This window comes from Vulpes vulpes, chromosome 5 (genome assembly GCF_048418805.1).
Source record: "Vulpes vulpes isolate BD-2025 chromosome 5, VulVul3, whole genome shotgun sequence".
Taxonomy (NCBI): domain Eukaryota; kingdom Metazoa; phylum Chordata; class Mammalia; order Carnivora; family Canidae; genus Vulpes; species Vulpes vulpes.
The window spans coordinates 114202604-114263551 of record NC_132784.1 but is presented as its reverse complement, the minus strand read 5'-3'; the positions used below and the strand labels follow the sequence as shown (position 1 = coordinate 114263551).

The 60948-nt window shown below is 44.8% G+C and overlaps 1 protein-coding gene across 4 annotated transcripts; it reads left to right on the top strand.

Annotated features, from left to right (window-relative positions):
- Positions 1–798: 798 nt before the first annotated feature.
- LOC112910072 (interferon-activable protein 203-like) lies at positions 799–39015 on the top strand. 4 transcript variants are annotated; one of them, XM_072759767.1, is made up of 11 exons: positions 1086–1688; positions 14599–14699; positions 18643–18761; positions 23533–23815; positions 24731–24861; positions 25835–26002; positions 28847–29014; positions 29941–30108; positions 35727–36146; positions 37528–37713; positions 38674–39015. In XM_072759767.1, exons 4-11 carry the CDS (start codon positions 23551–23553, stop codon positions 38740–38742), a joined length of 1575 nt encoding a protein of 524 aa, XP_072615868.1. In that variant the 5' UTR covers positions 1086–1688; positions 14599–14699; positions 18643–18761; positions 23533–23550; the 3' UTR covers positions 38743–39015. The 4 variants fall into 4 exon arrangements, with proteins under 4 accessions (XP_072615869.1, XP_072615867.1, XP_072615868.1 ...); XM_072759766.1 differs by lacking the exon at positions 14599–14699 and having other exon boundaries at positions 1046–1688; XM_072759768.1 differs by lacking the exons at positions 14599–14699; positions 29941–30108 and having other exon boundaries at positions 799–1688.
- The last annotated feature ends 21933 nt before the right edge of the window (positions 39016–60948 follow it).

Genomic DNA, 60948 nt, shown 5'->3' with positions numbered 1-60948 from the left:
TCTGTCATAAAGAATCCTGAAAACCCATAGAAGTCTGTTGCAGTCTGCAGATCCTCCTCAGTTTTCACTGACTTACTCTTGTTTTGGTGGAATCATCCAGATGGTTTCCAAATCCAGACTTCACTTCTCCTCCACCCTCGTGCAGATGAATGCAGTAAGTTTTTTCCCTTTAGATGACTTCACCTCAGATACCAAATTTAGCTGGTCTTTGAGACCCTCCCTCCTAGTCACAACCTCATCCTTCGTGAAGATCACATACTAGGTAAAAACAGTACCATCTGCCAATTCATTCCATTTATTTGACATCTCCAGATTCTCCAGGGCATAGTCTGTGCCCTTAATAGGATTTAAAAAAGAAAAAATACAAGGAAAAGTATGTAGCAGGCTTTCAACCTTCTAAAGGCTTTGTGTTTTTTTTTAAATTCTGAAAGGCTTTGTGATCACAATTATATGAGTCATTTACAGACTTTACAAGCTCGTGTTCTCTGTATAAGTGGGAATGGCAAGAGTAATACTGGACTTCACTCCTTGAAGCAAAGGATCCTGGGCATAGACAGGCGGATTAGTAGTGCACAACCCATGTGCAAATACCCTCGGAAGGATTCACATACTTGTAACGAGTTTGTCCCTTTATTAGGCCTCTGGTATGTGTGTCACGTGGCATTGAAACCAAAAGCATCTTTACGGCAGACCTTCCTCCATCCAGGAGGCCACTCAAGTACCAGTAAAGGCTGATGTCTACCTTCCCCTCCTGCCACAGGGGTCTCAGAAAGGGAAAGAGACCTGAGAGAAGTGGCTGAGTGACTCACCTCCCGCTTTGAAATCTGAGCCCCAGTGCAGGGCGGGTTGGTATCTGCTGATCCACATTTAAATCTGCTGGATTAGGAAATTTCAGTGTTGTAACTCCTTTCAGCTACAGACCATTTTTTTTTTAACGACAAAAATTTAAGAAAAAAAACTTGGCTGTAATTTTTCATTGTGACTAAGATGTTTACAGGAAGGAAACCGTTCAGTTTCTCTGGCTGAGAAATTGAAAGTTACAGACATTGAGGGGAGGAGTCTCGGATTACGTGGCCTGAAGGACCCAAGCTGGAGACAGCAGGCTCTAGTCAGGGGACTCAGGCCACTGCCCCTGGCTTGACATCTTTTTTTTTTTTTTTTTTAAGATTTATTTATTTTTTTTTTTCCATGGGAGACACAGAGAGAGGCAGAGACACAGGCAGAGGGAGAAGCAGGCTCCCTGTGGGGAGCCCGATGTGGAACTCAATCCCGGGACCCCAGGGTCATGGCCTGAGCCAAAGGCAGATGCTCAACTGCTGAGCCACCCAGGCGTCCCCCATCTTTTTTTTTTTAACGATTTTATTTATTTATTGAGAGAGAGTGTGTGAGCGAGAGAGAGGAGGCACAAGCAAGGAAGAAGCAGAGACTCCCGGCTGAACAGGGAGCTGGGCCCGGAGCTCCATCCCAGGACCCTGACACCATGACCTGAGCCGAAGACAAATGCTTGGCCAATTGAGCCACCCAGGTGCCCCTGCCGTGTCATCTTTCAAACACCTCATTTTCCTCTGCCCTTCAGGAGATTGTAACATCCTGCAGGTGCAAGTCTGAGATCTTTACTGATTTCTCTTCTGGTTACAACAATCAGTGATTCTTCTATTTCTGATGAAGTCTCAGGATCTAGACACCAGGTAGGATGTTCGCGTTGGACGGGTCCTATGACGCTCTCCACGCAGACGGACCCCTGTGCTCAGCTTGTCACCCCAGGTTCACAAGGAGGGAGAATTCAGTCTGGTTCTTGGGGTGGGGAGGGGAACCTGCATGAGCTAGCTTGTGTTCAGAAAAGTGAAAACCCCAGTGGCTTCATCCTAACCCTTCATTTACCTGGGAGCAGAAGAGACATTTGACTCTTGCATATCTTAAAATTCATTCTGCCTGCAGGAACTTCCACTAGCTGTCTCCTACCTCTCTATCAATAGGTGGCATTACACAAATCAGATGGCTGCTTGCCAGATGGTAACCCAGTGGCAAATTAACCTCGACATACGACTATTACACAAAAGGGTTTTCATCAGTGATACTGAAGGTAGTAGACACGTCTGGTTTTGCACACACACGGTGTGAGAGAATCCGTACGCCCAGGGGGAATCTGGAATTGTCTAAATATGGCTGATGTGGCCGCCGGGTCTTGCCTCTGGAATTGAGGCCTTAGGAGAATTCCTCCCACGAGGTGATGCTAAAAACACCAAAGAATGGAGAGCTATTATTCCCTGAAGCCCAAAGATCAGTCTGAGAACTAATTTGAGTGTTTGGTTAATGTGAAAGATATAGTTAATAAATGCCCAGAAGTGTGGAATATTCTATTCTTAGACTTGTTTCCTTGTAACCCGGGAAGGTTAGCAACTAAAGAATAACCTTGAGAATTCTGGGTGACCCAGTGGCTCAGGCCGACCCAGTGGCTCAGGCTCGGCTGAGACAGAACAAGACCCATCTCAGAATGATGAGATTTCAATCACGTGGTCCTTCAACATCTTAGAGTGAGAGTTCAGTACTGGTCGGAGTGGGAGAGGAGAACGTGGTGAAGATATCCAAAAATATGCTATAATTGCTGAAAAAACAGCAGAGTTTTAAAGATTCTATTTTATAGTGAAAGGGAATAAAGGGGAAAGGAGAAAAAAAAAATGAGTGGGAAATATCAGGAAGGGAGACAGAACATGAGAGACTCCCAACTCTGGGAAAAGATCTAGAGGTGGTGGAAGGGGAGGTGGGTAGGGGGTGACGGGCACTGAGGGGGGCACTTAACGGGATGAGCACTGGGCGTTATTCTATATGTTGGCAAATTGAACACCAATAAAAAATAAATTTATTTTAAAAAGATTCTATTTTAAAAAGCAAGAATGGAATGAAAATGTACTGAATTTCATCTCATTTTAAAAACAATAAGCCAGAAAAAAAGCTCAAAAACTCTTTTTCTCCAGATATTCTCCTTATTCGTATACGGAAAACTCACTACAATGCCCTCCTAAAAACCTGGATGCCATTAACAATATGCATGTGGAGATAAAATCTAAGTACGGAGAAAAAATATACATATGAGAGAAATTCAGCGATAGATATACCATCTATCAATTCTAAGGAATAGAGTGGTCATGGGTAGTTTTTATTTTCTCTTTTATACTTTCCTGTGCCATCCTAATACCATATTTTGCATGTATCGTTTTCATAATTTGGAAAAAAATAATAAACATTTTTTCCTAAAAGAGTGCTATAACGGGAGTCTAATTCATTGGTGTGTTGCTTAAAAGCGAATCATTTGTGGGCTGCAGATCAGGGTCGGGTACACAGGCTCCAAAGCAATATTTGCACTTAGACTTTGGGGGTGATCCTGACAAGGTGAGCCTGGCGTCAAGAATAGGCATGTTGAACAGACTCTGCCCCGCTCCGAGAAACCCAGCTGAGGGCACAGGTCAACACGGAAATCCTCTGTGCTTCTGTTGCCAAGGCCTGTGTGCAAGAGAAGGATTGCTTTTGCTCAAAACAATGGGTATGTATTCAGAATTGGTGTCCCTGAGGGGGCGTCACGGCCAGCGGGCTGCCGAATCAGGCGCCTTTTGGGGATTTGCAGGAAGACGCTTCTGTGTTGCACGTGATTGCAGCTCTTGTGCCGTGGAGTCACTGGCTCCATTCCTTTACTCAAGCAGTGATAGCTCAGTAGCTGTGCAACCCGATTTGCTGGTTCTCGTGCTGCGTATAAGTGGATTCCATCAGGAAGCTGCCCTAGACAAAGCCCTGCATCAGGCAAGCACTGAAGAATAATTAGTCTACTCTAGAGTGCAGTGGTAGAAAGTGGGTAACCAAAACCTGACATTTACATGTTTCTTGATCACGTATTTACTACCGGGTGTTTTGCAATTAATTATTTTGTGTTATTTCATATTCAGCCTAACTATAGATGGTTGATAGTTTTCTCCTCTTTACTCTCCCGAGAAAAACAAGGGAGAGAAATGCGAAATCATTTTCCTAAAGATACTCGGATGGTCAATGGTAGTCCTGGATTGAGAAACGGGCTGTGGTCCTGGTTTGGGGTAGGTGTGTTAGGGGGAGGGAACAGGGTGAGGTGGAAGGTGTGAAGGATGGGATGGGATGTCTCCCTCTGTGAAGGTCCAAGGCTGTTGATGTGCAACTAATCTAAGGAAAGAGGCTTTACAGATCTGCCCTTATGGTTTGGGGCCAAGGACCAGGGAAGAATAATGAGTTGTTCTCCCTTGAGCTGCTTCCTTCTGCTGGTATATCTTTCCTTCTAGTAGGCTGAGGTGCCAAGAGTAAAATATTGACTTATTTTTATCTCCTTGCCTGACATCATTCTAATAACGTTCATATTATTTTGGTCATTTTAAGAAACCAGAGTTTGCAGGAAATCAGAAGTTGCGGAATCCAATTTTTTCATCTGTGACGTGAAAATTGAAGTTTAGAGAGATTGAGTGAAATGATCAAGATCATAACATCACTCAGCTGGTTAGGAATTGGATTTCATCCTGAAATCCAATCCATGTCACCAACTGCTAAAACTTCCTCCAATTCAGACTTGATTTTTGGACTCTGAGGATTAGGATGGCGTCCATATAGAAATGATGTCTGTATTCTGAGCTGTTCTAATACTTCAAAGTCATATCACTTTATATAAACTTTCTGTAATTGGCTGCTCTGGAGTCTGAATATGATGTGATAGAAGTAAGAGAGCAAGGCTTTCTAGTGACCTGCCCCATCAATATTTTGCTTTCCTGAAGGTCATATGTATTCCCCTTTAACCTTGTAACTTCCAAACATATTGTGTCTCTAAACAAGAGATGCAAAAAATGACACTCCCTCCAAAAGAATTTGTCTCCTTGCTTCTGCTTTCACTTAAATAACTTCACTCTTTAATGCTGTGGCCCTATTGTATCTTATATTTTTGCACTTTGCCATATACTGCAACTCATCCTTGAGACCAACATAAAACAAAGGAGAAGCTCAAACTTTCCTTCCAGATTTGAAGGATCATCTTTCAATCAGAGTGTATACCTCAATTTATTAATTCATTAATTTGCTGTCAAGAAAAATGCGTATCTCCCTCATTAGAGCGTACACTCTCCAAAACTTGGATTTGTTTTCCACTCCCTGTTTTATCACCAGAACCTTCCTGTTGCCTCGTAGAAGCTCAATGCGTATTTACTGAAAGGACGCATAGATGGAAGGACGGATGACATGCTGGCTCCTCACCCAGACCACATAACGCAGCTGTATAATCTGGCTATGGTGCCCCAGGTCGATGGCCAAGTTAGATCTCATCACGAAAAGCCAAATTCCAGTCGTGATTTTTAAAATACCAAGATGGTCATGGTCAGTTATTTTGAAATACTCTTGGGCAGCAGAAGGCGAAGAGTTATTGGATGTTGTTTCTGGTAGAAATGAGTAGCTCTGGGCTGGGCAGCCCGGGTGGCTCAGTGGTTCAGTGCTGCGTTCGGCCCAGGGCGTGATCCTGGGGCCCCGGGATCGAGTCCCACGTCGGGCTCCCTGCATGGAGCCTGCTTCTCCCTCTGCCTGTGTCTCTGCCTCTCTCTCTCTCTCTCATGAATAAATAAATAAAATCTTTGGAAAAAAAAAAAAAAGAAACAAGTAGCTCTGGACTAAAAGGAACAAGACATCTGTGAATTTACTGAAAGGGATGATTTAATTAGTAGGGCTGAGAGTAGAGTGAGCTGTCTTATGGGGCACAGGGTTCTCTGTCACTCCGTCTCAGAGAGTAGAAAGTGGTAGGTTCTGTGCTGGGGGAGCATGAGAGATCCCTGCCCTGGACAGGAGGGGGACTAGCGCCACAGGTAAGTTAGTCCCATGAAGCAGGTGTGTCAGGAGGCGTGCGGATCACATGTCCCTTCCACGCTGGTGGCACGGGAGAGACACGGGCTCCAGAGACAGGGGGAGTCACCGCACCGTGACACCCAGCAAGGCTGCCACCGTACCCCACACCCAGGGGTACCAAGGAGGCATCGGCGGTCCCGAGGATCTCACTTTCCTTAACAAGCAGGTGCACATTTCTACGTATCATCCCAGTTTCATTTTCAACCTTCTGCTTTAATCGTGCGGAGCTCTCTCAGGCCCTGATCACGTCTCCTCTCAGGAGGCTTTCAGGGTCCTCCTCTTCTTCGTCTCTCTTCCTGTGCAAGTCGGGCCCGAGCACGGATCATCAGCTCTGTGCCCATTCACGGTCTGCCCAGGTCTCCTCTACCTTCCCTGGGGTGAGGTCGTGGGGAGTGTGGACGGGCAGCGGTCGGGCAGAGAGAACATTACACAAAGGATGGAGGGCGATGGGCAACAGAACAAAGCCCGGTTTCCTGCCAGAGTAGTTCAGGGCAGAACAGGTAAACATTCCCCTCCAGAGGAGGCCTAAGGGTGACCTAGGAAGCCGTGGTCAAGTCATAAAGAAATGTATTTAGCTTCCAGGAGGGGCTGATGGTAATTTTGTGCCGTTATGTGTAATTACTGCCACCCTGAGACCATCTCTAAGAGCTACAACTACTCACTCAATACAACGCAAGATGCAATTGGTCCCTCCTCTAAAGTGCCTTAGCTATTGGCGTGGCAGTCCATGCACGCACGGCACTATGAGCTTATCTCATCACTCATATGGTTATTTAGCCTTCATGGAAATCACCAGAGAGAATCTATGTTATTCATGTCATACACAGACATACACACGTGCTCGTGCACACACACACACACACACACACCGCACTAAATAAATGTTTACTGTAATTTAGAATTGAACTCAGAATCTTAAATTTGTTACATTTGTCACTGACTGAAGAAAAAGACCATACTAGGAAATATTTCTTCCACAAACTTTCTACCATCTTGCATGTCAATATTTTTGCTTGTTTGTTTCTTTTCCTTTTGACACTCATGAGGTGATATTAAACATTTTAAGAATACAGAAACATTTATTTGGGTGCATAAGAGCTTCTTCTCCTGGGCCAAAGACCCTTAAGCTCTAACCTGAAACTAAAAGGAAACACAGTTCTGAAGTCAAACCTCTCTATCATTTATCAATGATAAATCTAATCAATGATTTATCTCTATCATTTATCAGTGATAAATTTATCAAATTATTTTCCTCTTCTCAAAGTTCCAATTCATTTTGTCTTTATTGCTGGTTTAGTAAATTATTTTTTTTTTAGTAAGTGGTGGAAAGAATCCTGCCCCCCCCCATTAGATATTTATGGTGGGTTGGAAGTTCAGTATTACCAACAGTAAAAAATCTCATCTCCAATTTTAGAATAAAACAATATCAGGGAAGGTCTTGAGAGCAAAAAAGAAGTACAAAAATAAAGCAAAGGGTTTCTCATTCCAGCAAGGATCATCAGAGAAGCCTTTGTAGACGTTGGTCTACATTAGAGGAAATGATCAAACAAAGAATGGGAAGAGCAGAGATAAAGGCAGAAAGGTGGGAAAATATGCCTTGTCCATTCAATCCGGGGTCAGAGGACAGGAGCTCAGGTAAGCCAGACGCTGTGGGCCTTCGTCTTTCCCTGCGTCAGGCTATGAAGATGAGGTTAAAGGGGCCAGTTTCAGGCATACGCAGGACACAACTGAGCACTCTCTTCTCCTGCCCCAACATCGAGTCTCACTTTTATTCCACTCAGAGTAGAGAGAGGGCTACAGATGCCCTTTCTGCCACCAGAATTGTTTACATTTTAAGGTACTGTTTGGAGGCAAAAGAAAGAATACAAGAAGTCAAAACCAAGACGCAAGCGCCAGGGGAGAAGGGCTAAGTGGGAGAAGCGTTCAAGTTGGAGAGGGAAGAAGGTCACCTTACAACTTAAATGAATTCCCACTTGCCGCAACTTCTCATCCTAATGTGTCCTAATGTTTCCTCATCCTAATGTGTGATTTAATCTTCCTGTAGCCATATTATGTAATACAGCCACATTTTGTAGAAGAGTAAGAACACTGTAAAACAGAGAATAGTACAGAAAAGATAGATGGCGTAGGGCAACGCAAATGGCACACTATCAAGTGCGAAGTAGTAGATAATCACCCCCTCCTCTGCTTTTCACTGAGAATAACAGGCCAGAGGTCAAAGCTTATATACGAAATTCATAGTTTCATACAAGTGGGAGCTGTGTAGGCAAACATTAGTTTTCAAAAAAAGGTGAAAGAAAATGGGACAGGCTTTGGAAAAACTACATTCCTGTGGTTGTACACATAAATTTCAGCTGACACCAAAAGTATGAGGATCTCATACTTGCACTAATATTTTCGGTGAAGAATTTTATTAAGAGATATTAAGGACATGTAGGCTTACCTTCATACAGCCTTTATTTTTTTTTCTTTCAAGATTTTATTTAAATTCTAGTTAGTCAACATATAGCGTGGTATTAGTTTCAGCCGTAGAATTTAGTGATTCATCACTTACGTACAGCACCCTGTCTCATCACGAGTTCCCTCCTTAATGCCCGTCACCCGTTTACTTCAATCTCCACATCCCCTCCAGCAACTCTCAGTTCAGTTCCTAGACTTAATAGTCTCTTAGAGTTTTCCTCCTGCTCTGTTTTTATCTTTTTAAAAATTTTTCCTTCCCTTCCCCTTATGTTCATCTGTTTTGTTTATTTAATTCTACGTATGAGTGAAATCATATGGCATTTGTCTTTCTCTGACTGACTTATTTCGCTCAGCATAATACCCTCTAGTACCATCTATGTTGTTGCAAATGATAAGATTTCATTCTTTCTGATGGCTGAGTAATATTCCATTGTATATACACCACATCTTCTTTATCCACTCATCTGTCGGTGGACATCTGGGCTCTCTCCAGAGTTTGGCTATTGTGGACACTGGTGCTATAAACACTGGGGTGCAGGTGGCCCTTCAAATCACTACATTTGTATCCTTTGGATAAATACCTAGTAGTGCAATTGCTGGGTCATAGAGCAGCTCTATTTGAAACTTTTTGAGGAACCTCCACACTGTTTTCAGAGTGGCCACACCAGCTTGCATTCCCAACCCACAGTATAAAAGGGCTGGTTCCCCTTTTTCCACATCCTCACCAACTTCTGTTATTTCCAGAGTTGCTAATCCTAGCCATTCTGACAGGTGTGAGGTGGTATCTCATTGTGGTTTTGATTTGTATTTCCCTGACGATGAGTGATGTTGAACATCTTTTAATGTGTTTGTTGGCCATTGGCATGTCATCTTTGGAGAAATGTCTGTTTATGCCTTCTGCCCTTTTCTTCACTGGATTTTGTATTTTTTGAGTGTTTAGTTTAAGAAGTTCTTAATAGGTTTTAGATACTAGCCCTTTATCCAATATATCACTTGCAAATATCTTTCTCATTTTGCTGGTTAACTTTAGATTTGTTTCCTTTGCTGTGCAGAAGCTTTTAATCTTGATGAAGTCCCAGTAGTTCATTTTTTGCTTCCATGTCCCTTGCCTCTGTTGACATTCTAGTAAGAAGTAGCTGTAGCCGAGGTCAAAGAGGTTGCTGTGTTTTCCTTTAGGATTTTGATGGATTTCATGTACGTAACTTGTGCTAAGTGATAGAAGATGTGTAGACATGAGCAGTGTAAGGAAGTACCCTACTTGGTGGTCAAAAGCAAGGGCTCTGGAGCAAGATGGACCTGGCTTGAATCTGGCTCCATCAATCATTAGTTGTGCTCTGTTGGGAAAAGAGCTTAAACACACTTCTCTCACATGGAGAAAGTCTCTCCCTCACCAGGTTGATTTGAAAGATAAGTGAGATAATATATACACATTACTTATCACAGTCTTGGTGTCTCGTGAAAGATCAATGCACCGTAGTATTGTTCTTGGCAAAGTGAAGAAATAGAAGCTATTGATAGAGGAAACATCATGTGCAAATGCTTGAAGCATTAGGTGGCATGAATAGTTCTGTACAATAGAAATTTGACATATGTGAGAGGATATGGGGAAATTAGGCTGCAGAGGGAAAAATGTGTTTGATAGTAATCTACTTTATGTCAGAAAGAAAGAAATTGGGTCTTCATTGTAAGAAGTGTATAAATAATTGAGAGGTGTTATATAAAAGAAATTATTTTAGGGGCGCCTGGATGGCAGAGTCAGTTAAACGTTGAATTCTTGATTTTGGCTCAGGTAGTGATCTCAGGGTACTGGAATCGAGCTCTGCATTGAACTCCACACTCAGCACAGACTCTGCATGAGATTATCTCTGTCTCTGCTCCTCCCCTTCATGTTCTCTCTCTCTTCCTCTCCCTCTCTCTCTCAAGTAAATAAATAAATCTTTAAAAAAGAAAGAAAGAAAGAAAGAAAGAAAGAAAGAAAGAAAGAAAGAAAGAAAGAAAGAAAGAAAGAAATTATTCTGACATATTAGTAAAAAAGTATTCTAGCAAAGAGACGCCACGTTTGAAGGCAGGAACCATGACTTGGAAGTGACGGCAACATGGTGGGCTGTCCTCATTCCACAGGTATAAAGAGCTAACTGTTAAGTATTTAGAGACTTTACACACAGGTGGACAAATATTGGGCATCATGAAATCAACCTGTAGTATTTACACTGTGGAAACTGGCAAATGCTCTTAAAATTAAAGAGCTGGTTTATCAGCACAGCTCAGTAGGCAATTTCAGAAATCCAGATAAGAAAAAGAGGAGACTTGGATTGATATATTCTAAAAAAGAAAGAAAGAAAGAAGAAAGAAAAAGACTCAGATGCCTAGGTGGCTCAGGGGTTGAGCATCTGCCTTCGGCTCAGGACGTAATCCCGGGGTCCCGGAATCGAGTCCCACATCGGGCTTCCCGTGAGGAGCCTGCTTCTCCCTCTGCCTGTGTCTCTGCCTCTGTGTGTGTGTGTCTCTCATGAATGAATAAATAAAATCTTTTAAAAGAAAAAAGTCTCTTTAAAGGTAGTCCTCAAGTATTTGCGACTACTTAAGTGATAGTGTTGAGAAAGATAAGATATTCAGAGGTTGTTATCCACTCTTATACTTGGAGATTTTAATGCTCTCCACCAGCACCTGACAGATCCAGCAAGCACAAAATAAGTAAGGATATGGTTGAAACAAACAGCACCCTTGATCCCTAGATCGAATAGACATCTAAGAATATTTCATCCAACAACAGAGAATATACATTCTCTCAAGCTCACATGGAACATTCTCCAAGACAGATCTCATCCTGGACCAAAAAACACTCTTAAACAAATTTAAAAGAAGAGAAATCATACAATGCCTGCCTTGCAGAGCACAGTAGAATTAAACTAGAAATCCATAATGCAAAAAGAGGTTGAAAGTATCAATAGCATATGTAGAAGGTAAACATAAGACTTCTAAATAACATATGGGTCAAAGAAGAAGTTTCAAGAGAAAACTGAAAATATTTAGAACTAAATGAAAATATGACATGTTAAAATATGTTGAAGCAACAAAAGCAGTATTGGGAAGGGGAATCTGTGAATTATTAAAGAAAAATGATCTGGGGCACCTTTGGGGCTCAGTGATTGAATGTCTGCCTTTGGCTCAAGTCATGACCCCAGGGCCTTGGGACTGAGCCCCACATCAGGCTCTCTGCTTAGTGGGGAGCCTGCTTCTCCCTCTCCTCCCTGCTTATGCACTCTCTCTCTCTCTCTTTCTGAGATAAGCCAAGTCTTAAAAAGAAGAAAGAAAAATGATCTAAAATTAATACTCTCAGCTTCTACCTTAAGAAACTAGAAGAGCAAATTAAATGCAAACGGAACAAAAGAAAAGACATAAAAACTAGAGTAGAAATCAATGAAATTGAAAACAAGAAATCAAAGAATTAAAAAGCTGGTTCTTTGAAAAAAGGTTAATAAAACTAATAAATCCCTAGGCAGTTAAGCCAAGAAAAAAAGAGAGAAGACACAAATTACTGACACCGGAAATGACCGAGGGGCCAAACTACTGATCCTATGGGAATTAAAAGAATAATAAAGGGGATCCCTGGGTGGCACAGCGGTTTAGCGCCTGCCTTTGGCCCAGGGCGCGATCCTGGAGACCCGGGATCGAATCCCACATCAGGCTCCCGGTGCATGGAGCCTGCTTCTCCCTCTGCCTGTGTCTCTGCCTCTCTCTCTCTCTCTCTCTCTGTGTGACTATCATAAATAAAAATAAAAATTAAAAAAAAGAATAAAGGAATTTTTATGAACAGCTGTGTGTCCACAAATTTGATAACCCAGATGAATAGAACAATTGCTTCAAAGACACAACCTATCAGCACTCACACAAGATGAAGTAGGTAATCTGAATAGGTTCATATTACTTAAAGAAACTGAATTAGTAATAATCTTCCAAAACAAAAGCACCAAGTCCAAGTGGTTTCAATGGTGAATTCTCCTTTCCTAAGGAGGCAATTTTTACCAATTCTCCATGATCTCTTGAAGAAAACTGTAGCAGAAGGCGCACTTTCTAACTCAGTGTCTTTCTAACTCTCTGTCTTTTGTCTTCTGCCATTTGAAAATTATAGCACCTGTTGCCCGTAGGGAGGTAGGGAGGGAGGATGGAATGAAGGGAGTATGGGAGATTTTTAAGGGAGAGGAAATATTCTGTGTAATATTGTAGTGGTGGATACATGTCTGCAGAGAGATGTATACACATATATATCAGTTTTTGCTGCATGCGTTTTAATGTTCTCTCAGTTGCACGCATATTTAGAACTGTTTTGTCTTGGGGCACCTCGGTGGCTCAGTCTGTTAAGTCTCTGCCTTCAGCTCAGGTCAAGATCTTGGGGTCCTGGGATCAAGCGCCACGTCAGGCTCCCTCATTGGGGAGTCTGCTTCTCTGTCTCCCCCACTCTCTGGTTGCACTCTCCCTCTTTCATGCTATCTCCCAAATAAATAAAAATATTGTTAAAAAAAAGAACAGTTTTGTCTTTATGAATAATTTACCCCTCTATCATTAAGTAACGACCATCTGTAACCTGGAAAATTCTCATTGTTCTGAAATCACTTCATCAGAATTCAACGTGGCTGCTCCATTTTGGTTTTATCAGTATTAGGTGTATCAGTGTCTATTCTTTTGCTTTTAACCTGAATCTTTACCTTTAAAGTGAATTTCCTATACAAAATGTAGAGTTGGGTTCTCATTTAATTAATGTATTTAGACCATCAGCATTTAAGGTGATTATTGACAGGCTTAGATTGATAACTACCATTGTTTGCCATTGTTTTCTATTCCTTGCATTTGTTCTTTGTTTCTTTGCCCCTATTTTTTTTTCTACCTCCCTTGATTTTAACTAATCCTTTTATATGACTTAGTTTTCCTTCCTTCCTTTCTTAGCATTTCAACTATACTTATAACATTTTCAGTCATTTTTTGGGAGTTTCCAGAATGGTTTTAAGCCATCTAGATCTGCCTTCGGACAACACTCAATTGCTTCCCATATAATGCTGTTAACTCACAGCAGAGCATCCACTAGCTCTCCATCCCACCTTTATAGCACCTGTGCTGGTGACTCGCTATCTGTGCACTACAGGGCCAACTACGTTGTTGCCATGATCACTTGAAACAGGCAGTTATCTTTTAGATCAATTAAGAATCAGAAAAGCAAAATATTTCACTTTTATTTATTCCTCTCCGAAGCTCTTTCCTTCTTCATGGAGGTCTGAATTTCTGACCCCTACCATTTTTCTTCCCCTTGAAGAACTTAACATTTCATTTCTTATAGGGCAGGTCTGTGGACAACAAATTCCCTCAGGTTTCGTTTGGCAAGAAAGCCTTTATTTCTCCTTCACTTTTGAAGGATAATATTTGAGGATACAGAATTCTAGATTGATATGCTTTTTATCTTCAACATGTTAAATATTTCACTTCACTCTCTTTATGCAACATTTCTGACAAGAAGGCCATGACATTCTTATCTTTGTCCCTCTGTAGAGAGGGTGCTGTATTTTCCTTTGACTACTTTCATGATTTTCTCTGTCTTTTGTCTTCTGCCATTTGAAAATAACATGCCTAGTAGTGAATTTTTGGTATTTGTCATTTCTGACCTTGTCTGAACGTCCTGTATCTGTGGTTCTGTGTCTGCCATTAAGCTTAGAGACTAAAAAAAAAAAAAAAAAAAAAAAAGCTTAGAGACTGCTTTGCCATTCTTCTTTCAAATATTTTTCCTGCTCCAGTGCCTTTTTCTTTACCTTTTAGATTTCCTATTATGAATATGCTGCATCTTATAATATTATGCCACAGATATTGGACATCCCAGTTTTTTTCTTTGCATTTTAGTGTAAGAAGTTTCAGCTGGCCTATTTAAGCTCAGTGGTCCTTTCCTTGGTTGTGTCCACTTTACTGAATACTTATCTTCTCTGTCACAACATTTTTTATATCTTGAATTTCCTTTTGATTCTTTCTTAGAGTTTCCATCTTTCTGTTTATAGTACCCACCTGTGCTTGCATGCGCTTTGCTTTTTCCATGGGCGATGGGCTAACTTGTGTCCCCCACCCCTCACATTCATATGTTGAAGCCCTAACAGGCAGTACCTTAGAATGTATTTGTAAATAGATCCCTTAAAGAGGTGATTAAGGTTACATGACATCATGGGTGGGTCCCTAACCCAGTTTCATGAGTGTTCTTTTATGTAGAGAACATGTGGACACACAAAGAGACGTTCAGAGTACAAGGACAGAGGAACAACCCTGTGAAGAGGATGGCCATGCACGTGTCAAGGAGAGAATCCCCTGAGGTAACCAACCCTGCTGGTACCCTGATCTTGGACTCTGGCCTCCAGAACTGTGAAAAAATAAATTTCTGCTGTTTAACCCATGTGTGAGATTTTTTTCATGGCATGCCTAGAAGTGAATACAAGCCCTTGCCATATTAACCATAGTTATTTTAGTTTCTCTGCCTGATAATTTCAACATCAATGTCACATCTGAGTCTGGCTCTGATGCTGTTTTTTTCTTCTCAGACTGTTTGTCCTTGTCCTTTGACATGCCCCGTAATGTTTTGTTGAAAGCAGGACATGTTTTATTAGGTAATAGGAATGAAGTAAACACACCTTTAGTGTTAGACTGTGCTTAATGTTTGCTCCAGCTGCACATGGCAGAGGCTTCAAGCACTCTAGTCTCCTTCCACCTCCCCTCTGGCCTTCAGGCTTCCCTGCATAACCTTCCTCAGAGACAGTCTGTCTAGGGAGGCTGCTCATTGTGTCCAATATGGAGATGATGGAAATGACCACTTTCTGGAATGCAAGGTGACACTGCAGATCCTACAGATATTTAAAAGATAACAAAAAGAATACTTGAACAACTTTAGGCCAGTAGATTTGGTTACTTAGATCCAATGGACAAAATTCCTGTGAAACACAGCTTACTGAAACTGCCTCATAAAGATACAGAACATCTAAATATCCCTATATCTATGCAAGGAAATTTATTTGTAATAAAAATATTTTCACAATATAAGTTCTGGGAATAAACACTTGATGAATTCTATCAAACGGTGAAGGAGGAAGCATTACTAATCCTAAACACAATGCTTTTAGAAATGCCAACATCGCCATCATACCAAAAGATCAAACAAAAAGAAAAATAAAGGTCAATGTCTCTCTAAAAGTAAATGTTCAGTATTTTTAAATACTGAAAAAGGAATCTGGCAATATGTAATAAGTGATAGTTATCCTGGGATCATGTGCTTCATCTCAGGGATACAAGACTGATTCCATGAGTAAACTTCAGTCACACTTCATATTCTGCTTCTTCTTTCTTCTTTCTTCTTCTTCTTCTTCTTCTTCTTCTTCTTCTTCTTCTTCTTCTTCTTCTTCTTCTTCTTCTTCTTCTTTTCTTCTTCTTCTTTTCTTCTTTTCTTTTCTTCTTCTTCTTCTTCTTTTCTTCTTTTCTTCTTCTTTTCTTCTTCTTCTTTTCTTCTTCTTTTCTTCTTCTTTTCTTTTCTTCTTCTTCTTCTTCTTCTTCTTCTTCTTCTTCTTCTTCTTCTTTTCTTCTTCTTTTCTTTTCTTTTCTTCTTCTTCTCCTTCTTCTTCTTCTTCTTCTTCTTCTTCTTCTTCTTCTTCTTCTTCTTCTTCTTCTTCTTCTTCTTCATCATCATCATCATTCTCCTTGGAAGGGGAAGTCGACTTCCCTGAGAAACCATGCTATCTTGGTGACGGGTGGTTCCGTGAATTTGTAAATCAAGCCAGCTAAGGCTCCCACAGCAGCAGGTTTTATTCTAGCTCTTGAGGATAAGGATTTTGCCACTCTCCCTGGATTCCTTTGCTAGAGCTGCCCTGACAAAATACACAGACTGGCTTACACAGCAGAAATCTATTTTCCTAGTGTTCTTGAGACTTGACGTCCAAGATCAAAGTGTTGAGATGCTTGCCTTCTCCTGAGACCTCTGTTCCAGCTTGCTGGTGGCCACCCTTTCACTGTGCCCTTGCGTGGTCTTCATCTGGATGTGCACATCCTGGTCTCTGGGTATGTTAAAATCTCTTTTTAGAAAAGCACCAGTCACATTGGATGAATGTCCCTCCCTTATGACATTATCTTAACTTCTTTCCTCTTTGAGGTCGAGTCTCCAACCTTGTATAGTCACAGCAGGGGTTAGGGCTTCAACGTATGAATTTATGGGAACATAACATCGTTCAGCCCTGAGACACAAACTTTCTGTTTCTTTCCCAGAAACACAAACTTTATCACTAAGTCTTTCTCCACGGGCCCAAATGTAGGTTTGAAAAGGCCTGATCGTGGTTTCCCGATGTGATTGCTATTTTACTTACTCCTGCCTTTTTCCTTAGATTCTCTCTGCTATCTCCTAGATGATGGCTTAGGGTGCAGATTGACAAACGTTTCTTCTGCAAAGAGCCATAGAGTGAAACCTTAGGCTCTGTGGCTAGTCAGGTCTACAGTTGCACCATGAAGGCAGACAGAGATAATGCATAATTAAATGAGCATATCTGTATTCCAATAAAACTTTATTCACAAAAACAGTGTATTGCTTTGACCCATAGGACATCAATCCAGTGGGGACTCTTCCTGACTTTTGACCATGTGAATTAATACTTCAGATAATAAAAAGTCGTATAAATTTATCCCTTTTTCTCTATATCAAGAGTTCTTAAATGTTCTCTACTAGTGAGTTTTCTGCATGACAGCACATATCACCAATTGGCTACTACCTGGAAGTCAGGAAAAATGCACATTTTTTTTTTAGCATTTCTTTGTTTCATCTATTAAAATTCCAACTGTACTGTATGAATGATGGAGCATCATTCTGAACTGTCCTTATTGGTAACAGTACTCTGTGTGTTACATGCTGGAGCCCCAACCAAGGACATTATCCCACATGAACTGATTATAAGAAAAGGAACAGAAAAATATCCTGATGTGGTCATTTTCCCCCATGTGTCCTCTACTTTCTAATCTCTGAGATGGGGCACTTTCTGACCTCCCGAATGTGCGTCCCCACCCATTACCATAAGACCAGCTCCATACATTCATAAAAACTGCAACACACATCTTGAGAAGAGGAGTGAACACCCACAGATGTTTGTGAACATGCCACCAGATTCCCCTCGCTTTCCCACGTCTTTCTCATGCTTTGGTGGTTTTCAGATGGTCCCAAATCTAGACTTCAGCTACTCAATTCACAACTATAGTTTGAATTAAAATAACCAGCTTTCTTCTCTTTAGATGACCTCACATCACCCACCAACACCAGCTGTCCTTTGGGATCCCTTTCCAGCCATAGCTTCATCCTACTTGCAAATCAGCTGGTGGGTTATAACCCTCATGTCAGCTGACTGGTGCCATTTATTTGACATGTCAGGGTTCATGGTACTCTGGAATGCATCCACTGTCCTTCACAGAAAAAACACTGCAGAAGGAAAGGTTTATCAAGCCCCCCTCGGTTTAGAGTTTCAGTGTTCTTCCAGAATTTGCAAAGGCTTATGCTGTCATGATATGTCCTTACTACCCGCCTGTGTTTTTTCCATAAATAATGCATTCATGAATAATGAGTGATCAGTGAGGTAAAATAGCCAAGTCATAGTTGGGAGGGCGACTTCCTTGCTATATATCTAAGGAAAGATTCGCCTACTTGTAATGACCTCCCACTTCTATCAAACTCCAGGTGTGTCAGTTTTTAACTGGGTGAATGCTTCAGGCACTATTTAAACCAAGAGTGATTTCATAGCTGACCCACCCTCTTCTGAGGGGTACAGTCAAGTGCCAGTAGAGAAGAGGACTCTTCCAACATCTCCTCCTACCATTCTGAGAACAGGAAGTGAGGGATAAGCAGCCCAGTGACTCATCTTATTTCTCTAACATTTGAGCATCATTCAAGGGAATATAGGTTTCTAATGACCCACAGGTAAGTCCCCTGGAGTTCTAATGCTGAAACTCCGTCTACTGACATTTATAGTAAAAAAAAAAAAAACACTTAATTACATCTTTGCTATGATCTCTCATTCAATTAAGTACTTGAAGGAAGGAAATTGCTTATTTTCTCTGACTAAGGAAACTGAAAGCTAAGAACACTGAGAGGGAGGAGTCTCAAAATTGTTTCGCAACTTTTCTCCGGAGGACAGTGTGGTGTGGAGGAAGCAGCACTAGTCAAGTTTTGAGTGACTCTCATCAGTGCCATCTGCACTTGTTATCTTTCAAAATACTTCTTTTTCCTGTGCCCTTCAGGAGATTATAACATCCTGCTATTCAGTCTCGGAGGACTTTGCTGAGTGTTCTTCCTCCATAAGCAGTGATTCCAGCATCTCTGACCTCAAGATCTGTACTTGGTGGAGAACTTCAGCAAGGTGAGGCCTGTGGGCTTTCTGTAGATAGCTGTGGGCACCTGCTGGCTGAACACAAAACAACTAGGGGGGGTTCGGTTATGAAGAATTGGGGGGCAGGAGCTGGTATCAACTCTAGTCAGAGACGAGAAAATATTAGTAGCTTGATTCTAATCCTTTACTACTTAGGCAAACAACAGACATCCTTATTACAGCACATCTGACTCCTGAACAAAGGGAGATGCATTCTGAGTACAGAAGATGTAAAAATTTATTCCCCAGGTTATTATGAGTGATAGTTCAAAAAAAAGGGTTTGGTTTCCTTTCTCTAAATGGTGCACTGGAAATTCTTGGTGGCCATAGTGGAGTTCTGGGCAGAAGTCAAGTTAGGGGCATGAGGAAGGTATCAGAACATAATATTAAGTTAAAAAAAAAACACACATCTGGATTTAAAGCTGCATTGTATGGTATTATCATGATTTTAGAAAACACGCATACATGCACACATACCCGCAGAGCAGAAAAACTTTCACTTCCCCAGGCAGAGCTACACAAAAATATGGCCTCTTTGCCTCTCTTCAGACAGTTTAATTTTTATATTATACTCTAGTCTACACTGCCAAAGCTGTTCCTTCAGTTCTTTTTAGTATTACTGTCTGCCTTCCTGAATATTGCTGATTTTTTTTTCTAGTGGCAAAGTACAGGGGGGAGGCAGGAAGCCAACAGACTACAAACTACAAACAGACTTTCAGAATAATTGAGTGATTTTCTGTAGGGCCTGTTATAATAACACTTCATATGTGCTTGATTAGAGTGAGAGATTTTTAATGCTGATTTCAGAATTTTTTGTATGTTAAACCTTGTTAATTATGTTTATTAATAATGTTAGTCCTTTTCCAAAATCTGATTTTTTTTATCATGTTTATTTAGGAATTAAGACACAAGCCGAAATCTCCTACCACAAAAATTGTGAGGTTTTTGCTCTATAGTTCTCTCAAATTTATATATACAATAATATAATGTATATCATGTATGTAATTATGTACATACGTACACACATATATGTAAAATGTGTGTGGATGTGTGAAGAGGACTACACTATGCAATACTATGAATATGACTTTTATAATATGTAAATCACGTTATAAAATATGACAAATATTTATACCAGTATAAATGACTATAGAGTAACTATAATAGATATTTGCCATTAGCAGGTAAATACATAATCACAACTGTTTTGTTTCCCGAGAAGGTCAAAGGTCAGCCTCTGTCATTGTGTTGAATTCTGGTGATGCTTTTTATCTTCAGGTCTGTTTACAGCAATGATAGTATAGATAAACCGGTTTTCTTTTAGTTACTCTTTGTATGGTAAAATATTTTTCTTTTATTTTCCCACCTTTAAATGATCTCTGTTAACAATATATTGGCAGATTTCAAGCTTTTTTGCAAAAAAGATTGTAAGCTTTTTTTCCATAAATGCACTTTGACCAAACTTGTCACTTATCTGGTTAGGCCATTTATGTATATGCTGATGATCAGCATATATGATTTTGCTTGTTATCCTCAATTTCACTTATGACACTTCTATATTCTCCTTTCTTGTACTTCTGTTTTTGCTTACTCCTTTATCGTACCCTTGAAGACACTTTTTTTGGTCCTTCAGTGACCTGCCGTATTTTCCTCCCTCCCTCCACCATGTTGATGTGCTCCCTGTCTCTCTTGTCTTCACTCAGCGCTGTATTTATGTGGAAGACATAGGCACAGAGGACCAAGTTAGGTTCCTACTCTTATTTACCTTTGGGCTTGTGGTGTTTCTTGGCTTCATATTGAATATTTCCTCCAATAGATGCTTCCATATAGGGCTTTGTCTTACAAACTATCAATGCTTTGAATATCAGACAGTAGTTTCTGAGGCCCTCACATTCATTTTTATTTTTTTTTAATTTTTATTTATTTATGATAGTCACACTCAGAGAGAGAGAGAGAGGCATAGACACAGGCAGAGGGAGAAGCTGGCTCCATGCACCGGGAGCCCGACGTGAGATTCGATCCCGGGTCTGCAGGATCGCGCCCTGGGCCAAAGGCAGGCGCTAAACCACTGCGCCACCCAGGGATCCCCAGGCCCTCACATTCAAATATCATTTGAATTACTAGCTTTAAATTCTATGCTCAGAATTATTTGGCCCTGAAGATGGGTAGACAGGACCTCTTCTGATATCCCTGGGGCTACATATATTTTGAAATTCAGAATTGGGGCCTTTTAAGCTATTAAATACACATATTTTAAAGACCATAATAATATTACACACAATAGTGGGATCCGGATCATTACTCTAAAATCAAGCACACTAATATTTTAGCAATAAAGCATATGAATGTTCACATGTAAGTGGAATGAAGAAAGATTATGGATCGCCTCCTGTCACTTTATGCTGGTTTTATTTTGCAAATAAATTATGCTGTCACACACACACACAAAACACAAAAATTTCATTTTAAAAATTATTTGATTTTGAAATACGGCATTTGGATGAATATTATATGAAAATCACCCTATTTTCCTGTGATGGGCAGCTTTACTGTTAAACATCAGTTTCAGTCTGATCCTTGAATTCTTGCAGGTGATCTATTCTTTATTTCTGGAAGCTTTCAGAGTTTTTACTTTGTTTTTAATAATTTTCAATTCCTCTATATCTTGAGGATTTACCCTTCACTCTATGGGCCTCATCAATCTGGGAATGCTCACATTCTCTCAAGAGGGAATTTGTGTTGCATTGTTTTTTTTTTTATTAAATATTTCTTTTATTAAACCATTACTAAAGCCTATCAGAAACAAATTTTAAAATATTTTACCAAAAAAATCTTTAAAAAATTTTTTTTAATTTAAATTTAATTTGCCAACATATAGTGTAAAACCCAATGCTCATCCCATCAAGCATCCCCCTCAGTGCCCGTCACCCAGTAACTCCAGCCCCTCGGCCACCTCTCCTTCCCTTCCCCTTGTTCGTTTCCCAGAGTTACGAGTCTCTCCTGTTCTGTCTCCCTCTCTGATATTTCCCACTCATTTTCTCTCCTTTCCCCTATAATCCCTTTCACTATTTCTTATATTCCCCATATGAATGAGACCATATAATGATTGTCCTTCTCTGACTGACTTACTTCACTCAGCATAATACCCTCCAGTTCCATCCACGTAAAAGCAAATGGTGGGTGTTCATCCTTTCTGATGGCTGAGGAATATTCCATTGTATACATAGACCACATCTTCTTATCCGTTCATCTGTCAAAGGACAGCCCTGGGAATTTGAACATGTCAATTATACAAAAGGTTCACAAACACATGGTCCCTAAGTGAAAAGAACTGATGAATTTAAACAGAAAATTAGAATCTCTCCCATGTACTGAGTGCCATTGAGGAAGTACATAAGGTGATAAAGAGGCCTAGAGGAGTGACACCCAGTCCAAAATGGGAATTCTGGAGGCTTTCAGAAGACAAGAACCTCAGTGGAGTTGTGAAGGCTATAAGGAGGTAGGCAGAGGAAGGAAAGTGACTGGCACTTTAGGCAGCAGGGAGTGAATTAGCAAAGGCATGAAACATTGAAAGGCAAGATGTGGTGTATATTTCTGGAGCATAAGACATACGAATGCAAAAGTTACGGTTGAAAAAAGATGCAGAATATCCAAGACTTTCCAACCTAGGCTAAAGAGCAAGAGATTTTTCAAATACAAATGGAGAACTATTGTGGGATGTCAAGTAGGATAAAATTGTGGCTGCATAGAGGGGTATCTGGCTCTCCAAAAACAACTGATAAGAGGAATTCAGCCTCTTTAGAAGAGTAAAATCAAGCAACTATTGAAATAATTCCAGCCAATAAATGCTGGGCTCCTGCTCCAGCAAGAAAGTAGAACTCCAGCAAAAGGACTACTAAATAGTCCTGGCCAACCAGAGCTGTGATTCTGTGGGAGAGAGCAGATAGACGTCCCACGGGAGGTCGAGGGGCCAGAGGCCTCGAGAACGTGGCCTGAGCCCCAGGAAGAGAGGATGCATGATGGGCTGACTCGGGAAGAGTCAGCTGTGCAGGGCTGAGGACCAGCGTGGTGGATGGACAGTCGCGGGGGGTGAGAGGCTGCAGCCCACTCTGCATGTGGCCCCTTCAGCCAGAGTGGGCAGCTCAGTCAGGAGCCAGCCGGTGGGCATCTAGGGAGAGACACAGCCCCAATGCGGGATGGGAGGGGGGGCAGGTACTCTGATGCCCTGTAGCCCACACGCCACGCAGGGGGACAACTGCCTCCTTCCACACCTCCTGCCACCACACCCATTGCGACCCAACTCAACTGTCATTATTAAAAGGAGAGAATTTGGGATCCCTGGGTGGCACAGCGGTTTGGCGCCTGCCTTTGGCACAGGGCGCGATCCTGGAGACCCGGGATCGAATCCCACGTCGGGCTCCCGGTGCATGGAGCCTGCTTCTCCCTCTGCCTGTGTCTCTGCCTCTCTCTCTCTCTGTGTGACTATCATAAATAAATAAAAAAAAATTAAAAAAATAAATAAAAAATAAATAAAAGGAGAGAATTTCGTAGAAGTCCCAAATATAGCTCAACCCATATATATGAGTCCCAATATAATTCTCAACCCATTTTCCACTGTGACACACCTGGAAATTCAGTTCTTCTTTGTCACACACACTTGAGGATGACAGCCCGGCATGGGCCACTCACTGACGTAGACACAACCAGGCTTTTACATCGTGCGGATGAAAGTCTAATGCCCTGCGGTATTTTTCTCTCCCAGGTTCAGCCACACCTGGAGATGGAGAGTGAGTACAAGAAGATTATTCTGCTGAAAGGACTGGAGCCCAGCAACGACTACCAGTTTAGCATAATCAAGTCCCTACTGGCCCATGATTTGGGACTGACTGCAAACATGCAAAAAGAATATAACAAGGTCAAGATTGCCGACCTGATGGAAAAGAAGTTCCCAGGGGTTGCCTGCGTGAACAAGCTAATAGACCTGTTCAAGGAAATGCAAGAATGTGAAGACATTGTTATAAATCTTCGAAATGGAAAGAGAAAAGGTAATGGACAGGAGCCTTCACTGTCGGGTGTGTGCCCCCTGCGTCCAGCAGAGCCCTGATGTCGGCAGAGCTCAGAGAGGTGTTTTCCAGTTTCTGACCTTGTGGCCAAGATGAGGTGGCCCTTCAGATGCCATGAGTTGACAGCTAAGACAATCCCTTTCCTACAAAGAGGCCCACTGTATTATACAGGGTGTTTTTGAGGAGGTACAGGTAAAGAAAAAAAGCAGAAAGGGTTGACAAGAAAGATATGGAGGCCTCTACGTATTAGAAAGGTTGGACAGGGATAAAATAAAATTAGAAAAATTCATGAGATTTAAGAATACTTCTATCAGTTCATGCCGTGTTCTATTACAATATTTAATCCATCGCTACTATATTCTCTAGCAACAAACATGAGACAGGACTTAGCGAGTAACCTACCTCCTGGGGGTGTGAAGAATTTGCCTCTTCCAAAAATCACCGGACACTAAAAACATGGTGTAAAAAGTCAAGTCCAATGTCACCAGTTTGTCTCATCACCAATGAGATCAGATTTCTTTTCTCTGGTTTCTATAATTCAAACAGACCTTGCATAGGAACTAACCCACAATCGGCATCGTGAAAACTGCAGTTTCTTAAAAAGAACATAGAGGCTAAGTGGGCTGGAAAAGGATTTGACGGAGGTACCCGAGAGTGCAGAGGATGGAGAGGCGTGCTCATGCCCATGGGGAAGCAAGGAAGCCATCTGGCAGCGCGGGTCAGCACCTGTAGCTGAGGCGGGTGGGCTGATGCAGGAGGGGAGGACACCAGCACTCCCAGACCCACAAGCAGAGCTGAGAGGACATAGCACTGCAAGTCCTACAGCTGCCCTAGACCAGCTCCCTTGGAATTATCATGCTCTTTTTTTTTTTTTTTTTTTTTTTTTTACTGCTTCAGTTATGAGGCAAAGCAGAGGAAAAGAAACAATACCTGTGAAGAAAATAAAGCCGGGTGCATCCAGCACTGAGGAATCCACATCTACCGCAGACGGGGCTTCGGGATCAGTCCATGATACACCTGAGTCCAAGGTAGGATGGCAAAGTCCTGCCCAGGAAGCTTCTCCTATGGCTCTTCCACCTATTACCTTCTTTTTTTTTTTTTTAATTTATTTTATTCATGATAGACAGAGAGAGAGAGAGAGGCAGGCTCCATGCCGGGAGCCCGAGCGGGACTCGATCCCGGGACTCCAGGATTGCACCCTGGGCCAAAGGCAGGCACTAAACCGCTGAGTCACCCAGGGATCCCCTATTACCTTCCTATGTACACTGAGCTCTTTATTCGTTTATCAACCTGCAAATAGAAGAAGAATCAAGAAAAAGGACTTCCAGGGGCAGAATGAAAATGAGATGCAAAGAGACGCCTGGGTGGCTCAGTGGTTGAGTGTCTACTCCGAGCGTGATCCCGGAATCCTGGGATCGAGTCCCACATTGGGGCAGGGAGAAGCCTGCTTCTCCCTCTGCCTGTGTCTCTGCCTCTCTCTGTGTCTTTTATGAATAAATAGATAAAATCTTTAAAAAAGACGAGAAAATGAGGTTTAGAGTCAGCATCTTGTAGCTCCCGATCAGCCATTAGGTCTCAGAGTCGTGTGCACCTGACCTTGCATGTATGACTCCCTGCAAAGGAGATGTGGAGTCATTACCCCTCGTTAGCTGCAGACAAAATTGGAAGTCGCACGAGGAGAGCAGCTCGCCAAAACCCACTCTGAGACACAAAATTCAAACCTAGATTTTCTAAGTCCCAATACAGCATCCTCGCCACCTGGGGAGAGGAAGGTTTCCCAGCTCTTGCGTGAACCAATCATTTGTGTGGGCCACCGGCCTTCCCATCATCTCGAGAGGATAGACTCCCCGTAGCTCCAGCATTTCAGGAGCACAGAAATTTTAGTACAATTAGACTCGAGTAATAGGAAGTCGATATGCTCAGTAGTAATGATGTGTTTAATCTAATATTGAAAACGATTAACCAGAAGTGTGTGTTTGGGGGGGGGGGGGTTAACTTCAGAAACAGAAAAGCAAAACCACACCAAAAGGTGGAAAGAAGAAGGTGCAGCCAACCCAGCAACAGAGTCAGCTTCCAGAACCTTCTGCAACAAGTACCCAGTCAGCTGGGAGCTCCCTTCAGGGTCCTCAGCAGCCTCCAGCAACCCCATGCAGCAGTGGCTCCACCAAGGTACGCCCCTCCCCCCAATACCCGAACCTCTCCTCCACGTGCTGCAGGCGTCACCCTGACGCGAGAGGGCTCCTCAGCTGTTCCGTACTCCGTATGAGTTCTCTATATAACAAAAACGACCCACTAGTTCATCAAAGGGAAACACTGAGACTTCTGTGTTTTACAAACCCTTTGATATGAGCAAGGTAAGCGTTTTGACCTAATTCCAGATCTCATATCGTGGATTATTTCTCAAGTTCTGTCTTGTTTTGCTTGCTCTTGTCAGCCCCATGATTCACAATCCCTCCACAGCCCTGACTCACATCTCTCCAGGATTTCCTGATAAGACAGAGCCTATTTGCCTTTAGGCCAGCCCCATGGGTGTGACCTTACCCAGTCATCGGAACCTCAGTCCCCGTCTCTCTGCCGCGACAATGACCTAGGTGCCCATTTCAAGACAACTCTGCTTCTGCCTTGCAGACTGGCTTGGAAGGGATACTTTCAAAGTACCCCCGGCCTCTACAGGTGACAGAGTCATTTCTACTCGCAGAAGAATCCTGCTGGTGCCCTGAAACCTCCTTGGAGCACAACCACCCCAGGGAGGCTCATGTGCTCCCTCAGCCACTCACTTCTCCTCTGGGGTCCATCCACCTGCACAGGGAGCCTACAAAAGGGTGTCTGACCATTGGGTCTGTGGCTCGTTCGGTGGGCGGGAAAGCTTGGCTCTGATCTGTCACTGGGTCCCCCAAGGACTTTCTCCAGCGTGTGGCTTCAAACCAGACACAGACCAGGATCACCCTTGACACCTGCTGCTCTGTCTCTCCGGAAGCAAAGGGCTCAGAACACCCTGTTCTGGGGCCTCTGGGAGGCTCAGGGGGTTAAGCATCAGCCTGCAGCTCAGGGCATGGTCTCAGGGTCCTGGGATCAAATCCCATAAGGGGCTGCCTGCTGAGCAGGGAGTCTGCTTCTCCCTCTCCCTCTGCCCTTCCTTCTGCTCATGCTCTCTCTCTCTCTCTCCTTCTCATATAAATAAATGAAATCTTAGAAGAAGAAAGAAGAAAGAAGAAAGAAGAAAGAAGAAAGAAGAAAGAAGGAGGAGAAGAAGAAGAACATCCTGCTTTGTGAACAGCGCAGGGAGACGAGGGAAATAATCTCCTGGGAAAATAATCAATTATTATTTTTTTTAATTATTATTTTTAAATAGTATCCAATCAAAAGGATGTTTTCAGCATCTAAATTCTGCTACTCAGAGAGAAGCTTCCAGTTTAACTGATTTTGAGAGAAGCTTCGAAGCTCTGAAGCTCCTGCCAGTGGGATTAAGTCACCACCCGCGGCAGAAGTGGACAGAGAAGCTTCTTTAGTAAAGCATCCCCATGCCACCGAGAGGGTCACACAGGCGGCACGAAGCATCTGCAGATCAGAGCAGAAATACAACCCCCTCCACCCCATGTGGACCATGACACCCTAGTGACAGTGTTGACACTTCTGTGTGTGGACCGTTTAGTGAGCTGGACTCTTAAAACTGCTGTGCTTTGTGTGTGTGACCTCATTTCTTCTTCTTAAGACCGTTCGTTATTTATCACATGAGATGCTATTATTGCCCGTCCCATTTCAGGGATGAGAAAAGTGAGGTTTGGAGAGCTTAACAGTTCTGCAAGGGTTACCCAGATGGTGGGAGTCAGAGGTCCACAGGTGGGCGCTTACTGGGCACGTTCTGACTCCATGGTAGGAGTGTGATGTTACAGTATTATTTTTTCAATTTTATTTTTTTAAGATGGACAAATGGACAGGGTCACGTTCGGGCTTTGTTTGCATAGCATCAGCTCTGAATGCCTTATTATTTTTTTAAAGATTTTGTTTATTTATTTGAAAGAGACAGAGGGAGGAAGCACAAGTAGGGGGAGCAGCAGAGAGAGGGAGAGTGAGAAGGATCAGCAGGCGCCCAACCACTGAGCCACCCGGGCGCCCCTGAGCTCCTCATAATGAGGAATGGGGTGTGTGGGGTGGTCCGTGGGCGCTCTCATCAGGAAGCTACATGCCTGGTGCTTCCAGAAGCTCCTTCATCTACAGCGTTATCAACAATTGACCTTTGTGAATTAGACAAACCAATCCCGAGAGGGATAGATCAGAGGGAGATGTGTTGGGTGTGCACTGGGACGAATGGGCTTTCATTAGGAAAAGTAAAAGCAGTCAAGCTAAATGATTTTACAGACACTTCCTACCGTTGCTTAAGCAACCATGAAAATCCAGGGACTGGGGGCGTCCTGGGGAAATCCCAGATGAGGCTGCGTGTTGTCGAGATCTCCGAGGATGTGGTTGCCGGGTCATAATCTGGAATCACGAATCAGAGGGACGCTCTCTCGTATGATGAAGCACGCGGAGAGGTGAACCTGGGGTTTTCCGCACCCGAGGAACAGGTGATAGAAGCCCATTATGGGCTTATTCGTCTTGTGCAAGTAGGTAAAGACCTGGTTAAATAAACATCCTCAAGTGTATCCAAAGTTCTTCTGAGACCTGCTTCTCCCAGAGCCTGGAAGGAGTTTCTACGAATCGATAAATCCCGTGTTCTCTCGAGGAGGTTGACACAGGCCAGTCTGCGGCGGGCGTGAAACAGATTTCCCCAACAGGACGAGGAAATCTGAATTCTCTGAGATGTTAAACACTGCAGAGGGACTTTGGTTATCCTGGTTGGTGTCTGAGCTGGGGAGACGTGGGAGGTGTCTAAATATGTGCCCTTTCTTCCAGAGGGAAGATCCCGGTGACGGGAGGGGTGGGGGAAGGCAGGGAGACACAGAAAGAGAGAGATGTTCTGGTTCATCTCACATTGGAAACCAATAAATAACCAGGAGGAAAAATGTCTTTCAGAAAAAGAATATGAAAACCACAAAAAAAGATGAATCTGGGAGGATGCAGCCACCGCAGGAACAGAGTCAGCTTCCAGAACCTTCTGCAACCAGTACCCAGTCACCTGGGAGCTCCCTCCAGGCTCCTCAGCAGCCTCCAGCAACCCCATGCAGCAGTGGCTCCACCAAGGTATGGTCTTCCTCCTCCCCATACCTGAACCTCTCCACCACATGCCGCAGGCGTCACCCTGACCTGGAGTGGCTCCTCAGAAGGCCCGTGTACAGGTGTTTGACCATCGGGTCTGTGGCTCGTTCGGTGGGCGGGAAAGCTTGGCTCTGATCTGTCACTGGGTCCCCCAAGGACTTTCTCCAGCGTGTGGCTTCAAACCAGACACAGACCAGGATCACCCTTGACACCTGCTGCTCTGTCTCTCCGGAAGCAAAGAGCTCAGAACAGCCTGTTCTGGGGCCCCTGGGAGGCTCAGGGGGTTAAGCATCAGCCTGCAGCTCAGGGCATGGTCTCAGGGTCCTGGGATCAAATCCCACAAGGGGCTGCCTGCTGAGCAGGGAGTCTGCTTCTCCCTCTCCCTCTGCCCTTCCTTCTGCTCATGCTCTCTCTCTCTCTCTCCTTCTCATATAAATAAATGAAATCTTCAAAAAAAAAAAAAAAGAAAGAAAGGAACATCCTGCTTCATGAGCAGGACAGGGAGATGAGGGAAATAATCTCCTGGGAAAATAATCAGTGATTATGGTTAAATAGTATCCCCGAAGTTCTTGGGGGAACCTGCTTCTCTTAGAGCCTGGGATTGATTTTCTACAATTAATAAACCCCAATATTCGCCTGAGGAACTTACGCGGTCCAGTGCGTAGCAGTGGTGAACAGAATTCACAACCCATGAAATTCGAATCATCTGAGTTGTTAGTATTTGCAGAGTGACGATTGTGATCCCGGTAGGGTGTGAGGCGGGGAGGTTGGTGGTCGCTGCCTACGGGGGTTACTGCAGTGTGCACATCGGGGTGTGTGTGTGCGTGTGCGAGAGAGACAGGATGGAGAGAGAGGCTGCAATCCACGCGACGTGGAAAACCACTAACCAGGAAACGAAATCATTACTTCAGAACGGCAGAGGCGCCGATGAGCTGAAGGACACTTTCAAAAGGATGAACATATCCTCGGAGCCCACGCAGCCGCCCAGGCCGCCCCGGAACAGCGGGCGCGCAGCCCAGCCCTGCGTCCCCAGCTCACACCCGCCAGCGGCAGCTCCCGCCAGCCTCGCCTCGGTCAAGGTAGCGCACGCCTCTCCCACCTGCCGCCCTCCGCAGAAATTACAGGGTTCATCAGAATCCTGAAAAAGCTTGTAATCCTGCCGGCGACCGTCTCTAACTCTTCTCTGATTAAGTCACTCACTCACCAAGCAGGCATCTAGAGAGCCTCCTGGAGTCTCAGTCGTTTTCTATCAGGGGGTGTGCATGCCGGAGGTGACCTCTGACCTCCAGGGGACGATTACCTTGCCTTGTCCACGATTAGAGCATGTGGGGACGTAGCCGGACGGGAAATGATGGGTGACAAGCGGGTTCAGCTCCTACGGCCCATTTCGGTTCCACTCCATTCTGCTTATTTACGTCGGTGTATTGTCCGCACCTGTGCTCCAAGCAGCATCTCGGGTATTGTCAGCACCTGTGCTCCGAGCCACATCAGGTGTACTGTCTGCACCTGTGCTACCAAGCCACATCAGGTGTATTGTCAGCACCTGTGCTCCCAGCCATATCAGGTGTACTGTCTGCACCTGTGCTCCGAGCCACATCAGGTGTACTGTCTGCACCTGTGCTCCTAGCCACATCCTGTGTATTGTCCGCACCTGTGCACTGAGCCACATCCTGTGTACTGTCAGCTCCTGTGCTCCTAGCCACATCCTGCGTAGTTAGCACCTTGCTCCGAGCCACGTCAGGTGTTTTGTCAGTATCTGCTCCTAAGCAGATGAGGTATTTTAATACTTCCTTTGATAAGAAGTCTTTTCATCTTATTTAGGCTGAAGTGTTTTCCACTATGTCGTGCCAGACTGAATGTATTCCTTGGTGATCCTCACCGACATTGCCTTTCAGAGTAGGTCAGATCTTCCCTTTGTTCACTTTCACGGTTCCCTTTATTTTCCTCTGTATCACCTTTTATCACGAGTGTAAAAAAAAAAAAAATCAATGTCTTTCTTCCTCCTTAGACAATAAGCTTAGGTTATGGATATTGTTTTCCATGGGAAGCCAGACAGCGGTGGCAAAGTGAGTGGACACCTGTGTGCACCGACTGCCCTCCCACCCAGCCCTTGCTTCTGCCCTGTGTACCCCTGTGGTTACCCACTCTGGGCTACGAAGCCTACATCTGAGGAGAATGGACAGGGAAGAATTGTAAGACAGCCTGAAGGCTAGGAGGGATCAACATTTAAATCATTATTCTCACTCAAACCCCAAACTACCCACTGTGACCAGCCGAGGCCGGTCTTCCTACATAGAGTTTTTCTCAATGAATTTTGTGTTTATGGTTGTTGTTAGTGTGAGGACCCTATTTTCTCCCCTCGAGTCTCTCATGGTTATTTGGTGTAAGGGACTAGCTGCCCATACCTGTGTCTATCTTGAGACTGGTGGCCATAGCTGTGACCTTATCTGGTCATTGGAACCTCAGCCCCTGTCTCTCTGCCATGACAAGGACCTAGGTGCCCATCTAAAGCCAACTCTACTTCTGCCTTGCAGACTGGCTTGGCAGGGATACTTTCTAAGTCCCCCTCGGCCTATACAGGTGACAGGGTCATTGCTAATCCCATGAGAATCCTTCTGCTGCCCTGCATACTTCTTGAAGCACAACCACCCCAGGGAGGCTCATCTGCTCCCTCAGTCACTCATTTCTCCTCCGGGGTCTGTCCACCTGCACGGGGAGCCTACAAAAAAGTGTCTGACCAAACAGTCAGTGGTTCATTAGGTGAGCGGGAAAGCCTTGCACTGATGCATCATGGGGTCTCCCAACAATTTTCTCTAGGGCATGTGTTCTGTTTGCTTTTTTTGGATTCAAATCCAGAAACATCATTATCACCTTTGATTTCTGCTATTATGTGTCCGTGAAGCAAGCAGCACAGAAGGGCACGATTCATAGACAAGGTAGGAGGTGAAGGATATACTCAAGAGAAAATGACCTGCTTATGCTTTCAAAATTGATCCAGACCAAGACTATATTTTCATCATCCTTGTCCTCTTCTTGTGATGCCCATTTATGAAAACTGAGTTTTAAAAGGTAATAACTCAAGATCGTCCTGTCAATGAGATTGCTAAGTATATGTGGACGACCTGAATGGAGAGACTTCTTTTATAAGGCGAGCCGATAACAGAGCTTCCAACAGGGTCATCATAAAGCCTGAAATACTGCTTATCGGAGCAGAGTACAAACTTTTGAAAAAAACATAAGAAAACAATGATGAAGACATTTCTGTGCACTGGGCATTTACTTAGCGCTTAGTTCAAATCCAGGCTTTGAAATCTAAGGTTTGAACATTTAGTTGTCATATGTTGAATCTAGACTTGAAATGCAGATGTTAAAATGTCTTCAATTCATTTTTTTACATTTAGGCAGACAGCATTAGGTTTGGGGTTGTTTCTGTAAGCCAGGTGTCCAAGGTAGCCAGAGACTGTTGTCACTAAGACGCTGCCCTACAAAAGCAGCTCTGTCATATGCCTATCAACATCTGATACTTTAAAAATTAAATTACTGAATGCCAGAAGTGGTGGAAACTGTGACTAATTAACTAATGGGATGACTATTTAATAGCTGTCATTAAACAATGAAAGGCAGTAAAGGCCCATGATTACAGCAAAATTCCCCAATCTTACTGAGGAAACGTTCGGCCAGTGGTCATGGTTTGGGTGGACTATTCAATACGGTGAATAGAGCTCAGAATGCTGAAAGTTTCAAATTGCCTGACTCGCTGTAAAGACAGCAGAACCCATGGCTGAGGAATCATGCATTGAGAGAACCTCTCTGTCAGGGTCAGGGTTAGAGCTCCCGATGCTTGGAGGGCTGGGTCTCCTATGTACTGAAGATTGGGTGCTAGAAACTGATGAACTGGATGAGAAAGGCTGAGTTCATCAGTGCCCATAAGTGTGGCCAACCTCGTGTGAAACATGCTACCCTTACTGCAGAAAGATAGCTCTAGGGGTTAGGCCTCATCGAGGGATTTGGACCAGTTCTGCAGGAAATGTAGAGCCACCGTATTCTATCTCAGACCAATGAAATTTCAGTCACCTGTGCTTTTCAGGTTTGCAGAGTGAGGTAATTGATCCCGGCTGAGATGAGAGGAAGGTAAGGGTAGGATGTCTGTGTATTCACTCCTATTCCCCTTGCAATAGGATCTAATTGGTAGAGTTAAGGTCCTGTTTTACATAGTAAGAATGAAATGAAAGTGTATTGTATTTCATCTAATTTCAAAAATGACTACACACACACACACACACACACAAAACACAAACACACAAAATCTATTTTTCTACAGGGAAGGGTTGACATAACCACCAAAACTGATTACACCGTAAGGATGTAGCCATCCCAGGAACAGAGTCAGTCCCTAATACCTTCAGCAACCAGCACAGGCACAAATGCAAGCCTTCCCTGCATCCCTGCCAACACCCCCATCCAGCAGTTCCTTAATCAAGGTACGAGGTTCCTGTTTCCAGTATTTCCCTTCCCTGTGAGGTCATGGCAAGGACCAACAGAACCCTGGAAGGGCAACCCCCAACTACATACAATTATTTCTTTATTTAAATTACTTGCTTATTTACAAAGTGTGTATTTTAAAAGCCTACCTGAATTCAAATTCCAACTCTTATTATGTTCCCCTCTGCATTAAAATCACCTATGAGCCAGTGGACAGCTGATCATCCTTATTCCACATGGAATATAATTGGTCATTTGTTTGTTTGATTTTATTTTTGTGTTTCCCTCAGTATACAGCAACAGAGATCACTTGCGGTGGAAGAGGGAATGGAAATACAGAGCCTACCAAAGCACTATCACCAGTTCTTCCTCTCTCGTTTTTTATTATCTAAATAATATTACCTTAGAAAATTTAGGAAATGGAGACACACAGACAAAAATAAGTAAATTTTTTGCTATCTGATCTCTCTTACATCAAACATCACATTTTGAAAGTGTCTTTTGGATTTTTATCCTTTATTATGTATGCACAAAGAATATCATTTTGTCACATGACACATATTTTTCTATAATCCAGTTTGAGGTTTTTATTTTCACTTCATATGCTTTAAAGTGCTATTTAAGTCAACCAATGTAGAATTAAATTCTTGTTTTAATGTATAAGAAAAAATACTCAGTTATTCCATAAATTAGAAAAATAATTCTGTATATTTTGGCTTTAGGTTATTTCCAGTATTCCTCAAGCCTGGAATGAGCATAAGAAAAATATGCCCATCAAATATGCTTCTATGAGCCTCAGAGTAGATCCATAATAATTTTCTAGGTGAGATCACAAGAAGCGTTGCTAGCCTGTGAGACAGCCAGTTGTGGCCTCATACTCAGCCCTGGCACTCCCAGAGCCCACCTTTGCCCTCACCTTCATACTTTCTTTTGCAGATCAATACTTTCCTCCAATTCCAAATGCTCTCCTGAAACTCCAACATGATGGTTCAGGCCCCTGGGGAGACGAGACGAGAATCAGACCCCTGATTCTTGGCGAGTTCTCCGCTGGCATGCTTTCCCTAAGGGTCCTACCATTATTCCAACAGAGAAGTGTGGAAGAGGAGGAAATTATTCTCCTTCTAAATACCTGGCTGAGACCCCTGTAATAAGAGACATATCAACAAAAGAAAAACGAGCAGAAATCTGTTATAACATGTACCTCATGTACACCTGGGAGAAACCAGGGAAAACTTAGTAACTCCCTGCGGTGGCCTGAACCACCAGCTGAAATACCATCTTCAGCCGAAGACAAGAGAAAGGAAGGTGTGGAGGCCACTTATGAAGATTACCAGGAAAAACAGAATAAACAACGGTGTTTCTTATGCAGACTTCAGGCAGGCCATCCTTCATCATAAGATTCTGTTGTGATTTAGGGTCCCCTTCTCTTCCTGGTAGAGAGAGAGACACTGTTACAAATGCATGTTCCTTACACAAGTGCAATTTCTGGTCTCTTTGTAGAGTGTTTCCTATATTTGCTGTTTTTTCAAAATAATAAGCTTAAAATAATTTTATACCAAGGGAGCATACCTTCAGATGGCTCATTCTGCTACTCTTCAAGAGCCCCAGATTAGGGAGATTCAATGAGATTCTCCGGTGCTTATTTAATCTCTTTTTAGCACAGCACTTCTTGAAAAGAGCTCGCGGTTACCGTCTTTCAATAGTGACATCTACTGGGATTGGTTCCAGATGAAAGCAGTGGTTACTGATTGGAGCCGTTCCCACTGTCAGTGCTGTTAGGGGGATTTATTTTCTTCCCTGTTTATATCTTACTTTGCTCACTAAAATGAATTGATTGGTAAATTAAGATGATATATTCATCCTCATTTCCACTGGGAATCCCTTCATGACAACATGGCTGTTGCCCACTTCCTCGCTCAACAGGACTCTTCTAGGAGAAATACTTTTTATCTTGGGTTGATCACTTTTAAAGAAAACATATTCTTCCCAAACTCTTAAAACAATGGAGAAATAGAATTATGTCAAACTCTCCTCTATGTCTTTCATGGGCTACATTATACCAGGCCAGCCATTTCTACCTAGCTCACTTTTTTTCCCAAATCCATCCCATCAGGTATTTCTGGAGGCTCAACATTGAGCCCAAAAGCTCACACTAGAAAGTGACGGTTTATTCTCTTTCTTAACATGCTTCTTTTTGGTGTGTACTTCCAAGTAGAAACCAAGATTGAAGGCTATACCTAGAGAAGCTGCCAGAGAAGAGGGTGTCCAGAAGGGCCCCAAGAAAGTGATGGTGCTGAAAGCAACAGAACCGTTTGTATATGATACCATGGAGCCGGGGAAAAAGATGTTCCATGCCACTGTAGCTACTGAGAGCCAATTCTTCCAAGTGAAGGTTTTCCAGGTCAACCTGAAGGAAAAGTTCGTCTCAAAGAACATCATCACCATATCAGATTATGTTGGTCGCAATGGGTTTCTGGAGGTGTACGATGCCTCTTCTGTGTCTGATGTCAGCGCTGACCAAAAGATGGACGTCTCAAGTGGACTGATCCAAAAGGCAAATGCAACTCCAAAAATCAGTGATCTTTACTTGCAAAAGCCAGGAACGTTTGTGAATGGGATATATGAGGTGCACAAGGTAAGCCCACACCATTGTGTTGTACTATTTCTTCTGCAACCCCAGAATGTGAAGTCTGAACTTGCCAAGTAAAGTTTGGTTCACTTCTGAAACACAGGAACTCAAGGTACCAGTGACCAGGGTAGTTGGGTAGAAGTGTCCCACCTCAGGGTACGGGACAGGAGAGCTCTTCATATTCTGCTTCCCGAGGTAATGCCATGCAAGTTTTGCAGAAAGAGTTTCTCAGAATCCTTGGCATTTGTCAGATTTAATAATCTATTCACAGGCACCCTGGTCCAGAGAAGTGCAGACTTTCTATTTGTGTCCATATCTTCATGATTTTGTTTGAGCTCTGTCCCATCCATTTCGGTGACAGCTAAACTGTAAATAAAAAACTGTCCTCCCAAACTTGGATGCTAGCGGTGACGACCAGAGGAAGAAATCAATAGACTCTGCCCTAAAACACAGCTGTTTCCAACAGTTAGCTAAGATTCTGATCCTCTGAATCCCAAAGTGCTCCTCTTTTCACACTCATTCATCGAAATATTGTCGGGCATCGACATTAGCATTATCTAACAGGAAATATAAATATTGAAAATACTAGAGAAATCAGGTTGTTTCATACACAATGTATGGGGTGTCTGGGTTGGTTTGTTCAGTTAAGTTTTCAATTCTTGATTTTGGCTCAAGTCATGATCCCAGGGTTGTGAGATTGAGCCCCACATTGGGCTCCATGCTGGGTGGGAAGCCTGCTTAAGATTCTCTCTCCTCCATCTGTTGCCCCACACATATTCTCTCTCTCTCTCAAAACAAAACAAAAGTTAAAAATACCCAATTTATTAATATGGGCAATGAAATGTAGAATTTTGGTGAATTCTTAGAACTGGTGTAGATATTTCTGTCCCAGCACTTCATGGAAATACTAGGCTGAGCCAACCTAATTTCCATGACGAGTTTTGTTCCATACTCCATTTAACATGTCTTCTAGGGTGGCTCTTTCCTTCGACCCCTGTTGTTTCCTGTGCCCCCTGTGTAAGTGGCTATGCACACAGGTGCATATGGAGAATTAGTGAGTAGAGTGAGTGAGAGGATACCTAGAGCAATGTGACTGGATAATCTAGATTAAGGATTCAGGCAGATTGAGAGTGAATAGAGAATAGAAAAAAAAGGAAAATTATAGACTGAAATAATTCTCTACTTAATGAGAATTAATGACAATCGCCAGACCCATAAGGAGAATTCCCTGAACAAAATACTTTAACCTATTTGCTGCCCTTCATTCTGGACCTCTAGATCATGTTAACCTGTCAGAGACAACAGTTTACACTCACACCCTGTGTTTCTAATTGATGTGGAAACCTGATCCTGTTCTCAGGAGAATGGTTCTGACTTTCTTTTGCAGAAGAACGTGTTAAATGAACAAATCATTTCGTATGAGATAAAAGATAATACAGGGGAGATGGAGGTCTGGGTGTATGGACGACTGACCAAAGTCGACTGTGAGGAAGGCGATAAACTCAGACTTACCTGCTTTGAACTAAGTGACAATGTGAAGAAGCTGAGATCTGTAATTCACAGTTTCATGAAGGTGGGAACTTCTGGGGAATATCATTCTTCCAACAAAGAAGACTTTAAGAAAACTAGACTGACTGTCCTTTCCTGTCATTCTTTCCTTTTTCAGAGAAGGGGATGTGTAATCTTATTGAGGCCTTCAAAGTATATAATATCTAGCTAAATATTACAGAGTTGATTGAATGTATCAGAGTAGGGAGATTATTTAGTAAATTTGAGCTTCATTAAGGCAGGCTTGTTTCAAATCCTGGCTCTGTGATTTTCTAACGTGGTGAACTTAAACACCAGGAACCTCAGGTTCTTCATCTATAATAGGCGGGGAATGTCATCTATCCCAGAGGCTGTTAAACAGAGTTCATGCCAGACCTAAAGGATCCACAGTGCCACTGAATATCTCAAAACACAAAGGGACCAGTTTTTATTTTAGTGTTATATACAGACTGGTCTACACAGTGGAAGGGGCTGGTCGTACAGGACGAAGTCCATGCTCTTTGTCACACACATCCATGCAGGATTGTGGGAAGACTATCAAAGGCTAGAATGACACAGATCAATACAAAGGTTGACGCATCCAGATGCACAGCAGTGCCCACACTCTGAAGTCTCCCCACTTCTGAGGCCCTCAAACCTTCCAGCCTTTCCCTCGCAGGCTCAGACCCTCCTCCCACGTGTTTTCCCAGTGAGAACCTTCCCCTCAGCTCTTGCCATTGAGTACATCTGCTCCTTCTCCCGCCCTGTCCACAGGTACTCCTGCTGTATGCGAGTGATTACCTCATTTCAGGGTCTCAACCAAGGTGGGAAGGGGGGTGACTCAAAGGATGGGAATTCATTAAAGCGGATGGATGAGAGTGACAGCCTTACAGGAAGGAAGAGCAAAGGGGATGCAGCCAGTGGCGGGGAGATAGAGTCAGTGCAGAGAGAAAGGTAGAATCAGCTGCGTCTCAACTGTCCTGTCTTTATCTCTCTCTTCTTCAAGGTCATCAAGTCCAGGAAGAACAAGAAACAACCACTCGATCCTGATTCACATATGGAACCCTCACCATGATGTCCTTCTAAGAACCTGGATGCCATCAACAATGATCTCTATGGAGATAAAATCTAAGCACAGAGGAAAAAAAAAAAAAAAAAAGATATATATATATATATATATGAGAGAAATTCAGCGATAGATATACCATCTATCAATTCTAAGGAATAGAGTGGTCATGGGTAGCTTTTATTTTCTTTTTTGTACTTTCCTGTGCTATCCTAATACCATATTTTGCATGTATCATTTTCATAATTTGGAAAAAAATAATAAACATTTTTTCCTAAACAAGTGCTATAACGGGAGTCTAATTCATTGGTGTGTTGCTTAAAAGCGAATCATTTGTGGGCTGCAGATCAGGGTTGGGTACACAGGCTCCAAAGCAATATTTGCACTTAGACTTTGGGGGTGATCCTGACAAGGTGAGCCTGGCGTCAAGAATAGGCATGTTGAACAGACTGTGCCCCGCTCGGAGAAACCCAGCTGAGGGCACAGGTCAACATGGAAATCCTCTGTGCTTCTGTTGCCAAGGCCTGTGTGCAAGAGAAGGATTGCTTTTGCTCAAAACAACGGGTATGTATTCAGAATTGGTGTCCCTGAGGGGGCGTCACGGCCAGCGGGCTGCAGAACCAGGCGCCTTTTGGGGATTTGCAGGAAGACACTTCTGTGTTGCACGTGATTGCAGCTCTTGTGCCGTGGAGTCACTGGCTCCATTCCTTTACTCAAGCAGTGATAGCTCAGTAGCTGTGCAACCCGATTTGCTGGTTCTCGTGCTGCACGAAGGTGGAAAGCAGTTTCATCACCTGCAATGAAAAAAGTGAAGTTTGGAGAGATTGAGGGAAGTTGTTAAGATAGTAACGTCACTCCGCTGGTTTGGGAACGGATTTCATGCTGAGATGATGAAAAGATGTCACTGACTGCCTAATCTTCCTCCAACTCAAACTTGATTTATGGACCCTCAGGATTAAGATGGCTTCACACAGAATGATGTTTGTATTCTGAGCTACATGCTCATAGTTGTCGTGTTCTGACTCTTATTACTTCATATTCTTGTCACTTTATACGAACTTTCTGTAATTGACTGTTCTATAGTATGTAGATAATGGTGACTAAGAGTTAAAGAATGAGCTCTTCCAGTGACCTGCCCAGTCCCCGTCTTGACTTTCCTTACCGTCATGCCGATTCCCTCTTGAACTTGTTACTTCCAAGCACCTTGTGTCTCTAAGGGAGATGAACAAGAAATGACCCTCAACCCAAAAGAATTTATTTGGGTCTTTGATTTTGTTTTCACCTAAATAGCTTTATCCTCAACACCATGGACCTGGTCTATCTTCTATTTTTGCACTTTGCACCCTTTGGAGCTCCTCCTTGACCCCAGCATGAAGCAGGTGAGAAGCTGGAACGTCTTCTAGATTTGAAGTGGGATCCAAGAGAAGTTCACAACTCAGAGATGTATATCTGCCAGCACAAACACCTTATTCCTATAGTTGTACCAAGTGGTTTTAAGGTATGCAAGTGGCACAGAAATATCTCCAAGGATCTCAAAAGTATCACGGCATTGCCCTGATTAGAAGATGCACATCCAAATGGAATGCTTCATTTCTTTTATTTGTAAAAATAGAGTTAATAATGGTGAAAACATAATAGTTGTATCTGTGGTGACCATTAAACAAGGCACCTATATAAAGTGCTTAGCAATTAGCTACCCTATAAAAATTAGTAAAGAAAGCTGTTACACTGCTGTTTGTAACTTGCATTTATTATCTGTTATAAATCTTTATGTGTCAGAACATTATCACAAATTGTGGTCATATTCGATAACGGATTCATCATGACTCATTTAACTCATTGTTGGTTACTTCAATTATTTTGAATCCTTCTTAATTTAAAGCAATATTTATGTGACGCCCATAAGCCAACATATTTCCACGTTAAATAGGTATAAATGGAGTTTTTGTAATGCACCTCCAAACTGAATGCCTCATTTTTTTAATTTCTAAAAATAGAGCTAAAATAGAGCTTATATTCTAAAAATAGAATATGAATATATTTGTTAATAATATTGCCAAACTGATGTCCCAATTAATACTTCTGAGAACATTATTCTTAATGATGTCATTATCACATTCATAAACTGCATGTTATTAATTTAATGTATAAGAAATATGTATTGTTTTAAAATCTTTGATCCATGGGAGCCTTGGCTGGCTTAGTTGGTAGAGCATGTAACTTTTTTTATCTCAAGGCTGTGAGTTCAAGCCCCACGTTGTGCATAGAGATTATTAAAATAATAATAACAATAACAATAATAGTAAAATCCTTGATCCGGTCTTTGTGAACTTTTTAAAAAATAGTTTCATCTTATTTATTATAAAAGCAATGGGTGCTTATTCCAGAGAAATCAAAAAAACACAATCAAAAGAGTATTAGAAACATCTACAATTTTATCTTCCTGTGTGGTACATATTTTCTTTTCACTTTTTTAAATTAAGGTATAATGTGCATACAGTAAAATTCACTGTTATTAGTGCAAAGTTCTTTGTGGGTTTTTTTAAGATTTTATTTATTTATTTATTTATTTATTTATTTAGAGAGTGTGCACGAGCAGGGGGAGGGGTAAAGGGAGAGAGAAAGAATACGAAGCCCACTCCACACTGAGTGAGAAGCCCTATGCAGGGCTCAATCCCATGATCCTGAGATCATGACCTGAGCTAAAATCAAGAATCAGATGTTTAACCTACTGAGCTACCCAGGCACTCAAAGTTCTCTGAGTTTTTACAAGTGCATGCAGTTGTTTACCACAAAATCAAGATCTAAAACAGTTCTACTGTAGCCAAGATTTCCTTCATGCTACTTTATTATCAACTCTTCCCCCCAGTTCCAGGCTCCTGACAACCACGGACATAGCTTCTTTAAAAAGAAAAAAGTTAAATTTATTATTAAAGTATAATCAACATATAATGTTATATTCGTTGTAGGCGTACAGCATATTGCTAGCAATTCCGAACATCATTCGATCCCCATCATAAGTGTAGTCCACCTCTGCCATCATACAACATGATTATATTATCCACTATCCTCCCTATGCTGTACTTTTCATTTCCATGACTTATTTATTTTATACTTTCGCCTTCTCCAGAATTTCACAAAGTGGAGTGAAAAATGTATATATGGGGCGCCTGAGTGGCTCAGTCAGTGAAACATCGGACTCTTGTTTTCAGCTCAGGTCATGATCTCAGCATCAAGAGATGCATCCCTGCTGGGCATGGAGCCTGCTTAGGATGCTTTCCCTCCCGCTCCCTCTGCACCCATCCTGCTGCCTGTGAGCACTCTCTCTCTCTCTTTCTCTCTCTCTCTCTCTAAAATAAAATAAAATAAAATAAAATAAAATAAAATAAAATAAGTGTATATGGAATTCTGAGTCTGGCTTCTTTCACATAGTATGATGCATTTATGATTCATCCATGTACTTGTGTATCTGCAGTTTATTCTTTTTTTCTTGTATGGAATTCAATAGTGTGAGTCTACCAAAGTTTTCTTATCCATTCCCCAGGTGAGGAATGATTGACTTGTGTACATTTTTGCCTAATTACACATAAAATTTCTATAAATATCCACATGCAGATGTTTGTGTGGACTCAGGTTATCATTTCACCTGGGAAACCTTGGAGCAAGATGCTGGTTTATTTAAGTGTATGTTTAAATTTACAAGAAATTTCCAAACTGTAACATTGTTTGTTCCCGTAAGCAGGGTGTGAACGTTTTGTTGGCCCTACACCCTCCATGGGCTCAGACTTGTACGTACGTGTTAACTTTTACAAAAGCCTGCGGAACTCTTTCCTGCATGGTTGTGTCATCTGGAACCCACCGTGCCCTAGGGTTCTGGCTCCTTCACAACCTCATCAGCACTTGGCGTGGCCAGTCTTTTTCAATTTCAGCCCATCCAGTTGGTGTATGATGACATCTCACAGCAGCTTTAATGTGAATTTCCCTAAAGAGGAATTATTTTGAGCAGCTTGCTATGTGCTCATTTGCCACCTGTGTATCTTTTTTTCTTTCTTTATAAAAATTCAGTTGTTTGTTCTTAAGGAGTTCTTAAAGAGTTTTAAGAGTTCTTTACAAATTTTGGGAAGAGAATCGTTAGCAGCTATGTGGCTATCAAATATTAAGTCTCAAATTACGATATACATTTATATGCCTTAAAGGTATCTTTCCAAGAGAATCTTGTTATGTTGATAAAGTTAAATTATCAAAAAATGTATCCTGGGTGCTTTTGGTGTTATATCCAGGAAATCTTTGTTTAAACCAACATCACATATATTCTCTTGTGCTTTCTTCTAGTTTTATAGTTTTAGGTTCTGCATTTGAGTCAATGATCCATTTGGGTTAATTTTTATGTAGAGAGCAAGGTATGGGCCAGGTTCATTTTTTAAAAAATATGAATATTCCATTGTTCTGGTATTTGTTGAAAAAAAGGTCCTTTTTCCCTTGAATTCTGGTTGTACTTTTGCAGACAATCAACAGATTCTATGTGTGTGGGCCTCTTTCTGTATTGTCATTTCCATTGAGTCTATATGCCTATCTTTTCTCCAATATGACAGGCTGTCTTATTATTCTTATTATTTCTCTTTTAAAAATATTTCTTAGTCCTTGCCTTAGAGCTTACAACACATGTCTTCAATCAGAAGTATCTTCCAATATCATCATGCTACCTGGCATGTTGTGTAAGGACCTTCCAGGAGCATACTTCTAATTCTTCCCTCTTGTGTTTTGTGTTATTGTTGCCAAATATTTTATTTTTGTTTATTGTATAAACACATAAGAGTTTGCTAGTATATTTGCTTCAGACAAGGAATTGACAAACGATGGCCCACAGGCTTAGTCCAGCCTGTTGACTCTTTCTGTCTAGATGCCACCTGTTTTTGTACAGTCCACAAGCAAAGAATGGTCTTTACGTGTTTTTGATGTTGGAGGTGGGGAACCAAAAGAATATTGTATGATGCATGAAAATTATAAAAATATTCAAGTTTCAACATCCATAATATAGTATTATGGGAACATAAGCATGCTCATTCATTCATGAATTGTCCAAGAATACTTTCGAGCTCGAATAGAGGCCAGCAGCTATAACAGAGACTGTAGGGAACATAGTGGAAAATATATGTTGGCCCTTTACAGACATATTTTGCCAACTCCTCTTTTTGAATATGTTACCTTTTAGAGTGCTTAAAAATAAGAAAAAATAGGGCAGCCTGAGTAGCCAAGAGGTTTAGTGCCGCCTTCAGCCCAGGTGTGATCCTAGAGACCAGGGATCGAGTCCCACATCGGGCTCCCTGCATGGAGCCTGCTTCTCCCTCTGCCTATGTCCCTAGTTCTCTCTCTCTGTGTGTCTCTCATGAATAAATAAATAAAATCTTAAAAAAAAGAAAAATAGACTTTATAATACCTTGAATGTACTTTTCTTTGTATAGGTTTAACTTTTCACATGTTTTTAAATTATTTTGCCTAGGGACACCTGGGCAGTACAGTCGGTTGAGTATCCGACTCTTGGTTTCAGCTCAGGTTGTGATCTCGTGGTTTTGGGATCAAGCCCCGTGATGAGCTCCACACTCAGCACAGAGTCTGCTTGAGACTTTCACTCTCTCTCTCTTTTCCTCTGCCCTTCTACCCCCTGCTATCTCTCAAAAAATAAATAAATATTTTAATAAGTAAATTCCTTTGCCTAAAATATTTAACATTTCCTTTAATTCAGTCCCACCCTGAATACATTACCTCAGTTTTAGGGGTCTGAAAATGTCTATTTTGCCTCCTGTTTGAATATTTTTACTGGTTGAGAATTCTGCTTTGATAGTTTTTCCTCCAGAACAGCAAAGATGTCAGTACATGATCTTCTGGCTTCCATAGTTTCTGGTGAGAAGTCTGCCGTCATTCCTACACCTGCGTCTGTGGGACTCCCCACTACCTTCCCCCCACCCCCACCCCATGCCCTGGCTGCCTTCAGGATTTTTGCTTTGTCTTTTAGCAGTTTGAATATGGTAAACCTAAGTGTGTGTGTGTGATTCATTACTAATAATTCATCATTATATTTATTCAGCCTGGTGTTCCCTGAGGTTCTCCAGTCTGTGGCGATTTATCTTTGATTCGTTTTAAGAAACTCTTTGCCTTCATCTCTTTTCACATATTTCTTATGCCTCAGTCTCTCTCTCTGAGAACAGAGAGAGATTGAGGCATATATTTATCTCCAATTATTGGTATTTTAAACTGCTTGACATTATCCCACATCTCTTAGATACTCTAATCTTTCCTTTCTTTTGATTTTTTTTCTTTTTAATGTTTCCAAGTGAGTGATTTTTTTTAATCTCTCTCTAGGATATTGACTCTTTCCTTTGCTAAGTCTACTGATGATTCTGTTGTAGAATTCCCTTAACCCTATAACTGTGTTTTTTCACTTCTAATAATTCCATTTCATTCTTTTCCTTAGTTTCCATTTTTCTACTGAAATTGTCCATTTAATGATACATGTTTTCCAGCTATTTTAAATACCCAATCAGATCATTTCAACATCTGAATCCTGACTCTGTTTCTTTTGGTTGATTTGTATCCTTTTCTTTTTAAAGATTTTATTTATTTAGAGACAGAGAGAGTATGAGCACAGGGAAGGGCAGAGGGAGGGGGAGAAACAGACTCCCCAACTGAGCAGGGAACCCTACATGGGACTCGATCCCAGGACCCTGAAATCATGACCTGAGCCAAAATCAGAGGCTTAACCAATTGAGCCACCCAGGTGCACCAAGATTGATTTGTGCACAGACTATTTTTCTTCTACTTCTTTGTGTGCCTCACAAATTTTGCCAAAAGCTATCCATGATGGTAGAGACTGAGGTAGACAGTATTAATACCTGGAAATGAGCATGGGTTATCTTTTGCTAGGACTTTACCATAGTGGTTGAATTAATCTGGTCAGGAGTTGAGCTAGCTTTGAGATTGACTGGTGCTATTTGTTGTCAGGGCACCATGTGTTTAAACTTCTTCTAGTACTACCATTAGCTTTAGTTCTTCCCTTCACACCTGAACCTAAGAAGCTATTATTATTTTTTTTACATGCCTAGCAATCAACTGTGGTGACTTGTTATTTGGTGCTTGCTTGGCCTGGCAACCAGCAACAGGCTGTGGGAGGAGTGATGGGGGAATTCCATATTGCCCCGGCTCAGCATTGGTCTTTGGTAGGCATCGTATCCTAAGTGTTATAGGTGACACTTTCATTCCTGATCCTGCCCTTCCCTCAGATGTAAGAGAACCCTTTGTATCCTGCTCCCAGGACCTATTCCTGCCCTTTCCTCAGGAGTAGATCAATTTTTTCTCCTCTCTGTTGTGATAGGTCTTTATCCATGTCCTAATGATGGCACAATTTGCCTCTCTTCCTTTAGAGGATTAGTGTTCTATAAGGGAGGATCCAGGCATGGCTTCATGTTCCCCATTGGGTTAGTCTCCCCAACCCCGATCTTTCTCATATCATCCAGTGAGACCCACAGAGAAGGACCTACAAGAGGGTGTAAATTCTCCTTATGGTTGAGACTCCCAGTGGTTCTATACTTTTATGCTAGTTCAAAGTCCCCCTTGAGCAACCCATTAAAACTTTTAGCTGAATTTTTCCATCTTATGGGGAACTTAGTGTCTATCATCTGCTCCCATGTGAGTGAGTGCTTGCACCTTCTCTCTCCTTGGAGGTATCTCTCTTTCCTTAGATATTTCATTAGATGCTTGCTAGGCAGCCTCAGCTCTCTAATGGGTTTAGAAAGGTTGTACTTTTGTAGATTATCTGGCTTAATTTTGTGGTGGGAGCAGCACTCTTCCTAATTTTCTACATTCTAAATAGGAGCAGAGTCATCTTACTCCTTACTTAATTGGGTCAGATTATCCGTGAGGTTGACAGTGTTTTCATGTTATGTTTGTTCTGTGAATTTGGTTACTTATAACTTACAGCATTTTATTTGTATAACTATATATAATAAACATTTTTCTATTAACCATTTTATTCGATGAGTATTTATTGGATGATAATCTCCCTGAATGTCCACAATAGAGCACAGGGCCCTATCCTCACCCCAAACTAAACCTGACACAAGGCTGCAGTGGATGAGAAAACGACCTTTATTGTGACAATATGTAGTGACTTTGGATTTGTTTTTGCTAATCTGGCAGTGGCTGCAGTAGCCTATACTTGCTGTTCTCAGGAAACTCGCAGTCTAGTTGCAGAGGGTGTATCAGCTATTCAATTAAATGCTGTTTAGACCAATTTGATCTGAATGGATCCTTTTTATTTTAATTTGGGGCTTAATAACTTGCATGGAAAAAAATACATGTAGTCTAAGAAGTAGTTGATTAGTTACCCGTCCTCTGCTTGCAGTGACTCCATCCTCGTAAAGTGTAATTTCTTTTCTTCTCATAAAATTATCTCCTTCTGTTCCTTCTAGTACATTTTTTTTCACTCTTAAGCGTCTCTCCTTAAGTTGTGTCTGGCCTGAGATATATATTCCTGCTTAACAAGGGCACATGCCACTGTCTCCTGTCTGCACTCTCACTTCTCTATAGGGACAGGAGCCAGTACAAACAAGGTTGGGGCATGAGGAAGAGGACCGATTGGAGGCAGCGGCATGCACCACTATGAAGGGGAGACAAGGAAGGAGGAGGAAGGGAGCTCATCCTGACTCAATTGCCCTGGAGTCTGGTAGGTGCAAGGATGGCTGGATTAATCACCTAGAACACAGATCCTATGTATAAGGTGCAAAAATCGCCAAGAGGGCAGACCCTGTTTGTGTATGAAGTAATCCCTCTTTCAGAAGCTACAAGGATGAAAGGCAGTTGAACCAGGATTGTGACAGTTTCTTGAGAATAAAGACACTTTTAAAGTATTTTGGTTTTAGTATATTCACTCTGCAGCTCTTTAGTTTTGAGGAGGAGGTTATTACTTTTGGTTTTATTCTATATAGAGAGACTTTGAAATGAATAATTCCTGAGTCCTCTTCAAGCTCCTAGTGGAGAATAAGCTCATCTTAGTAAGCAATATAAAACCATATATTTAAACATACCTTCAGGACTGCAAAAAGCCCATTCAAAATTGTTCCAAGGGACTGAGCTTGAAGCTCCTTGATCTTTGGGGTTTCACCAACATCTCTGATAATGTGCATTGGGACACTGATCTGCATCAGACACAAATAAAGCACCATTCACTTCTGGGAAATGACCATGCCAATAATATTTTGATACTGTAATTATTTTTTGGAGTGAATTTACCTTTTAGCTCTTATGAAAACCTTTACAGAAAAGAACTGACTATCTGTAGCCCATGTAGCATACGTACATTCATCGTGGCAAATGTAATTATTTGAATGAAACCAAAGCATCCTCCCTGACGGTGCTTGTTCACTAGCCTTTCACTTCCAATCTGTCATGAATCCTGGTTCTTCTTCTCAAATCTCTTTCAGCTCAGTGTATTTCCTTCCATTTCCATTTTATGACCAAGTCTGTGTATTTTCCTCCATTTCCATTTTATGACCTAATCAAAGCTACTACTAGCTCTCCTTGACTTAGAGTGGTTTCCAGCGTCAAACTGGCCCCACATTTTCCCCCAACAATATCCAGAGGCATCACTTCAAAACGAAAATCTAGTTTCATTCCCCTGCTTAAATCCTTTTGATCACTTCTGATTCTCTTAAAACAAAGACAATTCTAATAATGCTCCACCCAGCCGCACCATGTGTGTCTCTCAAAGGGCATCTCAACCACCCTCTGCTGATTGTCTGCACTCCACTCACACTGGTTTTCTCTCTAGTCCTTAAATAAGCCAACGACTTCTGCAACAAGGCTTTGTCACATGGTGTTCCCTCCGACGGAAGCACCGTCCACTCCTATTCATTTCTCAGAGTTGAACCCAATGGTCACCTGCCATGAGAGGCCTCATCTGATACCACGACCCCTCACTCCTGGCTTTTGTTAGGTTCCCTTGACACCTGGTCTTGAAGGACCATCTTCTTCATTTATAAGCCATGTGTCACTTTATTAATTCATTAACAAAATAATTTGACCTCACTCATTAGAGTGTACACTCTCCAAAACTTGGATTTGTTTTCCTCTCCCTGTTTTATCACCAGAACCTTCCTGTTGCCTCGTAGGAGCTCAATGCATATTTACTGAAAGGACGCATAGATGGAAGGGTGGATGACATGCTGGCTCCTCACCAAGACCACGTAATGCAGCTGTCTAATCTGGCTACGGTGCCCCAGGTCGATGGCCAAGTTAGATCTCATCATGAAAAGCCAAATTCCAGTCGTGATTTTCAAAATACCAAGATGGTCACGGTCAGTTATTTGAGATACTCTCAGGCGGCAGAAGATGAAGAGTTATTGGATGTTGTTTCTGACAGAAATGAGTGGTTTTGGGCTAAAAGGAACAAGACAATCTGTGAATTTACTGAAAGAGGGATGATTTAATTAGTAGGGTTGTCTGAGAGTAGAGTGAGCTGTCTTATGGGGCACAGGGTTCTCTGTCACTCCGTCTCAGAGAGTAGAAAGTGGTAGGCTCTGTGCCGGGGGAGCATGAGAGATCCCTGCCCTGGGCAGGAGGGGGACTAGCGCCACAGGTAAGTTAGTCCCATGAAGCAGGTGTGTCAGGAGGCGTGCAGATCACATGTCCCTTCCACGCTGGTGGCACGGGAGAGACACGGGCTCCAGAGACAGGGGGAGTCACCGCACCGTGACCCCCAGCACGGCCGCCACCGTACCCATACCCAGGGGTACCAAGGAGGCATCGGCGGTCCCGAGGATCTCACTTTCCTTAACAAACAGGTGCACATTTCTACGTATCATCCCAGTTCCATTTTCAACCTTCTGCTTTAATCGTGCGGAGCTCTCTCAGGCCCTGATCACGTCTCCTCTCGGCTCCCTGCTTCTGGCCCTCAGGGTCCTCCTCTTCTTCGTCTCTCTCCTGTGCAAGTCGGGCCCGAGCACTAATGGTCGGCTCTGTGCCCATTCACGGTCTGCCCAGGTCTCCTCTACCTTCCCTGGGGTGAGGTCATGGGGAGTGTGGACGGGCAGCGGTCGGGCAGAGAAAACATTCCACAAAGGGCGATGGGCAACAGAACAAAACCCGGTTTCCTGCCAGAGTAGTTCAGGGCAGCACAGGTAAACGTTCCCCTCCAGAGGAGGCCTAAGGGTGACCTAGGAACCCGTGGTGGGGTCACAGAATAGAACTGCAGCCGGCTTCCTGAATGCGCCACACAGCTACAGCCAGTCCTGCGTCCTCCGTGGTCCCAGACTGGATCACGCTTACCTAGTTGGGATAATAAGATCCTAGGACTGTTGTTACCATAGCAAAATGGAAAAAGGTTGCCGGAGGGGAAACTGGGGGCTCTTCCAGACAGGGAGAAGGATGGATTCTAGATTTGAGAGAAAAACCGAAAGACCTCTCTCTAGGTTGTCAGCCTACGTCTGCCCAGACTGGGTTCCTGGCTCAGAATCCGAGAGGCCTTGGCCCTGTTGTTCTGGGAGCAATCACGTGTAGTTAGTGCCCTCTTGGGGCCAAGCCCAAGAACCGCACGGTCTAACCTCCCCGCCCAGGAAAAGACCAAGCAGTGAGTTCTGCGGGCGGGTCGGGTGCTGCAGCATCTCCCTGGGTAGCTCCGTAGGCTTAGGTCGCTACTCACAGTCACCGTCACCCACTGTAGAGTCATGCGTGGGAAGCGGTGGTGTTCACGGTGCACACACCCAAGTAGTATACAAGAGCCATGGAGATTTTTGCTATTGAAGGAGTAGGTACAACCCTAGATTGCTGCACCTGGAGACACGCGTTGCGAGGGGTCCTTGGGCAGAGGCTCCGTTGCTGGCTCTGATGCTCATGCTGATGTATAGCCAGATGCTGTCAGGGAACAAAATCAGGAATGAAAAGCACCTGCGGGTACTTTTTCAGATTCAGTGCTTTACTGAGTGATATGAAATGGCGGGAAATGGAAACTGTCATCAGTGGTGGGACCCCTGAGTCAGAAGGGAAGGATCCGTGGGTAGGGGAGGTGGGACCACGGCAGCCTGGGGGCCAGGGTGCGTGGATGGGAAACAGACTGCGGTGCCCAGTGAGATCCTCTCTTCATGGGACGTCAGGCCTGCGGTGGAGGGAACACTGCACACTTGCATTAATGGTTAAGAACTTGTGGTGACATCCTGGATCCATGTCCAAGAAAGGGAGTCTCCGGAGGTTGCACAACGCCTCTGCAATTCTCAGGAAATAGCATACCTTCTACAGGTATTTTAAAAACAAATTCTAGGGATGCCCAGGGGGGCTCCGTGGGTGGGCGTCTGCCTTCGGCGCAGGGCGTGACCCCGGGGTCCCGGGATCGAGTCCCACATCGGGTCCCACATCGGGCTCCCCGTGGGGAGCCTGCTTCTCCCTCTGCCTGTGTCTCTGCCTCTCTTTCTCTCTGTGTCTCTCATGATAAATAAATAAAATCTTTTAAAAAAAATTTTTATTTAAGAAATAAAAAAATAAAACCAGATTCTACTCATTCAGTCTTACATTCTTGTGAAAAATCAGTTATCCGTGTATAAGTGGGTCCATTTCTGGATTCTTTATTTCATGCCATTGATTTTTCTGTCCTGTTGCCAATACCCACATTATAATTTTGCTATCTATGTGAGATATCCAAAATAATATACAAAATATCAACAATAACAACTCAGCAATATTCCTAGATAAGATAAACATACAAAAATTGTGCTTTTTTTTATTTCAGGAAGACTCCAATAGAAAAAAAAATCTTGAATAAAAAAGTACAATTTCCAGTAACAAACTATGAGGTACTCGAGAGCATCTCACAAAAGATGTGTAAGGTCTTTTTTTTTTTTTTTCTTTGTAAGGTCTTTAAAGAGAAAATTTTAAAGCTTTGTTGAATGATTTATAAGAAGAGCTAAATAAATAAGGATATCGATGATATTTTTAATCAATAAAGATTCAATAACATGAAAATGGCCACTTATCGAATTAACCTATAAACTGCACGCAGAGCCTCAAAGGACTTTTGGTAGCCCTCATCAGGGTGAGCCCAAGATGAGGATAAAGAGGAAGGACAAGAGGCCCCTGGGTGGCTCAGTCAGTTGAGCATCTGCCTTCAGCTCAGGTCATGATCCCAGGGTCGTGGTATCGAGCTCCGCCTCGGGCTCCCTGCTCAGTGGGAGCCTGCTTCTCCCTCTCCTCCTTACTCATGCTCTCTGTTGCTCTCTGTCTCTAACAAATAAATAAAAATCTTAAAAAAAAAAGACAAAGGACAATAATAGTGCACAAGTTTAAGAGATCTATTAGGAAGGACCATCCTCATAGATATCAACACTTACTGCAAATACGTGACGATTAAAGCGATGTGATAGTGGCGCAGAGAAAAATCGACCAGTAACCAGAGAATGTGGGAACAGAATCACGTGTTTATGAAAATGGTCTATAATGAAGTGGCGTTACGCATCGCCTGGAGGGGATGGGCAGCTCTTAGGAGTGGAGGGACAAATGGCAATCTACGTGGGGACACATAACACGGAAGCCTTACCTCACGCCGTACAAAACATGTATCTAGGGCAGCCCGGTGGCTCAGCGGTTTAGGGCCGCCTTCAGCTCAGGTTATGACCCCGGGGGTCCTGGGATCGAGTCCCACATCAGGCTCCCTGCATGGAGCCTGCTTCTCCCTCTGTCTGTGTCTCTGCCTCTCTCTCCCTCCCTGTGTCTTTCATGAATAAATAAATAAAATCTTTACCAAAAAAAAATATGTATGTAGGTGGATTGAGCACCTACGCAGGAAGGGCATGCTGCCGAGGAAGTCACAGGACAGTCTCTCAGTGAGACGAGGCAGCGCTTCTTGAACGAGGCCCAAAAGGACAAGCCAGAGGGAGAAACTTGGTCGCATATAACTGCATGCAAGTTCTGAATCTCTTTGTGGGAAGAAACACACATACACGCATACACAGTACACAAAGTAAAAATACAAGTCCCAAACGGAGACAATGTCTGCAATGTGTGTAACTAATAAAAGTCTCAAATTTGGAACATATGGAAAAGCGTCTATTGATAAGGGAAAAGATAATCAGTCTGTCTATAAAGTGAGCAAACACCGTGCGGGTGTTCAGAGCGTGCGGGGCGAAGGTTGACCAGCCCCAAGGATGGTAAGAGGGAGTCTTGTGGGGGGACGATGAAAACCGGCACAGAGGTGTTAAGAGAGTTCTTCAGGGGATACAGGAGAGTTCTCATCTGGGGCACGTGTTTCTGATGGGCCGGGCAACGTGGCTCCCCTGGTGCCCCTGAGGGGGGCAGACGTGATGGAGCGCTGCAGAGACACGGGACAATGCCAGCAAGGCCGACACTCTGGTGGAAAAGTAGCCAGGGAACGCACTGCAAGCAGGAGGGAGATGCGGGCGCGGGAAGGTCTTCCGTGGGCTCACTGGCTTTTTGAATCCGGGAGAGAAATAACAGATTGTTTTCATACTGAGAAAGGCCAGGCAGGGGGAGGAAATCGGTGGCGCCTTAGAAGGTGTCTGTCTGCGATGCACCCTGGAAACAAAGGAAGGCCACCCAGTGCTTCCCCGCGTGGCACCTGCTGCGAGGGAGCAGCACCCACCCGGCTCGCACCCCTGGGATTTCCAGACCCCCCAAGGATGTCAGGCTGTGTTGACCTGCTGCTAACAGCCAGACACACGCGGGTGCAAACCCTCGTTGGGCTGTTCGTAGTTAGGTAGGACATGTGCAAAATGACAACCCTCCTCCCCGTGTCTATGTCCTCAACTATAAAATGGGGGGGACGCTATCGATCTGAACTGAAGGACACGGTTAGAACGAGAGGAGTCCACGCAGGGAAGTCAAACCATGTCATAGAGCCTTGCAAAGGACAGACGTTCAAAGTCAGCTATGAGCGTACCACGCACGTGCGGGACGGCGGCGGGTAGGAGCAGGGCTTTGCAACACATGGTGGTTCTACCCCTGTGGGAGGCGGTGACATGGATCCGAGACTTAAAAGGAAAGCAGGGTGGGCAACCCGGGTGGCCCAGAGGTTTAGCACCACCTTAGGCCCAAGGCATGATCCTGGGTCCCGGGATCGAGTCCCACGTCGGGCACCCTGCATGGAGCTTGCTTCTCCCTCTGCCTGTGTCTCTCATGAATAAATCAATAAAATCTTTATTTTTTTTTCTTTTGCACAATGTGATTTTTTCAAAAGGTGTACGATGCGATGACTTGGTGCACATGCTCACAGCAGTGTTATTAGAAACTATCAACGTGGGATCCCTGGGTGGCGCAGTGGTTTGGCGCTTGCCTTTGGCCCAGGGCGCGATCCTGGAGACCCGGGATCGAATCCCACGTCGGGCTCCCAGTGCATGGAGCCTGCTTCTCCCTCTGCCTGTGTCTCTGCCTCTCTCTCTCTCTCTCTCTCTGTGACTATCATAAATAAATAAAAATTAAAAAAAAAAAAAAGAAAGAAACTATCAACGACTCTGGTCATGGGCACGCCTACGGAGAGTGGAGCCCAAACTCGGGGAAGAAAACCCCGGAGCGAGCAGCTGTCCTCTCCCCGCCCCACGCACAGGGATGCTCCACAGCAGGAACGAGGCTCAGTGAGCAGGTGTGCTGCCTTGCCGCCGCAGAGGGATGTCTACACCTGCCCGAAGCCACCTCTGGAGCAGGGAGTTGACCCTGCAGTCACCCCGGGCCCCCCGCGAGCCAGAGACGCCTCTAGGAGCAGGTGCATCACAGCCAGATGCCCCGCGTGGAGCCTGCTTCTCACCTGGCCATTTCCAGGTCCAGCCTCAGCAGAAAGGAGGCACCAGCAGGCCTGGGCCCCGTGACTGTGGCTTCCCGGCCGCGACAGGCTGCAGGTGTGACCTCGGAATGCGGAGGTGACCTGCTACACGGGAATCATGTATTTTGACGTGGGCCACCACCCCCCCACACACGCGTGCCTGCCCTCTACGCATGCAAGGACGAAGGGGAGCGGAGAAGTCCTGGACAGTGTGTGGCTCCGGAGAGTGGGTGCGGGATGGGGTCACTGCCGGGTAGGGGGTGCGGGGGCCGAGGGTTGGGTCTGCAGGTGCCCACGCGGGGGGCCTCGCAGTGCAGGTGCATCGACGGCGCAGGGGGTAGGGGTGGCAGGGCGGCCTGCGGGTGGGGGGAGGCTGGGCGTGGGCGCCCCGGGAGCTCTTGGGCTTGCAGTTGGGCCCAAGGGGAAGAGTCAGCAGGAGCCCTGGGAGGGGGAGGGGGAGCCAGGCGGGCCTCCGGGAAGGCACGGCCCAGACCCAGCAAACCCGTCCAGGCAAGGGTCCCAGAAAATGGCTCACGGCGGCCAGGCTGCGCCTCCTCCCCGCGTCCCGGCGCCCCAGAGCACCGCCCGCCCCCGCCCCCCAAGCCCTGCGCCCAACCCGTGCGCCCGGGGTCCAGGGCCCCTGCTCGCCAGCGCGCCCCTGCGGCTGCTGCGTGGTCAACCCCCTCCCCCTCCCTCTCTGCCATCCCCCTCTCCCCCTCCCCTTCCCCCTCTCCTGTCCCCCTCTCCCCCTCCTGCAGCCTCCCACGTGGCGATGCTGTGCAAGCCCCCACCCAGGCTCTGGCACCCCCGCGGGGGCCTAAAGCCCCACCCCTCCCCGCCAGCCGTGTGACCTTGGGCGTGTCTCCTGACCTGCGAAGGCGGAGGGCCCAGATGCACAGGGCGTTACAAGGCGATGCCCCAGCGCACCAGGAGTACCCGAAGGGGGAAGGTGCTCAGCCAACGCCGCCCGCGCCCGCGCCCACGCCCACCAGCATCCCCGCTGACCACATATTGATTCAGGAGGCCCAATGGCTCGTCCGCCTGATGCACCCAAATGTCAACCCTGTAGGGCCGCGGACTACGGTGTGTCTCTTGGGTTTAAAAACGGAAGAAAGAGACCAGCCGGGGGCCCGGAATATGGTTAGGGCGACAGCGCGGTTGTTAAACGTCCGATCCTCGTGTCCAACGCGTAAAGAACAATTTGCCACAATGGCCAGGCCCCCCACCCTGAGGCGAGCCTTCACGAGCTCACGGCGCTCCATCCAGGTGTGGGATGAAAACCCCGCCTCAGGTATCCTGCAGCGCCGAGACCCGGCCCCTCCACACCTTCCCTGCGGCCCTGCAGAGCATCCTCCAGGGAGCACGGCTCCAGCAGCGCGGCCTGGCCCACCGGCCCACTGCCCCCTCCCGTCCCTACCCTCCCCCTCCCTCTTCTCCTCCCCCTCCTCCCCCTCCTCCTCCCCCTCTTCCTCCCCCTTCCCCTACTCCTCTACCTCCATCCTCCTCCTTCTCCCCCTCCATCCTCCTCTCCTTCCTCCTCCTCCTCCATCCTCCTCTCCCTCCTCCCCTCCCCCTCCCCCTCCCCTTCCCCCTGCTCCTCCCCTTCCCCCTCCTCGGTGTCCCCATCATCCAGCAGTCATCCTTCGCAGGACCACTAGGGCGTCCGCTGAGACCCGGTGAGCGTAGGGATGACTGCGGGCGGTCGAGGCTGTGATAAGGAATCCACACGCCACCCTACCTGACACTAGGTCACCCTATAACCCCCTGCCCCCCCCAGTCCCCCTGAAGGAACCAAACTTGCGCTGAGCTGGGGGGGGGACACCTGACCCCAGAACCAGGGGGCCCAGAATGGTGACTGGGGTATTGGAATCCCAACACTTATTTTCATCATGTGTTAATGGATTTTTAATGAGGCTAATCCATCACACCACGTGTGTGTCCGGAAAGGCAACCCCCGGCTTCGCCTTCCTTCTGGAGCCCGGTGGTGTGTGGTGACGAGTGGCACAGGCGGGGAGGTTTCTGCAGCGCCAGCGGCCCCTTCCAGCCCCAGGGCTTCTGCATTGTCCTGCGCTTCCCCTGTTGCCAGGGACACCTGCAGGGAGGGCGCGGGGGGCGGGGAGCGGGGGGGGGGGGGCGCAGGTCACCTGAAGGGAGGGCGCAGGGGGGCAGGATGGTGCAGGACACCTGCAGGGAGGTGGCCGGGACCCTGTGCCCCAGGGAGGCCTGGGCTCTTGCTGACCGTGGGCTCCACTCGCCAGGGCCCGCCCTGCAGCACGTGCCTGGGCGCCCCCCCCAGGAGGGGAACCGTGCTCTTCCGCCCCGCGGCGTGCACACCCCCTGCTCCCCCAGCCAGGCGTCAGTGCACCGTCCGCCCCCCACGACTCTCCAGCCACCTCCAGCTTTTGGTCTAGGAAACACCGCGTCCCTGTCCCTGCTGAGGCAGCGGGGAGATGCACAGGGTCTGCTCCGCAGGTCCGGCCCCTCCCCTCCCAGCGCAGGCCCTAGGTCACTGAAGATTGCTGGCCGGCGGGACCGGGTGGCTCAGCGGTTGGGCGTCAGGCCATGACCCCGGGGTCCCGGGATCGAGTCCCGCGTCGGGCTCCCTGCACGGAGCCTGCTCCTCCCTCTGCCTGCTGTCTCTGCCTCTCTCTCTCTCTCTGTCTCATGAATAAATAAATAACATCTTTAAAAAAAAAGGCTCGCCAACAAGCGTGCAGAGTGAGCCACGTGACCCTCCCGGTCTCACAGAGGAGGAGCTGGAGGGGGCAGGGGTGTTGGGTGATGGACGGAGGGAACCCGCTGGGATCTGCAGCCCCAAGCCCGAGCGCCCGCCCCGAAAGGTGACGCACCACTGCCCCCCGGCGGCAGCGCGCAGAACTACAGCTCCACCTGCGAGGGGGGAGGAGGGAGGAGGGGGCGGACGGGGGGAGGGATGAGGGGGCGGAGGAAGGAGAGAGGAGGGAGGAGGGGTGGACGGGAGAGGGAGGAAGGAGGAGAAGGGCAGATGGGGGAGGGAGGAGGGGGGCAGATGGAGGGAGGAGGGAGGAGGGGGCAGATGGGGGAAGGAGGAGGAAGGAGAGGGTGGATGGGGGAGGGAGGAGGGAGGAGGGGGGCGGAGGAGAGAGGAGCTGCCCCCTGACATCCTTGCCCCTCGTTTCCTCTTCAAGGGGGAACACACCTGTGAAAGTGAGGAAGACAATCAGCTGGGTGGGAGATCTCAGTCTGAACCCTACCCTTTAGGGAACTTGGCCCGGAACTTGGCCCGTGAGGCCCTCCTCTGCCCCAGGAGGGCAGGAATAACCCCCAGGGGGCGCCTGGGTGGCTCAGGGTCACAGGGTAACCGGCAGAGCGAGCAAAGAGGGTTTTCTGTCCAAAGAGCATCCCATCCCTCAAAGAGAGCGCTTCCTTCCATACAAAGGAAGGAAATGACCGACGGGAAAGCCTTAGATTAGGCTGGATCTTAGAGTGAATGAAAGATTCTTCAAAAAGGGAGAGCAAGTGGTCATAAGGTGGCAAGCCACTCGCTGGTGTTTAGCTCAGGAAATGCACGTGTGACCTCTGACTTAAATAAATGGCTATTCGTCTTCATGCAATTTTAAGATTTATTTATTTATTTATTCATGAGAGACACAGAGAGAGGGAGAGGCAGAGACACAGGCAGAGGGAGAAGCAGGCTCCATGCAGGGAGTCCGATGTGGGACTCCATCCCAGGACCCCCGGGGTCATGACCTGAGCTGAAGGCGGCGCTAAACCTCTGAGCCACCTGGGTTGCCCTCTTCGTGCAAATTTAACAGTAAAATATGAAAACGTTACCTGCCGAAGTGCGATCCCGGCTACCAGAATAGTGTCGAAGACGAATGCGCCCCAGGAACTGGTTCACGGTGTCGCATTATCTGAGGACAGTGAGTGACCACCTTCTACCCACGAGATGACCTACATTCCCTGCGTATCTATGCAGCGAGAGTTTGAGACGGTGCGTCACAGTTCTCATCCTCCCAAGGCAGAGACGGAACCCCACGCGGCAGGCTCCGTTGCACAGAGTAGAGACTGGATCCCGATCTCTGCAGGCCCCACCTCCACAGGCCGGGGGTCCATCCTCATGTCGTTCTTGGGTCAACCGGGCCTAACCACAGCCCTGTGAATGGGAACAACTCTGCTGTCCAGGTTCGGCTAGAGAAACAAAGGTTCTCTAGAAGAGGAGAGGTTACCCCCCCCCCCTCAAGGTCACGGAGACACAGTAGAAGAGTCAGAATTTGATCCCAGCTAGTGTTTCCTCCAGGGCCTAAAATCTTAACCAAACACCAGTTTGTTTCTGCATAAATAAAATATTACAAAGATGCTCACGTGCCCACACACGCCCCTCCGTGCCATCTAGAGGTGGAAACAAGTATCTGTGGCGGCGTATGTGATTCCACAACGTAGAGCACGTTACTTCGGTTCTCCTTCCTGGCTGCAGAGTGTCCTAAGGCATCTGAATGTCCTGAGGGTCGGTGCAGGGATGCGGGCAGGAGCATCAGATTCGGGGGGCTGGGCGGGCGGACTGGATTTAATCTTTGCAATGGATCACCGAGAACGGAACACATTCGTGACACTGATCGGTGAATTTGCAGGTGCTTCGAGATGCGCACCTCTGGAGTTTTGACCTCTGGCTAGAACTGAGCCCAGAAGAACAATATGCTGAGAGACGTGCCGCAGGATTGGGTTCCGAGCAAGCCGTGGATCATTCATGCGGAGCCGTGGAGAACACCGGGCAGATGTGCTGAAAACACCAGGATGGAAGGGGAGGCTTGCGGATACTGGTCAGTGCAAGAGAGTTCTCAGTTAACCTAAAGGGGCCATGACAGATACGCACCAAATATTGGCAGAATTAATTTTCACCCAGTTAAGTCCTGGAACATAGAACATATGAAATGTGTCTGCGCCTATTTGACCAGGAAGGGCCGTGTGAATAGGGCCTTGCATCTCTCGGTTGGAAATAGAAAGGAAACAATGCATGTAAATCAGTTCCCAGTGGACTAGAAACTGAAGTGAGAGAGACAAAATCCTCACCCTTTTAGGTGAAATCATAAAACAGCAGCTTCACGGCAGTGAAGCATCCAGGATGAAAACCAGGGGGGGAAAGAAGTTGATAAATCCTATTACATGAAAATTGAGACCACCTGTTCGTTAAAACCTTTCCTAGAGGAAACGTGAAGAACCCACCAGAAACGGGGAGCAAGCGTGTGCAGAGCCTAAGTGACAAAGGACCTGTGTGCAGCGCCCGCCGAGGGGTGAACCTGCAAGGTGGGGGCCAAAGGGCGCAGCCGACAGACAAGCAGCAGCCCTGGGCCGCCCTGCAAACGCGGGCCGAGGGACCGGACGCGGAGCCACCGTGAGGCCCGGGGAGAAGCAAGTGCAGGTCTGACAAGGCCGGGGACTGGTGCAGAAAACCTTAAAAAAAAAAATTAAAATAAAATAAAATAATAAAATAAAGGAAAAGAAAAGAAAAAAGAAAAGAAAAGAAAGAAAAGAAAAAGAAAAAGAAAAAGAAAAAAGAAAAAAGACCTTATTCCTGCGGGGGGAGTGTGAGGAGGCAGACGTGCTGGGAGCATAGCGTAGCATTATCCTTAATAGATAATTAAGGGTTGTTTTTTCCCCCAATTTCATTCCGCTATGATTGACCTGATATTGATGGGCTTGGTGCGCAGGCCATCATGGTTCGATAATCGTGCAGGCAGTGGAAGGAGCGTCACAGAAAATCTACGCAACGGCCGTCGACACACACAGTTCAATTTTTTTCCCCTTGTGATGAGAACTTTCGAGATCTACCGTCTCAGCAACGTTCACATACACACGAGGCATTGTTACCTGTCGTCACCAAGCCGCGCATCCCATCCTCAGAAATGGTTTTTAGTCCTGGGAGTTTGAACCTTTTGGCCACCTTCCCCCGGGCCCCCAGGCCTGACTCCCCACCTCTGGAACCACAACTCTGACCTCTATCACTATGAGTTTGGGTCTTTTTTTGTCTTGTTTTTTTTTTTTTTTTTTTTCTTTTTCTGATTCTACTTATAGGGCAGCCCAGGTGGATCAGCAGTTTAGCGCCGCCTTCAGCCCAGGACCTGATCCTGGAGACCCGGGATCGAGTCCACGTCGGGCTCCCTGCATGGAGCCTGCTTCTCCCTCTGCCCATGTCTCTGCCTCTCTGTGTCTCATGAGTAAATAGATAAAATCTTTAAAAAAAATTCTGCTTATACGTGAGGTCATGGAGTATTTGTCTTTCCTGGACCTGTTTCCCTTTGCAAAACGCCCTCCAGGTCCACCCTCAGAGAGTTCAATGCCCTCCTCTTCTGTGACTGGATGATACTCCACTGCAGATGCCCCCGTCTTCTGTATCCACCCATCTGCTGGTGGACGCGGGGTCGTTT

What these genes read in the sequence shown, in the direction of transcription:
- LOC112910072 (XM_072759766.1), top strand. Translation starts at nt 23,551, where the DNA reads ATGGAGAGTGAGTACAAGAAGATTATTCTGCTGAAAGGACTGGAGCCC. An exon ending in GCAGCAGTGGCTCCACCAAG is followed by an intron (nt 29,015 to 29,940) that starts GTATGGTCTTCC and finishes TCATTACTTCAG; the next exon opens with AACGGCAGAGGCGCCGATGA. An exon ending in TAATTCACAGTTTCATGAAG is followed by an intron (nt 37,714 to 38,673) that starts GTGGGAACTTCT and finishes CTCTTCTTCAAG; the next exon opens with GTCATCAAGTCCAGGAAGAA.